Consider the following 70271-nt stretch of genomic DNA (forward strand, 5'->3'; position numbering starts at 1 on the left):
ACTGTTTAGACAGATTAGAGGTGTGTATTAAACAGTGTCTGTGCTTAAAGAGCTCAGCCCTTTGTCACCAAACACACTGTAAATCAGCTAATGTACTAATCATAGACCAATCAGCAACAAGTAACCAAATTTCATCCATTTGGTTTTCTCTGCTCATCTCGAAGCTCCTGAAACGGACCAAGACTGCAAATGTGAGACGGTATTCAGATCAGAATGGCCGACAGATGAACAACGTCTGTCATATTGACATGTTCAACTATGTGCTAATGAACAACAGCAACTCATCAAGCCCTTGAAATCTGGTAAAAAACAAAACAAAAACAAAAACCCCAACGTGGATATTTGAGAGCAGATTTGCAGCATTAAGCAACTTTATATTCAACAGAATGTGTAAGGCCAACTTAAGCCTTTGGGAATGTGAGGACAGTGTTTTCTGAAACTTTGAATGATGGCAGTTTTCCAAGTTGCGATACTTCCTCGTGTGTGTGTAAGTGTGTGTGTGCCCCTGTGTGTGAATAGTACCTGGGGTTTGGAAATGTTTAAGCTCACTCGCGAGTGGAATGTGGCTGTGGTGTCGTCAGCTGAAGTGCCAGAGCTGGCAGAGCTGCAGGCCACCCCTGAGCTTTAACGACAGACGGGCCTTTTACTGGCCTTTGAGGACGGGATGGGGACTCTGTTCCTGTTGATAAGGCCCTGTTTCCTGTTGGACAGGTCAGCCTGGGACCATTGTCATGTGCGCTTAATGGGACTGGACTCCCAAAGGCTGTTGCCTAAGCCCTGCACTTGGGGCGTAGTTAATTTAATTGGAGTTTAAAGCTGAACATGCTGAGACATTTATGGAGAACTCGACTCACCTCAGAGTGCATTAGAGTAAAACCAACTTATCCCTATGATGGGAATGCTATGCTGTAGAGTTAAGAGACTTAAACGTAAAAAACATTTGTGTCATAAATAGCAGGCACTTATCCTACGACCAACAAACCTCCACTCCCCTTTTCTGACTGTTGAGTAATCACAGAAATGAGAATGACGGGTGTCATGTCTCAGGATTTCAGTTCAAACTGTTTTCTGGAAACACCGCTGAAATACAAAACTACCCTTAGTGCGATTAAATGTCTCACGTGTAAGAAATTTAACTGAAGGCGAGTTAAAGGAATAAAACTATCTCTAGACCCCTATAGCGAGGCAATCTAGGGGCTCTATGATGCTGTGGAGAAACTTAGCATAAATTTGGTTCACTTATCCCCTTACAGAAAAGGATCACTGCAAATCAGTACTAGCTTTTGTTACTGATCACCTGAAAATGGCATGAATCATATCCTGCGATCTTCACACTCAGCAGTTCTGATTCCAGTTGGAAGCCTAGGACAGAATTTGGACCAATACGTTAGGCATCATCCTTCGCAACCAACAAAAAAATCACTAAATACGGAAATATTTTTGAGAGAAAATGTCCTGGCACCACCTTAGTGAGACATTTTATGTTGCTTTTTTCCTTTCTATTTGTCACTCGTCTGTGCTTTTGTCAGTGTGCAGCTGTATCAACAGAACATTTATAGCCCTGTATGACTTTATTCAAAATTTTATATAACCCCACAGTTATGTTGCCAATAGTTAAAGGAGAACACCAGTCTAACGCCGGTTGATTGCATGCACTTTTTTCCCCACTTTATTAGATATAAATGTCAACTGATCTATAACACAAACATCTAACCAGCCAATCACATGGCAGCAACTCATTTAGGCATGTGATCATGGCTGAGACGACCTGCTGAAGTTCAAACTGAGCAGCAGAATAGGGAGGAAAGATGATTTAAGTGACTTTGAACATGGTTGTGGGTGCCAGATGGCCTGGTCTGAGTAGAAACTGCTGATCTGCTGGAATTTTCCCACACAACCATCTGTATTTCTCACAGAAAATGGCCCAAAAAGGAGAAAATATCCAGTGAAGTAGTCCTCTGTGTGAAAATGCCTCATATTAAAGGTCAGAGGAGAATGGTCAGACTGCTTCAGAAGACAACAGTAACTCAGATAACCACTCGTTACGACTAAGTCATGCAGAAGAGCATCTCTGAACACTCAACTCTGAAGCAGATGAGCTAAAGCAGCAGAAGGCCACACTGGGTGTTGTTCCTGTCAGCTCCTCAGGCTAATGACTCACACAGGCTAACAACTGCCTTCTATCAGTTGTTCAGGATGGTAATGGTGTGAGGAACACTTTCTTGGTGTACTTTGGGGTCCCCGGTAGCAAGTGAGCATACCACAGCTTACAGGAGTGTCGCTGCTGACCATGTCCGTCCCTTTATGACCACATCTTCTTCATGGCTGACACGATATTGTTAGCAAAATTAGCAGCCACAACTCAAGTTGTAAATTTTAAGGAGTCTGCAACCCATAGCAACCAAGGGCTCCTCTGGAATAGTTTGCTATAAATTATAAAACTGTGCTGCATCATTAAAGTGCATATAGACAGGTTAAAACATAAACACTGTGTCCGTGGTACCATCCCCACGTTGTAGACGCTCTGATATGTGACACATACTGTGACACATCAAGTCCATCTGTCATGTTACTCAGTCATTACTGGTGCTGTGAGGGGTGGTGTCAGGATGATGAAGGGTTTACTGGAAAATGTTCTAACTCTGTGAAAACCCCTGGTTTAAAATTCAATGAAGCTCACTGGGCTTAGTTTGACGTATATTAATCACTTATTAAGACAATGTCATTGCTAAACAATTTCATAATTAGGAGGTTACTTCCTCCTAGCAAAGTCAGCAGATACTCAGCTGATAAAGTCTGATGATTCCCAGTTGACCAGAGTTTGCGGGTAGTTTCTTTAAAAAATATATATATTATATTACATATATATATTTATGTCATGATAGAGTAGGCTTCACATTTGTCAGAAAGCCTCAGTCTGGCTCTAAAATCACGGCGTCAAAACCTGCACACAAACCCACTTTGGGGAGAGACAGAGAAGCGGAACATGAGGCAATGTAGGAGCTCCCGTCGCGGCTCTCTAATGGTTTCGCTGCTATTTGAACCTCAGCCCGCCCCTTTCCTCATCCTCCGCGCTGCCCCGCTCCTCACACCCGGCGCACCAGCGGGACAGTCCGGCTGCACCAGCGGCTCGCTCACACCACCCCAACCTACACAGCACTGCCCACTGAAATATAATTAAACCTGAGGGAAGCGGTCACTGTTTCTGCGCTTTAAAGTTTGCTGAGGTGAGTTTATATTCTCTTTGGACGTTTAGCCATTATATGTTATTGTGAAGAAATTAATACGACCAAGTAAGAGCTCCGCAGTGGTAAGTTACTGGGAACACGATATGACTTTATTTTAGATAACCACGCAGAGACTTTAAGCGTGCGTGTGGAGTAAGTGCACTGACTTTGTAGTGATTTCTGTTGTATATTACAGCAGTTATGTCATATGAATATATAAACTCAATGTGAGAAATGCATTACAATCTTATGAGGGACTTGAATTCGCCTCTATCTGGATACGTTACCTGCTCGGTGAGGACATGAATCAAAAGAACTTACTAACCGCCTGCTGACATTATTGTTGTGGTTTGATGTGATTAATTATCAGCACCTTTAAAAAACTAAATATACTGTTTAATTAACTTTATAACAAAAAATTCTTCCAGTGGTGAGAGAAGGGAAGTAAATCCAGGTTCAGTTACGGCTGAGGCAGTTCATTTAAGACGTGTAATAATGTTGACTGAAGCCCAGCTGTTAGTGGTCACACTGTACAGGATAAGGGCTTTTGTTGTGCGTCTGACATGAAACTCAGTCTTTTCAGCAGCATATTTATATCCAGCAGCAGCTGTATATCATTTCACCACTGCAGCCGTGGTCAAAATAAAATCTGGCATGTGCTTTGATTTTGATCACGCTACTTTGTAATTACAGCAGTCACACTACGTAACCTATCAATTTTTGTACATGTCAGGGATGTGCACTGATTCAGTGGAACTTGACTTGGTGAAGTTAAGGCGAGTGGCCTTCTGACCCTACGTCCTGCAGGAGAGCCCCTGAGGGAGCCCACCCTGTTAAATAACACAAACAGACTCACACTAACACGTATGCAGTGATAAAACAGACTGCAGTAGGCAAACGTGCTCTGAGGTGGTCGATAATCATCCAGCCGTGTCACTGGCGATGATAACTTAAAATCCAATAAAGCACATGCTGTTATGGATTCAGCCTTCCTTTCTGAGGACCTGTCTGTACCGTGTTTGACCTTTTCATGTTTAACTGGCTCTGTAATTCCCTCAATTAATCTCCCCACGGTAGCCATACAGTATATCTTCCTTGAGTACTTGCCTTGATATTGTCATCCTGTAGTACTGTACGCAGCAGCAGATGGTTAACACATGCAGTGTAATGAGTTTTCTGTACACCCCCCCACATGATTTGCACTAATGACATAGTTCTTGAAAACATACTTGATTAAGTAAACATGTACATACATTCCTCATTGCTTTCATCTCTTCATGTTTCTTTCTTTTTTTTTACCTGAGTCCTACATTCCTCTGAGGGAAACTCTGTGACCTTTAGGTGTCATTGACGCAACTAACCAGGAAAGGGTCAGTTACTAAGGTGTGAATGTAGTTGCCGTATTTTCTTTCACACCACGCAACAAGTTTCAACCCACTGGTTAAAGTCTACACCAAATCTTTAAGAGGCTGAAAATGGCAAACCTATTCATCAACAGCTGCCTGGCCACTGCTGGCTGCTGTTGGCTCATGGAAAGATAAACCATCTGCAGCCTAAAAGGTCTGAGGTTCAGCCAGCATCGATTAATATAATGTAAGCATCAAACATAGAAGTGAAGGATCCATCTGTGCACGTTGTGGTTATTGTATGTGTAGCCACCAAACCTATATTTGAGACAGTTTTTAATAAGATTTTTAAGAGTCACCGCCACACATAAAAAATCAAAAATCAAGTGTTTCCAACAATGATGAAAAAATTTCCTGTTTGAGACAACTTCTTAATTCATCTTAATTCATAACTTTGTATTTTAGGCCTAGTGAACAGACCTAGAGACTGGTTGGTGACCCTCTGGTAGCCTCTGGTCAGTAGGGAAACATTTGTATTCCCGACTACTTAGCGAGTAGTTGCTGACAGATTTTGTGGTTGTTGTACCGCAAAAATCTCCTTGTGGTTCCTTTCCTCACTCACAAATTATCACAGTTAACCGTATTTTGCATGGAAGATGCTGCCTTGTCTGCAAAAATTCTCTAACTAGCAACTCACTGAGCACTTTCAAAGTAAAAGTTGTGTCTGAAACCAACAAGTTTTAAAAGTAGCAACTTTTACTTTGTAGGTAAATGGACTAACTGTACAGTTTGCATTGCTGTCTTTGGTTTTACAACCACTTTGCAAGTAGTTAACAACTGTTTGAAAACAAGCCAGAGTCTATGTTCCCGATAGATAGTTATCATGGGTCACTGGCTGGTCTTTTGTCCTGTGTGACTTAGCTGTCAATTTCACACCAACCACTCACAACTCGTTGGGAAATATTCATTTTTCCCCAGGAACCAGTGGTTGCTACTCGGTGACCAACTGGTTATGTGCCTGTGTGACTAAGTTATTTACTGTAGTATTAAACTCTGACTATAACTATCTGACTCAATGTGGGAATCATGAGCAAACCTGCAGCTCACTGCACCTGTGGTGTCACAGCTTAGCTAATCTAACACAACCTGAACTGCTGAACTAGAAACACAAATGATATTTAACATAACATGTAAGAAGATTGCTAAAGAACTTCCCCAATGTGATACTGGGTGTCTGTACACCATAACAGATGGCCTGAAAATAGATGTTTGTTGTGTGTATTTATCCAGAAGACTTTAATGATCACTCGTATTGGGAGTAAAATATTACAGAAATTTCAGATTCTCTCCTCTTCAGAATTTAATTGAAACACATTTAATTTAAGGAGGTTATTTTTTAACAAGATTACTTAATACATTTTGTTAAGTAAAAAACTTTTTTCAGCTGATTTAATTTTGCTATAGGCTACATTATATATGTGCAGATATATTTTGATTAGCGAACCAGCTTGTGCAGCTAATGTTAGCTTAATTATTGAGCTAGCTGTAGCTTTAGAATAGGAAAACTGCCTGCAGCAAACGAAAACTGAGACTTTTTGGAGTATAACTGCCACCGTTAACACTGTTAATGATGTACGTGTTGTGAAGAACAAAAAACTTGGCAATGTCAGCGGGAGTAAGAAACAGGGTTAGGCTTAGCAAACAAACCAAAAGGAAAAAGCCACCCGCTAAAAGGTGACACTAGCTAATTTCAATACTGCAATGTCTTGTTCTTGTTAATTCATATATACTGTACAGTGAATATTAGTTATGTGTGGTTTGTAGTGTTTGTGTATTCTTTTATGCTCATAAAGAAAGTAAATTGACTATTTCAAAACTTGAAATATTCCAAAAATAGTGCAGGAGCAGTAAAGAAAAAACTGCATCTATGAGTATGAAAGAGATAAAAACAGAAAATATCCAACAAAGTAGGCAAATTAGGTCTGCCAGATCCAGCAGATGGAGGAACCAGAGAGGCTCGGACAGTATGGATATTTATTGAAGCATGAAAATGTTTTCTTGACTGAGGAGGAAGTGTAGCAGTGTTTTTCTTGGATTCAAATTGAGTATGGTTGGTGAAAATAGGACGGTAATTGAAAGCCAAAGACTGACCCTGAAAAATGTGGCCTTATCTTGTATGTTTGTTCACCTGGTTAGCGGGGTTAGTGAGTGGAGGACATGAGAAGGGAGAGAGAGAGCAGGGAGGGGAAAAGCCACGATAAAACGCAAAGTCTGCCGCTGATTTTACTCAAGACAAACTGTAGCAGAGTAAACATTTTGAGTTACAGCCATGAAAAGAAGTGTGTGTGTGGCCTGACGGCTGTTATATTTAAGCTTTTACATCCTTCATAAGTCAGTCAAGACGTTCAAGGAGTAGGAAAACAAAGAAGGAGCAATTAGAGGTAAAGAAAGCTAAAATGGAAACAAAACTAACAAAGGAACGAGGCAGAATGAAGAAAGAAACAAAGTTTAAAAAGGAAAGACAAATTAAAGGAAAGAAATGAAAAGAAAAAAATGGAGATTAGGACGTAAACATGGTTTGAATCAGAGGAGAGGTTGAAGAGACGGATGTTTGATAGTAGTAAAGACTCCACCGACTGATGCTATGTTCAGGAATGTGTTCGTGCACACACAACAACCAACACACACGGCTCCTATTAGACTGTGGTTACTCTGGTTTATATCCAGCAAAGCCACCTCAGGAAAATACTGTACACAGTGACATGGAAATGTTGTTCTGAGAATCCCCTGAACAGTAACTTCGCCAGAAAAGCAGCTTAAAACTGAATATAAAAGTGTGATTAGGTACAACTTTTAGTGCTTTGATGCTCAATTTTCATCATTGGGCCACATAAAATGATACTCACATTAATAGGTCTCAGACACTGGATCACCAAAGTCGCTGAGATTCGCTGTCTGGGAACAGCGAATGTCCTATGCTAACCCTGTCCACAATAAAGGGATCTCTCCCACAAGTGGAATCCAGCCATCTTTAATAAACCTGTGCTTTCAACTGCTCTGACAAGTCAGAGTTTCTGCTGTGAGACGAGTCTATCCATAAAACAGCTGTTGAAAGAGTGATTATATTAATAAGGTTGTGGACCAATCCCACTGTTTTTCCCTTATGTCACAGCCTGCGTTCCTTCTTTTCTCCTCATAAACATCCATCAGCGTGCCATCATCCTCTCACATCTTGTTCCCTTTGCTTTCTCCTCAGCTGACCTTTTCGCTTTCTTTCATTCCTCCTACCACCTATCCCTTTCATCCTCTTTTCTGCCTGCATTTGCCATCCTCTCCCTTCACTCCTCCTTCTTACCCTACTTCACTTTAAACTCACTCTTTCCTTCCCTCCGACTCATTTGTATTGTATTTCAACTCTTGCAGAAATCAGAACCAGTGGTTCCAAGCTGAAGCAGCCAGGCTCTGCCCAGACAGAGGTGCCATACCGAGGATAATGGAGGAGATGAAGGATTAGGGGATAATCCAGGGTATGTCCAAGTCCCTGCTGTCAAGTGCTCCCCTATTTTTCTGATATCTAAGACGAATGCACAAAGACTACTCCCTGGATTATAGCATTAGACTTATTACCATTTAATGTGTTTTTGATGCTTGTTTTAAATTCATGCTGTTTATATAATTCACTGGAGTGTGCAGAAAACAGCAAGCGCACACGAATAAGTTTCTCAGTGAGGAAAGAAGGACAGTGGATGGGTTGTTGAGCTTTGCCCGGAGGCTTCAAGTACATGACATGAGTCAGAGGGACCGACCCCCTCTGAGCTGTGGTCAAAGGTTTTTTTTAACAGGATTACAGGCAGAAACAAAAGAGCAGAGCTTTCCGTAAGTACACAGCCAGAGTAATTAATGCCTCCATGTGTGCGGTATTCCGGTAATGCTGCAGGTTATCAATTAGGATGGGGTTTTTCTCTCTAACTTAAGATGAATATTTCTCCCTTATTTGGAATTACTCCCTTATTGTCTCTAACGACACGCACGTTATTTTAATCAAGGAGGTAGCCTGTTGCTTTAGCTCCGCTCATGGGAGCATCTACCAGGTTCTTGCAGGCCTGCACGCTGTCTCAGATTTAAGATCGCACCTCGGTATAGCGGTCCTTCTGTGTCCCTTTGCAAGCCTTGATATGGCTTTACTCGGCGCTGGTATGTGGTATATTTCCTCCCCCTCCACACCCAGATGCCCCTCTTAAAACGGCAGCCAGGGGAAGTGGAGCGGAGGGCCTGGGACTGCGGTCAAGAGCAAATTAGAAAGGCTGCCTTGGACCTGACGCAATCTCCATTTCATGAACCATAGCCAGTCATTAATGAAGCCAGACGGGGCCTGTGCACGCGTGGGAGGCCCACTGATATTTAGACGCAGCATCTGGAAAGTGGAGAGAACGAGAAGTCCATGTCAGGGTTGGCTCATGCTATTAAAATATTTTCAAATTGAATATCAATTACTCTGCTGGCAACGAACACATGACAAAGGGCCAAGACAGACTTAGAGAAGTGGGGAACTGCAGGACTGAAAAAAGGCAGCAAAGGATTATCAGTTATGTTACATAATTAAAATGGAGTACAAAAAGTTAGTTGCTAGCTGTTGTTAATTACTGATGATCTGGCATCAGATTGGGCTATGTTTTGTTTTTATTTTTTATTCATAAAGAGTCCTATATATGCTGAAGCTTGTCAGAGCAGATGACAAAAACAGCCAGAATTAAATCTCCCTTCTGCTTAATGCTATTTGTCTAGCTGTGCCAATATTTAACAGGAAATCATCTCAAATTTCAGCAACACAAAGCTGAAAAAAAGAATAAATAAATATTCCACTGCAGAATATTTACAAGAAGACATTCTGCTTTGATGATGGGTTTTTCTGCTTTCCTGCTGCATTTCATCTGCAGCCTGCTGCTCTTTTACCCTCATCTTCAATTCTCCATACTACGAAGGAGGCAAAGTCTGCTAGTGTCTCATTTAGTGAGTAGTTTAAGAGTCCCCGTGATGTGTTTTACAGCATCATGGAGTGCAGGTTCTAACTTGTGAATAGGTTAGAGTTGATCCTCTCTGTCAGCCCATCACAGCAGCAGTGCCATGACTTGCAAAGCCTACAAACCATGAGCGTAACATTTATTTAGAGACACATGTCATCCACGCGTTTCTCTTTTATGTAGTTAACAGTAGTTTTCACTGTCAAAAAGTGTCTTTTTCCAGCGTCATGAAAAGTTGGAACAGATCAGCATCCAGATCATGTCTTCAATGCCGTGTCATCTACGGCCACAGATACCAGGGGCTGAAAGTGAAAGTCAGTTTCTTGCAGTGTAGATAATTCATTCATCTGTTGTTGATAATGTAGCAGAAGCAGGGACCTGTAGAGCAGAGGTGCAGCATGCTGCTATAGAGATAGAAATGTGGTGCTTGAGAAAAGGCTCATTTATGTTAAAATATTTCAGCTTCTCCTACAAAAGGTTACATAATGCCATCCTGCTACATTCTAAAGAAAAATAAAACATCTGATTAATATTACCTGAATAAAAATTAAAAGCTTAAACCCTAACTCTTCAGATAAATTTGACAAATCTTGTTAATTTCCTGATGTTGAAACGAAGCAGACATTGAAAACATGGAAAAGAAATATAATTATAAGCTTCTTTTCCCTCAGCCACAAGGGGTTGCCTTCCTCACACAACCTTCCCAGGGATTTGCGTCTTCTCCTGGAATCTCAAGCAAATGTGTTAACCACTACACTGTGGAGCCACTGGAAAAAATATAAAAGAAGGAAAGAGATAAATGATTAAACTTGGACTAATACCAAAATTCAGAGAAGGTACAACTAAAGAGCTAAGGGGAAAAGGTAGGATAGTGAAAGATGTATTTTTAAAAAAAAGTATAATAACTAACATTTTAACATATTACTTTTTCCCCCTACTGTACAAAGCACATTGCCTGTAATTGCTGGGAGCTCTATACAGCAGTAATCTGGTGTTAGAGCCAGATACAGTGGGGCAAAAAAGTATTTAGTCAGCCACCGATTGTGCAAGTTCCCCCACTTAAAATGATGACAGAGGTCAGTAATTTGCACCAGAGGTACACTTCAACTGTGAGAGACAGAATGTGAAAAAAAAATCCATGAATCCACATGGTAGGATTTGTAAAGAATTTATTCGTAAATCAGGGTGGAAAATAAGTATTTGGTCAATAACAAAAATACAACTCAATACTTTGTAACATAACCTTTGTTGGCAATAACAGAGGTCAAACGTCTACTATAGGTCTTTACCAGGTTTGCACACACAGTAGCTGGTATTTTGGCCCATTCCTCCATGCAGATCTTCTCGAGAGCAGTGATGTTTTGGGGCTGTCGCCGAGCAACACGGACTTTCAACTCCCGCCACAGATTTTCTATGGGGTCGAGGTCTGGAGACTGGCTAGGCCACTCCAGGACTTTCAAATGCTTCTTACGGAGCCACTCCTTTGTTGCCCGGGCGGTGTGTTTTGGATCATTGTCATGTTGGAAGACCCAGCCTCGTTTCATCTTCAAAGTTCTCACTGATGGAAGGAGGTTTTGGCTCAAAATCTCACGATACATGGCCCCATTCATTCTGTCCTTAACACGGATCAGTCGTCCTGTCCCCTTGGCAGAAAAACAGCCCCATAGCATGATGTTTCCACCCCCATGCTTCACAGTAGGTATGGTGTTCTTGGGATGCAACTCAGTATTCTTCTTCCGCCAAACACTACGAGTTGCGTTTATACCAAAAAGTTCTACTTTGGTTTCATCTGACCACATGACATTCTCCCAATCCTCTGCTGTATCATCCATGTGCTCTCTGGCAAACTTCAGACGGGCCTGGACATGCACTGGCTTCAGCAGCGGAACACGTCTGGCACTGCGGGATTTGATTCCCTGCCGTTGTAGTGTGTTACTGATGGTGACCTTTGTTACTTTGGTCCCAGCTCTCTGCAGGTCATTCAGCAGGTCCCCCCGTGTGGTTCTGGGATCTTTGCTCACCGTTCTCATGATCATTTTGACCCCACGGGATGAGATCTTGCGTGGAGCCCCAGATCGAGGGAGATTATCAGTGGTCTTGTATGTCTTCCATTTTTTGATGATTGCTCCCACAGTTGATTTTTTCACACCAAGCTGCTTGCCTATTGTAGATTCACTCTTCCCAGTCTGGTGCAGGTCTACAATACTTTTCCTGGTGTCCTTCGAGAGCTCTTTGGTCTTGGCCATGGCGGAGTTTGGAGTCTGACTGTTTGAGGCTGTGGACAGGTGTCTTTTATACAGATGATGAGTTCAAACAGGTACCATTCATACAGGTAACGAGTGGGGGACAGAAAAGCTTCTTACAGAAGACGTTACAGGTCTGTGAGAGCCAGAGATTTTCCTTGTTTGAGGTGACCAAATACTTATTTTCCACCCTGATTTACGAATAAATTCTTTACAAATCCTACCATGTGAATTCATGGATTTTTTTTTCACATTCTGTCTCTCACAGTTGAAGTGTACCTCTGGTGCAAATTACTGACCTCTGTCATCATTTTAAGTGGGGGAACTTGCACAATCGGTGGCTGACTAAATACTTTTTTGCCCCACTGTAGCAACAGTAATTTTCTTATCAGGATATTTTCATTATCTCTTCCTATCTCCCTGAGAATATTTTGCTTGTTTATAAACAAATGTGAGCTTGCTGAATGAGGCCTGCTGCTCCTGCTTTGAAAGCTTTTTTGAGAGTCATTTTTCCAGGGAAGTGTAAAATGAAATTTGTGTAACCTGCTCTCCAGACAAAGCAGGACAAAATGGAAGCAGGAATTCCCTGAAAGTACACCCATCTCATGGATAAGAAGCAGACTTTGGTTTGCTTCACGGAGCAGTAACTGTGGTCTAAATTTAGATGGTTCCAGACCAGCGGACACTTGGAATGCAGAATCTTAAAAAACCTGCGGAAAGAAAGAAAAGTTACTGTACTTTACAACGCCGTGTAGCATCCAGAAACAGAAAGCACCAGGGTCTCTCTCTGAATCTCAGCTTACACATTACAAACTGCAAGTGTGATCCATTTCTTTCAATATACCTTAAAAACAAGCACATCCCTGTCTACATTTTAAAGATAGATGTTTTTTCCCTGTTTTTACTTTCAATAGATGGCTCCATGGTGTGACCGCAGAACCGTTTGCAGCTGGATTTGGACCTATTTCTGAGCTGATGTTGACAAAGCCAAAGCCCAAAGCGAGCCATTCCACCTGACCACACTCCAACTGGATCGGCTGCCTCCAGGAACACAACTGCATAGTGTTCTCCTCAATTTGTGCCTGTTTAATTCAGCCAGCTATGCATGTCAACAAACTACAAAGACTGGGACAGAACTTGGCCTGTACATAATAAACAGACATGTTATTCTAGTGAACTATTTGGCACTGTAGGCCTGGAGTTTTACGTTTCAGCCTCAAAAACGACACAGCTTCAGATCTCGGAATAACCATTGAGAGCTATTTTCCAGGTCCATACTTTGGACTGACGAACTGTCAGTGACTTTGGTAAAACTCTAAAAGGAGAGAAGTTGAAATTTATTGTTAAGTTTGACCTTTCTGTGGGACTAAAGGCAATTCCAGAAATTGTTTCGAGTTGATTCTCAAGAAGATCCGAGCCATTCTTGATTTCTGATCATGAATCTTCAGGAAAAGCTGTCAGGTCTGAAGGGTCTGGTCTCACATTCCCACAGCAAGCGTCGCCATAAAGGAGACCTAACAGTGGACATGATTAGCCCTCCTCTGGGAGACTTCCGTCACACCATGCACGTGGGCCGCGGTGGCGATGTATTTGGGGACACATCCTTCCTCAGCAATCACGGCGGGACTGCCAACGGGAACAATGGGGAAACTGATTCTGTTTCCAGTCCCGACAACAAGATCGGAGCTTTCTTCTCCAGGACCCTCCGTCAAATTAGGAGGGGCTCTGATAGTCGACCCAGAGAGGCATCCAAGGATTTCTCTCCACCGCCTCCTGCCATTTCTCCCATCATCAAAAATGCCATCTCCCTGCCCAGGCTGGATGTGGATATGCCTAATGGAAGCCCCACCACCAAAGTGCTCTTCCCCAGTTCTCAAAACACGCCTGAGGAGAAGAAAAGCTCTTATGGTGAGTGGGAGATATGGTTTTTATGGATCAAATGATTATGCGTGGCATAATTTGATTCACTTTTATCACTCTTATTAGCCCTTACCAGCCTACACCAAACATCAGGAAGGAAAACTAGAAATTAGCGGGTAAAGAGACGGATTTTCCATTCAGTAAGTGATCGGAAGGACAGAAACACTAAATGAATGCTGATTTTCTCCAAGGTACTGCCATGGTACTTTGCTTGTAATGAATATTGTAAATACACTGAACAAAATGGTCATTAGTACCCTGGAGTATACCGGCTAGCAGAGTCGTATTCAAGATAAATTTATGGATATTGTCACCACGAGCAGTGCGCTGTTGGTGCTTTATAGTCGTGCACACAAGTCTGTTTCTGTAGCCTCTGCATGGGTTGATTTCACATAATTACTCTCCCAACATGGGACCATAAATGCCACAAATCAGGTTTGCTATATAAGCTAATGTTACACTAGTTGAGCCCGGTTTAATGTGGGAAACTAATTGGGTAATTCGTGGACTTCTCAGGCTCAGGCCCTAGTCCCTACGCTCTTAGGCTCACCTTTGCCCAGTCCTTCAGGAATCCTTTAACGACCAAATCACTAAGCTGTCCCTAAGTGCCTTCCTTTCTATTAAATGACATCACTGGTAAACAATGTCTCATGTGGGCGAAAGTCAAATAGGTTAAGTTCCAGCACAGTGTTCCAGCGTTAACTAGGAACTGTAGGAATGTGGGGATCATCTGTTGAAGTGCAGTGAAATGAATCCATCATGTACCCAGAGATCTAGAGGCAGACTGCCCCAGATGTCCTTATGAATCACCTTGGCTCTAATCAGCAGCGTTTACATTGATAACACACCTAGATCCAGACAGAGCTGGCAGCGAGCTGTCTGGGAGGCTGTTTGAATGTTTGAATGACCCCTGTTAACACCACACTCATGGCTGATGCAGTCTGGCCTGCTTTGTGTGTGTGTGTGCGTGTGTGTGTGTGTGTGAAGGGTTTGGTGAATATAAAAACAGCCCACAGGAAAATCTTTTTTTTTAAACCTTTCTAAATTTTCACTTTATCATTAACTTATTTGTCTAATGATTCAGTGACTTCATGATCTTCAAATTTAAAGAAACAGATTTACATTTTTAGATATTGTTAGAAACAATAAGGACCAGAAAAAAGCTTAAAGGACGCCTCATTGTTCTTAATAAATGAGATTTGAAGCTTAAGCCTAACTTTAAACAGAGTCAAGGGGGCAGTTTGCCCATGTTTACAGTCTTTTTGCTAAGCTAAGCTAACCATCACCTGTTTGCAGCTTCATATTTAGCATATTGACATCAAATCTTATAGTTAAGTGAAAGGAATCCAGTTTCTTTCATATCTGTTCCTTTAAATGATGAGTGAGTGATCAGATTGTATTTGAGTTCCTGACCTCTTTAATCCCTGAAATGTGATCAGATCACCAGTGAAAGTGAAAGAAAACAGGTTTTAAATAACTATATATAGGTATGTGTGATGTTTTTATCTGGATATGAGTTGATGTCTGCAAACATTTTTATTTATCTAAAGCCTTTAAAATAATAACGGAACTGAAGCTACTTAAGTTTCCAGTTATGTTGCGTTATGACAGATTGCACGTTTTCTTGAAACAAATCCTCCATAAACTGGTTTAATTCTTTCTCTCTCTTTGGTTAAAATGTGCAAACTGTAAAATCCGTAACTGTTTTCGTTGGTTGAAATGAAAACCTCCCGACTCTTGGCTCGATACAGCTGGCACTGAGAAGTGCTGTAATTTACCCATTTCGTCCTGCAGGCAGCATTTTGTGAGTGCGTGACTTATTCTGTGATCCGGCAGCATCGGGCCGATGATTCACTGTTCACAAGAACGGGACAAGTCAGCACTTTGGATGCTGAAGTGGTTTTTTGCCAGGTTTTAATCGTGAAGCAATATGAATAAACACTGCCCCCTGCTGGAATGGAATGTAAAGTCATGCAACTGCATCAATCTACTTTAAAGAGCTGCATATGCAAACTCTTCAATGCAGAGTTAACTTGTTTGTATTCATCTTGTTTTTTTGGTATTCTGTGGTTGAGCTTGTTACTGCTTTAGAGGTTTCTTTGTAACCTCTGGATTGAGCAGATTTTTATTGATATATGGATTTCATGTGTCTCCTGCTCAGGTCTGGAGTCTGGTTTTGTCACCTTGCCTCGCCTTTCGCGCTCCGAGCGTCAGCAGCCGTCCATCTCCATCCCCACCTCCTGCTCCACCAACATTCACCGCGGCTCTCTGACCGACCCCTCTGACATCATCTTGTCCACCTGCTCCGCCTCTGTTGAAACTTCCGACCCCTGTCGCACCACTGCCTTCTCCGACTCCCTTCCTTCCCTCACCTCCCTGGATACCTTCACTTTTGACCTTGGCCCCTCCCTCATGAGCGAGGTATTTAGCCTCATCGATGGCCACCCGGAGGAGCGCAGCCACACCTGGGAGGGAGAGGAGATAGGGTCAGCATGCGGGCTGACCGCTGAAGGTTCAGAAATGGACTCCTTGGCCACAATCTCATACGTGGATTCATTGCTGAAGGAAGACTGTGGGAGTGGAAAGATCCCACATGGGGCCCAGTGGGAAGAGGAGGAGGGGAGCGCAATGGAGTCGAATGGAGTCGGGCTTTCTGTTAAAGTTCCTGATGTAGTGATGGGGTCTTCTGAGAGGGGAATGATGGGAGTAAGGATGGAGAGCAAACGATTTCAGAGTGCTACAGACGTGCTCGCTCGTCACTATGGTGCCGGCCTCTTAAAGGGACAGAACAGGGCTGAGACCGGAGATTCAGAGTTCATGAGCCAGCCAAGGAAGAAAATATCCTACAGTTATATGGATGACGAGGACGAAATTAAAGTCTGAGCTCAGAAAATCAAACGTGTTGGAAAAAATTGTTTAAAAAAATGTGATGTGTAATTCCTCTGAAAGTCCAATCAAACCAATCATGTAAAATCATCATGTGGTTGACAAAAGGCTGGTTCTGCTGACAGAACGAGCATGGAAACTTAACACCCTTCGCCCTTAATACAGAATTCCTTCTATGCAATCGTGCTCCGAGGATATAAAATTTTGATTCAAACCTGCTGCTGAATGTACCTAAAAGGAGTGAAAGACTTGGCTGCTGCACGTTTCCTGCTCTGCACAGGAAAATAACTGAAGCAATGGAGGGTATGGAAAGTGCGGATGTACTAGCGAATGTAGTTACAATCAAAGGAAAGCCCAGCGTTACTCAACGTGGAAGTTGCAACGCCTGACGTTCACTTTATCCTTTTTTACACTTCCTCATATACGAGGGGGAAAGGCTTCCGGTGCAAGACCAGATTACTAATGAGAACACAGAAAGGAAGTCGGAGGGGTTGGAAAAATATATTTGGTCTTAACACAAACTTTTGCTATCACTACAATCTCTTTTTACTCAGGAATATACTAGCAGGGGAGAAAAAAGGGAAGAACAGAAGAAAAGGGGAAATCCCAGAACTTACAGTATAAAGTCTCATCAGATAATCAGAGATCTCATTTATTACACTACGTGGACCAATGTAATACTACGCGTAATACTGGTATTTGCTAGATGCAACTAAAGCCTGAATTATATATTGTGCATTGTATGCTGCAGACCTATATAGATAATCTGTGCACCTTTTTTATGATTATGAAGTCCGACCCGTGTATTGCTTTTTTTTAATAGAGGAAACATCATGCATATGTTACTTTATACAGCTGCACATGAAGATATCTGCTGACTTCCTATGAATATGTACATACAGTATGAGCACCTGCAGTAAGTACATAGTGCAATTCACATCCATATGCTGCAGCCAGTACCAGCAATTATACTACAAAAATATAAAATGACAATAAAGGTGTTTTTAATGAGTTGTGCATTCATTTCAAGTTGGTTTAAAGGAATATTCCAGACACACTCTATAAACCCCAAAACACTGCTGTAAAAAGTTTGAATTTTCGAGGACTGTTCAAAGTGAGCACAGCCACTATCGGTTTATGGGTGGGGTATCGTTTAATAAGTGAAATGCCAAAAACAGAGAAAAAAAAAGTTTTCCCACACTAAAATAGCTTACACAAATACAATTGTTTTGTACATTTATGGACAATTCCACAGGAAAACAGGAAAATATTTTTGCTATGAATTCATTTATCATAGGTCTATTTTTTTTCTCTGACCGTAAAACCATCAGAATAAATAAAATTACTAGGCTGGTTACGGGGGAAAAAATCTGCAACACTTAAAATCAACTAACCGAACAATCTAAGCGTACCCAGCACTCTTTGTCTTTTTTTTTTAATGACAAAATATGAAAGTGTTTCAGCGGCTGTTCTGCTCGACTCACTAACAGAACTTTGAGGGACGTTTGTTTCTCACTGTGCCATAGAAGGAACCTCTTTTGCCTGTGATGGTGGGGGAAGAGGTGGAGGGCAGTTTGGAGCTTTGAGTCCAGGCTTTTTCGGAGGAGGCTTTTTCATGCTGGCCTGCTGTCCTCGGGGTGCAGGCGTCGGATGGGGCCTAGTGTCTGGAACCGTCGCAGGTGCAATCGGGGGTGGAGGGGCATGTGACTTGAGAGGTGGCGGCAGTTTTGGTTTGGAGAACTGAACCGTGACCTGCTCGTTTGGCTGGTTAGACTTGCTCGGGGGGAAAGTTCTCCTTGCTGTAAGAAAGATAGCGGGGGGGGGGGGGATGACAGCACTGAGCGCACGAGTACAAGAAGTCATGCACTTCTGAAAGCGAAAATCACAAACTTTAAACAACTGAATTATATCTGTGGTATACACTGTAAATAAAAGACAGATTTAGCCGCATTTTTAATGCCTGAGCTGAAACACCAGACACGATGTGATATAACAATAATTCACATACTGCAATTTATCACCTCTTTTGCAATTTATGTCCTCATATTTAAAAGACGTCATTATCTGTGTTATCCAGTAAGATAAAGTGATCTCACTTCTCGGTTTTTCTGCTGTAAAATGAGATTTTTGAGCAACACTGCCCCAAATGTTGACATGTTGAGTCAGTCTTATATCAGTCTGCAACTGAAAGGCATTAAAATGGCAATTATATGCAATCTGTTTTTCCTAATACAGCAGTTAACACCAAATAAATCACATGTCTGTTACAATCTGCTCTAGAGGTTAACACACTCTACATGTTACATAGACTATAAACCTATCACTATATTATATACATGTGTCAGGTTTAGCTACGGTTTCAGTGCTCGTACAGTCTATGTTTAGCCGATATGTACAGATATGTAATTTCTCATTCAACTATATTTGATTTATGTGTTTAGTTTACTTCATTGACAGAGTTTCACTTAAATTCTAGTATCAAATTTCGACATCTGGTGGAAGTATGTGACTACCCAGTTGCTTTACATTGTATAAGCTATTATAGAAATGCACTGCATTTAAGGAAAAATGGTTTGGTAGATAGATGAACAGCACGATACTTATAAGGCAACATCTTTCAGCCAGCGAGGCAGTTAAAAAAGTGTAAGAGATGACGCATGAACCTAAAGATTGATACTCTGGTCAGCGGTGTGAGACTTCCTGTTTCCTGTGTACATCCTGATTGTTAAAATAACAGCGGTAGATGTATTTTTCCTCATATTAAAATACATCGAATTACCAAGCCACTATTTTGACTAACGAGTCTGTACTGAGCTTTCTACAATGGAAAAGAAACAGTAAGTGCTGATAGAGATACGCTCAGTCCAAAAATAGCTCCTTTGGTAGGGATATTTATAATATGGTAAAAATTACCCTGATGATCTCATCTTTATGTACTGAGATCATGATCTTTAAAATTTGAAAGATAATGCGTAATAGGATATCCCAGCTTCACCTGCGTCAGCTTATATTAGAGTAATGTAATGTCTCGTGTGTACGTATGAAAAACTAAAGTGCTGAAAGTGCTTCTGGAGAGGCAGTCCCAGCTCGACCTGTTTGACTGAACCTTTGACTTACGTTTAAACGGTGACGCGATCTTCACTAATGCCCTGGGAGAATCTGGCGGTGCTTCCAAAATTGGCTCGAGCGGGTTCTGTTCTGAGATCTGCCTCTGGGTGGGACTCCGGGCCTGGCCTGAGTTTGTCGCAGATCCCGCTGCTCTGGGAAGCGGAGTCGGGTTCTGGTTTGCTGTTGAGCTGGACGCGGCTGTAGAGTCAGAGGCCGGAGACGGGCCGGGATCGGTCAAGGATGAGCTGCTGGGCGTCCTGTTTGGTTGAGCAGGTGCTGCCGTCTCCGCTTCAGGGCTGCCCCACGTGGAGGTGCCACTGCGGCCGCTCACAGAGCCAGATTTCACCAGGAAGGAGACGCCGCTGTCCTGAGAGGCTGTGCTGCAGGTTCAAGTATTTTAAAGAGTTTCCACTTTTTAGCATTTGTAGCCACTGAATATTTAACATCATATCATAACATATCTTAAAATATAAATATCTTTGATATGATTACTGCACTTATTACGCAGTACCTGTTTGTCTTGGAAAGAGGGAAGTGATATGCAGACGAGGAGGCTGTGGAGGAAGAGGAGGAAACAGTTCTGCTCAGTTTCCCCTTTTCTGGGACAACGGGAGAGGGCAGAGACGCATCCAGGACCTCGGGAAGTTCTGGGATCTCGAACGAGAGAGCTGATCAAAACAAATAAATAAAAAGAGTCTTACTCATTGCACTCAGCTGATGTACACGTTCATCCCCGTTCACATCATCTACATTCATCTTTGACCTGCTCCACTTGCCACATGCACAGTTTCCTGTGCAAGGGTGCATCTAAGGGTGTACTAAGTTTCTGAGCGGGTGTTGCAGAGAGGTGAAAAATAACACAGGCTTTATTCATTTCCATGTTTTTCTCCCGTATTCTTGACAGAACAAAGCAACATTCATATTAACTGCAACTCGTGTTTTTAGCAAGATATAAAATACAATAAAATAATTGTGGTTATTGCAAATACGAAAAGAAAAAAATATGTTACATTAAAACCCACCCACACATGAACTGTGGTTAACAGCAGACTCAGTCAGAGCAACTGATATTGTGTAAAAGTGATTCTGTGAAGATCTGTATTGTTTGCGATCTGGCTTTCTTACCAGATAATTAAGTCACATACATGTCTAAGGGCCCAGTTCTTCATTTTTCTGTATCATATCATATCCCCGCATCAGTGTATGTATCTTTTAGCCATGCTGAACAACAAGTCTTCAAAGAACAGCTTTCAGTTTACATTAAGAGTGCATTTACCTTCGGGGAAGAGATCAGAGCTGTACTGAATAAGAGGCTCAATGACTGTCACCACCTGGACTGAAGAAGCTGAAGCCATGTCAAAGAGAGCAGCTTCCCTAACGAGGCAAAGTGATTGAGAGAGCAGAGGACTCACATAAACCACAAATATTGTTAACAGTGTAAGAACAGGAATAACTTGGAATATGATTAAACACACGTACCCCTCAGCTCGCGGCCAGAGCAGGTTTGGTCCCAGGACGATGGCGATGTTACTTGGTGTCATTTTGTTTATAGCCTGCTGCTCAGACAACAGAGACAGGAACTGGACCAGGTACCTGATAAGCAAGAAAAGAAGATGGAAAGAAAAAAATGAAGACTTATAGACATATTAACACAAGATATATGAAAATTGAAATAAATATAAGACTTGTTGATTTCCTCTGCCATGTTAGCAACACTGAGGCTGTGCTTTGAAATAAGGGTAGTATGAGCCAAATGTTAAGCCTTTTAAGGTGGGCAGATATATCTGAGTGGTATCAGATCAAAACTTTGTTTCTCTGCTTTAAGTTCACTGCGTAGCCCACTCAGTGGTGTTACTTTTATACCTCCAACATGCACAATGAAATAATAGAAGCTGACTCTAAGTAACTGAGGGACAGGTACGTTTATATTCCAGGTCTAAAAAGTACACACAGTGATTTCATGATCACTAAAATGTGTTCAGAATTTGCAATGTGCTGATGAGTCATCCCATAAGTCACACTGCTCTCCCTAAACATAAAATGCCTTAAAAGTATCACTATTTGTATCGGTATTAGCAATACTGGCCCTGTATTGACTCGGTATCAGATTAATACCTAAATTTGCAGTATTGCACAGCACTATTAAGCCACACATAATGATAACATGTTGATGCATAGTTCGCTGACTTAGTTGATGAGGTATGGTGGTCCTTAAAGGTCAAAAACAAGAAAACAGCAGCAAATAGAGAAATTCTGCAAAAGCATGCAAAACACAAAGGAAGTAAAATAAAACACAAAGGAAGTAAAATAAAACACAAAGGAAGTAAAATAAAACACAAAGGAAAGAGGAAAAATGGCAGCAAAAGCTCCAAAGTGACAGCACGCTGCAGAAGTGAGACGCTAACAGTAAAGGGCTAACAGCAGGCATGTGTCCACAGTTACATGAATCATGTGATTAAAACACACATTACACAAAACATCAGGGTTTTTTTTTTTCACTTCTATTGTGTTTTACTAAAATTCCTTTGTTGTTTATTGGGTGTGTCTTGTGTTTTTGTGTGTTTTTGCAGTGTTTTTTCTATTTGCTGGTGTTTTCTTAGGTTGCAGTGCATTTGACCTCTCAGGTCCACCATACACAGGACCAACAGAAGCTAATTCAAGACACATTAAAAACTAACTAGACATCTGAGCAGAAACACAAGGGCCAAAACTGAACCCAATACATCTTTTTTATATTGTCTTAACCACACATACTATATATATACAAAACAAAGAGCCATCATGACTCATGAGCCAACAATACTGCTGAAATATTTCAGTTAGGTAAATTTAAAAAACAACAACTTCTTCGTCAGAACATTTGATCGTGTGAGTGCAAAAAAAGAAAAAAGCTATTCACAGACTACACACCTGAGGTTGTTGTAGTTTTCAGGTGGCAGTTTCTTTAGAAGTATCTTGAATTGTTCCAGCTTCTCTGACAGCTCTTTCTCCCTATGGGGTCAGAGGTCAGAGTTAAGGAACACACCACAGTCAAAATGAGAAATGTAGAAATCGATTTTGTACAGACCCTGCTGCTTTAAACCAGTCGTTGTAGAGGTCAAACGTCATTAGAGGTTCGGGAAGTTCTCGGAGGTAACACTTCAAAGCTCCTGTCGACACATTCAGAAGTAAATCCCACCGTTAGATAAAAACACATATATTTATTAACCCAAAATATTCCATTTTGAATTTAACCTTCTTGCTGTTTTCTCAACATAATCCATTAATAAACGCTTTTATATTGCACTGCTATAAATAATTCTAGCGCACTGAAGTGGTGTTTTTGATGTTCACAGGAAGCTGTACTTGGAGCAAACAGAAGAGGAACTGGGTTGTTAAAATGAGCTGTGAAAGTCACATTGGCTGGCCAGATGAGGAAGAGCCCTCATGACGGGAAATGGAAGAGGGCACAGCCTCACCTGCCACGGCGTGAGGGTCCATGCTGAACTCGCTGTGGTCCACCGTCCCTTGATTCAGACACGTCTTCAGCCTCTTCATCACCGAGGCTGCGGCGGCCAAGCGAAACAGACCCTGAGGAAAGACGACGGTTCATGAAAAACGGGAGAAAAAAAAAGAGCGTTCGAGCGGTAGAAGTCGCAACCAGCCAGCAGTCAGTCAGTTCAAATCAACATAACCAGGGAAAGCCCCCACGGCTCAGAAAGAAAGTGTTAACACCCTCTTTACTGATTATATACGTTTAGACACTGATTTTTTTCCACCCTTTCAGTTTGCCCATACAGTTTATGCTTAACATGCAAAACTGATTACTTTCCCATCAATCTTAACTGTACTTTGTAGTTACTGCAAATGAACAAACATTAACACACCAATGCTCTAAACTTCTTTTTAATTTTAGTGAGTAAATCTGACTCCAGTTTTGCAGAGCTGCTGGCCCGTACACGTTGATTTAAATAGGACCTGTGATGTTAATTTGGAGCTCTTTTCTTTGTTCCTGTGATGCTACACTAGCTTTGGTTCAAAAGAATCACTATTCATATAACACTGGGCCTTTGTGCAGCTCCTCAATTCAGCCGATAGCTGAGCCGTGAGCCTGAGAAGACCATGTGATGCATTATAGTGATCCAAGAGTATACAAAGTGTCTAAATTAGTGCTTAGAGCAGCATAAATCCTGAGAGTTACATAACAGTAATAACCTCAGAAAGCAATATGATGTGCACTCAGGCTTGGACGGTGCACAGCAATTTAAGTGGGCAATGAAAGCACTTTTAATTTGCATATTTCTGGGTCTGTGTGTTATGACTGCGAACACTGTGCGGTACCTCCTCTCTCATGCCTGTTCTCAGCAGCATGTGAATACACTCCTGGATGGGCGCCGCGATTTCTCTGTTGCTTTGAGACAAATGTGAGAGCAGAGGCTCCCCGTAGACCTTCTGGTTGGAGAGGCTTTGTGACGACTCTGCAAAACACACAGCAGGGCATGATGACACGTATCGCAATATTACATCAGTGCAGCGGATGAAACGCACGGACCTGAGAAAACTCGGGTTACCTTTTTGACTGTGATCCTCTTTGAGTTCGCTGATGTTTTTATCCAGGAACATGTGAGAATTCTTGTGGTATTCTGCCTGCAGCTCGAGAAGCTATTTTTTGACCAAGAGAGAAGCAGAGGCGGTGGATATAAAAAGAAACAAAAGTCAAAGTTAAGAAAAAGGTCACATCATTACCGTAACGGTGACTCACACGAATAAAGTAATTTGCGTAGTCATCCTCCTTAGTTGCAAAGTGATACAGGTCTGCAGAGTACTGGTCCTACAGAGACAACAGCAAAAGGTCAGAGATCAAGACGACGCCATTGATTCCAAACAGACTTAAACACTTGTACCTTGATGCTCTCCAGCTTCCTCCAAGCTTCTTCCATTTCTTCCCTAAGCCCATCCTGCTTTGCCTGAGGTCCAGTGCTAGCCTGACTCCTGACCACACATACACACACACGCCGACACATATAAAAATTTGAAAAATTGTGGGGTGGGGTGTGTGGTTAAAGTGCAGGATGTTTAAAAACCTCACCTCATTCTTGCATTGTTCCAATCTGTTGTGAGCTTTGCAAACTGCTTTTTGTTCCTTAGAATTTCAGGTAAATCATCCTAAATGGACACAAAAAGGGAAAAAAAAGATTTTATGTGATCATTTAGTTACATCTAGAGGATTGTGCATGAGTGTAGTCTATATTTCTAAATAATCACATACAGGGGATGGGCAGAATATAGCAAAGACTTAACAATGACGTTCAAGTGGCTACAAAAGCACAAGTAGTTAACTCATCTAGCATTTAACGACCTCCTCTGTACCTATAATGACAAGTTTTGACACCTCAGTGTACATCAGTTAAGTTGTGGTTTGATGACCATTTGAACAGTTTGGGGGGGGTTCCAGTTAATGTTTGATGCAAACTGAGTCATTTTGTTCAACAGGAAAGCCTAAACTATGAGAAAAACCCTTCTGTTCATGAAGGAGCTTCACGGGTTAAAAATTAAAAAAGCACTTTTAGCCTAAATTATATCAGAACATATTCTTGGTTTTGCTCATCACTGATCTTCTGTTCAGCAACATGAACATTAAGCTGTTGTCACCTCGCTAAGCTTGTTTAGTGGCTCCAGGACCTCCTTCTCCATTTTCATCTCAAAGTCTGCCAGCATGTTGGCCAGCATCTTCTCCATGAAACAGCACATTTCCAGCACCCTCCTGTCACACACACACACGACCAAATCATGATAAATATCCACCTCAAATCTGATATACTGTTTTGGAAATATATCAGAAGACATGCTATAAATTTCATTTAAAAGTGCAAAAAAGCATGTTCCTTCAGATTTAAACTAGATAAATCAATATACAAAGCAAATGGCATGCATGCAACCCATCAGGCTAACCTATTATAGCGCTAAACTCTAAATAAAGCAGATGCACAGAGCTCTGGTAGCAAGTCATAGACAGCATCCTCTTTCTTTTTTCACCCAGAAGTGAAAACTCGAAAACCTCCACACTACAGTCATGAGGTTTTTGCATGACTCTAGTGTCAGTAAGAGCATTGGAGTTCAAGTACAGAACACAGATGGATCAATGGAGGGGTGGAAGGGTAACTGCAGAAGATCAAACCTGTCACCTGATTGAGGACTCTGCATCGAAGTCTTTCAGACTTTCTGCCATGCTGACAGACAGAAGCATCAGAGGAAGTTTTTTCTGTAGAGAGAGGAGGACATGTGACATTTTTCAGTAACTAACAGAGCATTTCCATAAACCACGCAGATGCATTAACACTGCTACCATTCGTTTTTCGGCCTCCAGCCCCGGTTGACTCTGCATGCAGCTCTGCAGCTTTTTATGGAGGACCTGAGCTGCCTTCCTGGCTGGTTCAATCCTCTGCTCCACCTTTGGTCAAACACACATACGGTGAACCTTAGAGCGTCGAATGATGGTATTTAATTTATTATTTTACTGCTATAAATGATGTGTGCAAACGAAAAATGCTATTGTTGCATAAATTTACATGAAATAGAAAGTGGGTGGTAAGTGAATGTGTCCTCTAGTAGAGCTAGTAGAGCATCGCTGTGGTAACCATTGACAATATACAGCTATGGCTATAAACCACACTGTATCTTGAATAATACGTTATTCATAACAGTATAAGAATAAAAGAAATCTGTAAGGGTAAAGCAGATTATTTTTCTCACCATAACCAGGTCTTCATGTAGAAGGTCGGTAGCATCTTGTGACCTGCAAAAAAATGATATTAATTTAGAAAAGATCTGCTGTTTAATGTATTGTTTTAGCATGATATTTAATGCAGCGGTCCCCAACCGCCGGGCCACGGACCAGTCCATGAGTCGTTTGGTACCAGGCTGCAAGAGTTGAGGCTCGGGGTTAATCATTTTCATCGATAACTCGGTTTCCTTGGGTCTTTCCCGTGTGTTATTTTTTTTGGTACTGGCACTGGTGTTACTTACCGTGACACCTTAAAGGGCAGTCTGTGAAAATATTGTCGGACATAAACCGGTCCGTGGCGCAAAAAAGGTTGGGGACCGCTGATTTAATACATATAATTAAGCTAAGGATAACACGTGTCTGTTGATATTCAGGGTTTTCTAAATTTATTTAAATCAACTGAATTCAAACATGCAACCTTGGACTGTGATATTGTGCTGCTGTTTTTATATTCTGTGGTCTAAAAATTGTTACTCGGCTAATCAAAATGTGAAAGAATTCTGTTAGCTGTAGCTAAAAAGAAATAAATGTCAAAAAAATAAAGGGGCTTGAAATGTACATTTTGACTTAAAAATCGTATCGGTCTCAATGTTTGAAACCAACCTGTAACCTGTGCTTAAAACGGAAACTTGAAAAATGCTAGCATTAGCATGCTAACGTGCTCACAATGAACATAGCCAACATGACATCACACACTGGTTTTGAAGTTTAAAGTTTACTATTTCAGTCATTGCTATCTTTTTTTACATATATATTATTATTTTAAACTAGTCATAACAAACCAGACCTGGGCCCGTATCCCTAAAGATTCTGAGAATCCTCTCAGAGAGCTCCTAACTTAACCTAAAAATTCCTTGCCAGGAGTTTTAGCTTAGAAGTGATTCCAGAACATTTTCAGTGAACTCTGAGCAAGGAATGGATGGAAAATCCTATCTTAGTGAGGAGGTGTGGTTGACCCCGTTGCTAGGTATGAGTCATCATTTCAAAAGCCGTGATTGGTTGATCCTACAAGTTTGATGGAAATGAGCTTTTGGTGATAATGAGCAAAGGATGTACCCTCAAATCAATAAACATAATTATACACTCTAATCTTATGCTGACTGTAATTGTAAATAATATTTCACATTCAAGAAAATATCTGGAAAATGAATAGTAAGCTGTAGGGGTTATAGCCTAACATTAGAATCTAAAATATGTGAAAACTTAAACTCATTACACCCTGTTCAAATAATGATTTGTGTCTTATTTGCTCATATTAATATCCTAGCTGACATATTTTGTACTTTCACTCCCATATGGACCCTGTTGAAAACAAGATGGCCTATCTCAAGGGGCTGTCATTAATGAAGTAGAAATCACAACGTTACAAGTCCAGTGTGGTCTTAACGAGGGTAACACCGCTCAGCTTTTAGCAATGTCTGTGATTGCAGACCCAAGTCATCACTGCTGCATTGTTGCATTTTCCCGGTTGCCAAATACCTCAGGGTTGTGATTACTTTCGTCTCTGGTGTAATAGCGTTGTGGCGTCGAGTTGGTGAAGTAATTGCATCTCTAAGGAGATCCACCACAAACATGATTCCTGCACGATCCAATCTGTAGCGTCTCAATAATTCCCTGTCATCCAATGTTTGCAGGACATCTCTCCTGCCTCTTCTGTTGGCCATTTTGTGCAGCTGCTTAGGGGAACTCCTAAGCCACTAAAAGTCCTCTTCCCTGCTCTTAGCAGATCTTGCCTTAGGAGCCCTTTTAAGCGTTAGGAATCTTGAGGAATAGCTTTTATATTAACTGGGATTGTCGTGTCACTTTTAGGGGAAATTCTAAGAAAACGTCATGACTCTGAGAATTTTCTTAGAATTTGGCCGCTAGGAGCCACTTTTTGCACAAAGATTCTTTAGGGATACGGGCCCTGGACTTTAAGGCTGGTAAAAATGTAAATACACCATTACTGCTTCCATAGGAATTCAGAGGATAAGTAGCAGAGAAACTGTTAAAAACCGCAAGAGCTACATTTAAATTAGTATCTACAGATTACACAAACTGTGTAATCTTGTCATCTTCATGGCAGTACAGCTATAAAAAGATCGAACAAGTGTGGCTTGTTTGGAAAGGTTCTTAGCAGAAAGGCTCTACAAAAAGAACAATTCAGCTCAGCACGGTGGCCGTGCCTGAAAAAAGTACAAATCTTCTGGAGCAATGTGACAGCTCCATGTTTGACCAAAAGCCCCAGAGAATCAAACCCAGAGCTATACCCAGAGTATCAACACAAATGTCTCATGTATTAAGCACGGTGGTGGAGGGGTGATGATTTGGGCTTGTTTTGCAGCCACAGGATCTGTGAACCATGCAACCACTGCGTCAACCATGAACTCCTCTGTGCACCAAAGTGCTCTAGTGTCAAACGTGAGGCAATCTGTCCGTCAGCTAAAGCTTAGGTCAGAAAGGACATGCAACAGAACATGATCCTAAACGCTGCAGCAAACCTACAAGAGAATGACTGGAAAAGAATCAAGGTGTTGTAGTGACCACGTCAAAGCCCAGACATCAACTTGAATGAAATGCACGACATGTGAGAGAAGAGTGGGTCAAAATAATTCCGTAACGATACGAGAAACTGATAAAGTCATACAGAAAATGAGTACTTCACACTACTACTTCTACAAACTGTTGAATCATGGGATGTACAGTTAAATCTAGTTTTCTAGTTCATTAATCGGGTAAAATACAGTTTCAGCCATTATTACTCATTTGTGAGACTAGATAGTGGGACTATCCAAAAGTTGTCCAGTTATAAATAGAGACCCAAACATCAAGTAATACACATGAAACACCAATATAACCTAACATAACCGAAATATCATGAATATAGTCATGAATCTTTCTCATATATATGTGGACTTGGACGATGCATCACACCCTGCTGACCATCAGAAAGAATGCCACTTTAAGGCACTTCTGCACTGGCATCAGTCTTTTATATACAGTCATTTAGCAGGTAAGTGATGTTTACCATGTTGACTATCTCAGTTTAGCATGTTGCTGTGCTAATTAATATGTGCTGATTAGTCACAAACATAAAGTACAGCCCCAGTTGACTAGACTTGCTTTCAGTAACAAATCAAATGAAACTTTCACCAAGAAGTCATCGCAATTTTTTTGGTGTATTTGAGCACACCACGTGATAAAGTTATTTCTGTACCGGGTAACTGACTTTCCTACTGTTTCAGTGCAGTGGCCTCGCAGTTTGCGCCTCTTCTGCATGGGGGACATAAATATATCTAAATGTGGGGGTGGTAAAAGATAAAGGACATTTTAGGCCTGAATAACATGCGACACCATGACAAGAGCCTAAGCATGGGCGTGTAGGGTAGTGCTGTGGTTTATTTAGCACCAGGTGGGGAGGACTGCAACACCACAAGTTTCTCTGCTGTCACAAGAGGAGGCAAAGCAATCTACAGAGAGCCGATAAAAGTCACTGCAGCCATTATGTTTGTGCTAAGCTGAAAGGAAACCAAGCCCAGTTCACAAAGAGTTCAGTTATGCTTCAGTACTTCTAAGGTATAGTTTTAATTCCTCTCGTGAATCTAAAATCTGGCCTTTCGCAACACAAGGAGAAGAAATCCTCAGTAGGTGCTTGTTTTAGAGCACATATACTTTATTAGGAATTGTATGTGAGACCTTAGAGGTGTATGTGTTTAGATCAGTGTGCAATATGTCTATTTATATGTGTGTTTATTTCATCAGAGCTCAACGCTCCAGTACAAAGTGAAAAGTGCTGTTCGTGTTAGTTGGAGCCCACGTTGCCCTGCTGCAGATGCACGCTGCCGAGTTTATTATTAAACCAGAATGCGTCAAAGGTAAAGGGAGCACAGCCTGAAACCACACTCCTCTAGCCCTGCTGCATGCAAGCTTGTACCAAGAAAACCAAATAGCGCAAAGGTACATGATTTAGTCACCCACTTCTTTGCTAACGCCAGTCACTCAGTGGTAGTCAACCACAGGAATGCCTAACATAATCTGGCACCTACTTTCAACTTTAAGGTGTTGTGCAAAAGTCTTAAGCCATCCCATATTACTTCATTTTTTTGCAAGGAAAACAGGAAATGGGTGTTTACTGAAACATGTGCAAACCTGCATGGAAATACAGTATATAAGGCAAAAACAGAGTTTTGAATAACTACCAAGTCTATTTTTCATATGACATATTTATTCTTCAGGGCAGTTTGAACTCTAGTATGCAGGTTTTGTGTAGTCTTCGGGAATAGTTCTCTGGGCTTCTTGGAAGATATTCAAAGCTGTACTTCGGATTTTGGTCTTTTGTTCTGTTCTCTGTCCAGATGTTCCCAGACTGCTTCAGTGATGAGGTCCGGGATCTATAGAGCCCAGTGCATTACTATTCCACTGTGTTCTGATACTGCTCTGACAACGTGTTTGGGTCTTGAAGACAAATGAAGTCAATCAAACACTTTCCCCGTGCAACATGGCTAAAGTCCAGTAAATCTATGAGTTCTATCAATTTTGACAAGCTCTCCAACACCACTCGCTGAAATGCAGACCCAAACCATGACAGAGCCTCCACCGTGTGTTACAGATAAACTCTCCTGACCTGAATTTCAAATTTGGATTTAACACTCCATCAGACCCAACAATTCTCAGTCCACTTCTTGTGTAATTAGGCATACCTCAGCCTTTTCTCCCCGTTTCCCTTCAATAAGCTACCTGCCAGACACCCTTCCACTGAATTTCTAACGAGGCTTTAGCGAGCAGTATGTGAATCAGCTGAAGAGCCTTCAAAAAGCCCAGAGAACTGTTGTGACAAAGGCTTTTATTTTCCAGTTAATGTTTGCACTGTTGAAATATCAGTTTAGCAATTTAAAAGCAACCTCCTGACAAAGAGCCACCATCTTTCCAGAGTGTGTTTCTAACATTCACCACAACCTTGAGTCAGTTTCTCTGTTCAGAAGTGCTCAGCCGCTCTGAGTCCGAGGTTTCCCTCAAAATCCAAACAGTATGAGTCACTTTAAAGAGGAACCAGCTACTTTACACACTTCCATCACACTGAAAGTGAGAACATACAAAAAACCAAATCAGATTATCAAACTGATACGAAAACTGCACTGAGAATTCCCCTCCCTCTTAGCGTTAAAGAAAATAAAGTCTCAAAGTAAAGCGATCCATCGTATTAGTAACGCAGCGGTGGATAATTTTTCATGTAGTCTGATAGCAGGAGTGGCATTAAGGTGGCTGGTAGTATATGATGAGCATAAATGACAAAAATAAAGCAGAGAAGTCTCAGTGATATTTCCCTACAGACAGCCACCGAATACTACTGTTCAAGCTGATGTATATTCATTACACTATGGTCACGGCTGTGGTTACTGATTTCTTTATCTAATGCGGCAATATGTAACTCAAGGGACATCTGTCTTACACGACGCAACGTTTGGCGCCACAGAAGACCTTAAATTTACTTTAAATGTGATCATAATGTCGTTTAAATGCAACATTCAGAATACAAGTTCAGGCTTACCTTGTCGCAGTGCCCAACTGCTTCAGGATGCTCAGAGACTGCCGGAGCATGCTGGCAGCAGAGTCCAACCAGCCTTTCTACCTGACCTACCCACTCTTGATCGACTCAGCAAGGTATCCTGTTAATTAAAAAAGAAAAAAAGTGGAGGAAAAGTCCACACAGGCTCCAGGCTGCGTTACTGCATCAGGAAGAGAAAGCACAGACCGGTGGCTCTGCCTCTGCTTTGTCTGGTTTTTGTGTGTTTATGCATGCGTGTTTTGGCCTTCAGTTTTCGTTCTCGTTTCAGGAGCACGCTCTCAAGTCACGTCGAGCACAAGTCAGCGAATGAGGAAGTTGCACAGATGATATGCAGGCTGTGAGAGGGAAGAGAGATTTTTTTTTTTTTTGTTGTTGCATTGTCACACTATGATTTGACAGTCTAAAATGACGCATGATGTGACAGAGAAGAATGAGTGGGACTGTGTAGGTATCATTTGACTTTTAACTACATGAAAGGTTGATCCGCCTTTGCAGACGGATATCTCATGAGGAATAATTTGCGCAGCGCTGCGTTTGTTTGTTGCATCTTGTAATTAGAATGATGCTCGCCCACTTAAAATATCCTTCAGGCACGGCTGTGGTTAATGTGTAGTTCTGTAAACTAAGGTAAAAAGGATGTGAAATGGCCGAAAGAGGAAACTGAGCTGCTGTTTGTAACATTTTTTTCCTGTCAGCTTAAAAGTTATTTCCATTTTAACGAGTCCACTCTATTCCTCTTTAAAAATCTGGGCATTTTAATTTTTGCTTCAGGTAGTCTGCTTCCTTTTCGGTTAACATTTTTAGATCTTTTGGATTTTTTTTGGTTGTTGTTTTGTAAACACAGCACTGACTTTCTGCAGTCTCTTTAAGTTTAGCGTCAAATAAGCGTAACTCGCCTTTAATCGTGTCTGAAGTTACTTTACTCATTCTTTTAGCTCCGTTTCTGGATTCGAGAACCATTCTTATAATTTGGGATTTATTGTTCTTAAATTTATGGTGATTGCAAATCATGTCTCCATTCATGGCACACAGATGTTTTTATTCTTCTTGTTTCACTTTGACTTTAGATTTAGGCAAGCAGTCACAGAGGGCTCTCCCCTTCCTGTTTGGGCTCAGACACTCTTAGTACGAAATCTGTTACCAAAAACAAAAACTACAGTAAGGACACGTTAATCCCATGAATTAACTAGAAATGAATAATGATGCCTTAAAAAAAATTAAACATTACTGTACTTGTTAAAGTTTTACATTAAAGTTTGTAGAGTGTTTGTAGATCAACATTGCGATTTTAACAAAATGCCCTTCATAACTCAACTAGGAGGCACATGAAATCAGCTTATCACAGCCATTATGTTTTTCTGATGTTATTTTGTGATATTATTCTGTTACTTGTGTAGTGTTTTGCAAACAGTAGATAAATGATCTTTATTTTCACTGCTCATTCGCTGAGGGTTAAAAACTGCACGTGTAGGATTTGCAGTGAAATGCAATACGCTTAAAAATATTGCTGTATTTGCTCCAAAATACCTTCCAGGAGGGAGCTATGACAGTTCTCCCTTTGGATCACGGTGAAATGGCACCTGAGCTTCATTTCCAGATTTTATTCTTCTTTTTTCTTTCAGCATTGACACTAAATCGATCAGAGGGTGCAAGTGAGATTGAACCAGCCCTCAACTGCCACATGCTACAGCCTGGTGGCAGCATTGTCAAAATGCACATGACAAACTGAGTCTTTATTTTTAGCAGTTTCCTGACCATTTCTTTTGGCTTCGAGTCAAATTACATTTCTGCAACACTGTGGGTTTCATACAACACTGTGCAAACATTTTGAGCAACCCCTCACCCCACCCCAGACTTTTTTGGTTTTTTGGTCATGCTTTAAGGCAACCTTGAGTAACTCAGCTCAAAGAATAAACTAGTGTTGTGTCTGCATATGAAGTATGATATTTAAGTTGTATCTTTAGGTATTTTGTTACTAACAACCTATCAAGAAAAAAAATTAAAGAAACATTTTTTTTCCAATTCTTTAGCTGAAGCCATGAAAAATACCAAAGATAACACAGTTTAACAGGTATAATACAGTAAAATATAACTCAGAAGTATAGTCAGTGTCCTGAACCATCTGAAAAACATGGATGCTCTGTTGTGGTTCGGGGTTGCATTTAAGCTGATTTTGAGGATCCTGTCAAAATTGATGGAATTCTTGATGCAAAAAAAGCACCATTTGATGTAATACCATACAGAAAGTGTCTGATTGGTAACAGCTTCATTTTTCAGTATGACAATGATCCCAAACACAGACAATGGAGCACTTTAAGTCATGGATTGGTCACCCCAGAGTCCAGACCTCAACATTATTGATGTAGTGTGGGATCATCTTGACAAACAGCAGAACAAAGACCTTTGAATGTCCTTCAAGAAACCTGGAGAACTATTCCTGAAGACTACTTAAAGAAATGACAAGAAAGGTGCCTGAGAGTTCAGGATGTGTTGAAGAATAAAGGCACTCATCCCAAATACTGATTTTCAAGCTCATTAGAATCGCATAAACTGTTTTTGCCTCATTTACTGCATTTATTTTTGCATATTATATTTAATCACTGCACCCATTTACCTATTATCATATATACGTTTTGAATTAGGAGTGGCTTGAGACGTTTGTACAGAACTGGACATAGTTTGGCATCTGGCACAAGTGCGCCATTACTTTCAGGCCCATCCAAATTAATCCGTTTATCAGAACAACATGTTTTACCGTGTTAGGTGAGCAGATGAAACAGTCCAATGCTTGCAGTTTAAATTAGATGCAGCAACGCAGCTGATCAGTTTATTGTTTCAAATCACTTCAAATACATGAGGGAAAACACCTCTTACACCTCATGGTTTCAACATTTTGTCCAGTGAACATCGTGGAAAACACCATAATTTTGTTCAAGATAATTTCCAACGCACCACATAATGACCAATTTATTATGTTCACCTGTTCAGTCTAGACAATTCAGCTGCCCTGCAGAAAATCCTCTTTGTGAAGTTAATAACATTCGGGGGTTTTTTGCTCCGTGAGAGGAGCCGGGCCATCATCTGGAAGCTGTTTTTAGAGGTGCTTATGTATATAAGTGCATTACTGCTGAGTGGTAATGTACCTAAGAAAGTATGTGTATGTTAACTGTAGCACTTTACTTACAGAAAAAACAGTGAGCTGGTGTCATGTAAACTTTAACAAGGCGACAAAAGACACTCTGCTACAGAAATACAGAAGCTGTCACTAGAAACAGCGTAAGGCCAAAAATACTGAGGATGTTTCAGATTAAACTTAAATACAGATACATCACCTCCCTCCCAAAAAAAAAATTAAAATTAAAAAAAAAAATTAAAAAATTATTTTAAAGGAATTTCATGGGCTGTTCCTGGTGGTCTAAGGCCAAGAAACATGAACAGTAAGTTGACTGAAGGTAAGAAAGTACTGAAAACAATCACGGGACATAAGACAAACCAAATAACAATATGTCTCGCTGTGGTGGAGACAACAGCCAATTATTTCCACTCTGTAAATTTCCAATTAAAAATCTGTTTTCATATCAATGGCAAAGAAAAAGAAAAAGGGGACAGCAGTTTCTGGGAATTTTGACTTTACTCTAATGGAGTGAGAAGAATGAGGAAACGTTTATGCAAAATATCAACTCAACTGATTTCTGATAACTGAGCTGCAGCATACCATTTTAAACCTAGAACAAAGTAGTAAAATCCAGAGTGTACTTCCTATATCAGTTCATGTGTTTAATAATGTTCTTTCCTTCTCCTGTCGCTGATTTGAGTTCTTACAAAACAGTTAAAACTGGAGAAAAAGTAAAGCACCAAAGAAATCCTCATGCAATTTTACATGACAGTAAACTTCTATTAGGTAATCTTGTTTTAAAAAAAAAAAAAAAAAAAAAAAATGCACAAATCAAAAGGAATGCAAATAACTTCAGCAGCTTTTGAATTAAAAACCTGGTAGGTGTGGAGCAATGAAGAGGCTGTGAAGCACTTGGAAAACCTGCGATTGTCTCCTCTGGAACCTTGAAGGAGTTTTAAAGAAACCTGGAGGCATTCCAAATGTTCCATTTCTCTTCATCTTGTTTTGTTCCACCTGTTTTCTCTTGCCGTGGAAGCCCCACGAACTTTGATTTAAAATGAGGTACAGGAGTTTAAAAGCAGTCCTGATCTGACACTACCCATAATAGTCCCCTCCCCGTTCTCCTCTGCTTCTCCCTCCATCCCTCTGAGAGTGAAGTACATGGCGAAGCTTTCAGGTGGAGGACTAGCGCTTTGCTTTGGCTTCTTCCGCTTCTTTCTCTGATGAAAAATGACAAAAAAAAGAAAACAGTGCAAAGCTTTGAATTTCAAAGTGCTAAACATTTCCATAAAACCCATCCAAACAATCTGAGTCATAAAGTCTCCTGTTGGTTATTGTAATTATGAGAACGGCACACTAAAGCAGCAAGCCTTGCAAGACATCCTGGCGCTTTCTTAGAAGTTCCTGCCCTGCCTCATTTCAGAAAAATGCATTTGTATTCTCTGGCAGTACAACACTTTGTCTACACAGAAAGTTTTTTTTCCCCCCCTGTACAAACAAATCTCATATCCTCTTACAGCCCCAAGCCAGAGAGGGTATGTTGAATTATGTTCTGGAGCTTTTGTGTTGCAACTCAACTCACTGAGGATGCAAAGTGCTCCATTACTCACAATATAAAAGCCACAGAAACAAGCATGATGCAGTCACTCTGCTCCAGACAGATAGATTGTTATCTACAAACTTTTAGAGATGTTACAGAGATGTAGTTTGAAATAAATCTTGGATAAATCTGTGGTTCTGTGCACTCATGCACATTTTCAGAAACGACATATTTTTTTAAAGCAGCTATTTAAATGAGCAGCAAGGTGTATACTTTCTCCACACTGCACAATTTTCACTATTCTCACCTTTCCTGAGTTCGTCTCGCTTCTTGGCAGCCTCCTCCCTCTGTTTCTTGATGATAGCCAGTCTGGCGAGATCAGCCCTGGCCTGCTCAGTCTTACCCTCAAGATGAAGTTTCATGTAGCGCTCTTTTGATTTCTGCTTTTCTATCTCTTCCCTGAAAAAGATACATTAAGATAGTAATATTTAGTCCCCTTGAAAAGGTATGAAGCACAAACCAAAACATCTTTTGTTTGACACCCACCTCTCCCTGCGAGAAAGCTCTCTGGGAGCGCTGACGTCTACTTCAGCTACCTTTTTGCTCTTCTGAGCGACACGATTGGGATTCTCAATCTCAATAAGCCCCTCCACTCCACTCCTCTTTCTAACCTACATAAAGAAAGAAAAACCTTTGTAACACCAATCACTATGACAGGGCTTGCATCAAATTCTCTACACAAACTACCTTTAAGAACCGTGTACTGCTGTAGTTGTAATGAATCATTTGGGTGTAGTTGTTTTCCTATAAAGACATTTCTTCATCCATCATGTTATTTATGGTGTGGTGCCAAATGTATACAACATATCTGTGTGTGACTGTTGGTTTTAGATGTGTCCTCGAACCAACACAGCTGATTTAAATGGCTAAATTAGCTCCTCCACATGTGAAGTTCTCCAGAGACCTGGTAACGAACTAATCATGTGATTCAGGTGTGTTGACCCAAGGTGAGATCTAAACCCTGCAGGGACACCGGCCCTCGTGGACTGAGTTTGGCCACCCCTGGTCTAAACGGTGCTTTTGACAGTAAGCATTCAGTGAAAAACAAAAAAGATGCATTTTCAGGTTCTCACACAAACACACACATATTCACCCATTGACAAATTAATAACACATTCACCTCAGACTCGTCGTCGCTGCTGCTTTCCTCCTCAGACTCTGAAGAGCCCTCTTTCTCTACACCACCATTTTCTTCCTGTTAAAATACACATACAGTCATACTTAATGTCTTTTAGGGTAATCAAATATTTGTTATAAAAAAAACCCCAAAAAAAACCCCACACAAACAAAAAAAACCCCCAACAAGTTTCACTCACCATCTCTCGCTGGGCTCTCATCTGACGATCAATCTCTTCAGGGTTGCTGAACTGCTTCCCGCGGCCCTTGTGGCCCTTTTTCCCTGCAAGACAATTTTTAAGCTGTCAGCAGCAAAAAGACCATCTATTAGCAATAGGGCTGCACGATTAATCGTTAGAAAATCGCGATCTCGATTCATACTTATGTGCGATCTCATTTCCAAATGACAACGATTTAAAAAAATAAAAATAAAAAAAAAAATAAAAAAAAAAATACGACGACGACGACTATTGTACTGCATTTTGATGCGGGACGTAATCTGCATGAAAACAAGCGCTCTCTCTTCCTGCTCAACAAATGACAAGGGCGGAGCCTTATACCACGTGATACAGAAGCTGTGCCGTGTGATGCTAAAATTAGCAGGGAAAAAACAACGGAGAGCACGTCAGGGATGACGAGAAAGTGACAGGAGAAAATCCGTCCCGGTCAACCACCCAAACATCAATAACGGGAACCTTATACAGCGCTTCCCTATACCCGTCGAACTTCCGCAGGCACAAAGACATTACGGAGGCTATTACTTATCACCTGACCAAAGATATGGCTCCCATCAACACTGTGCAAAACGAGGGATTTAGGAAAATGATCAACACCCTAGGCCTAGACAAACGCTACACAGTGCGTTTCTATTGTTGCACTACCTGCTCTATACACGCAGTGTCGAGCAAAGGTGGAGACGGAATTTCAAGCAGTACAACATTTTGCGGCAACAACAAAACGTGAGACATTTGTTGTTTTTATGTTTATTTATCGTTTTTATGTTCAGTTTCAATTGTTACGAAGTTGATGTGCAGTTAATAAGTGCAATAAATATTTATAGCCTATTGGAAAAGAAAATCGTGAGAGAATCGTGATCTCAATTCTAAGCCAAAAAAAAAAAAAAAAAATCGTGATTCTCATTTTATGCAAAATCGTGCAGCCCTAATTAGCAACATAAAACATTAAACAAGTCGTTTGAATAAGCGACAAAAGCGTGCTCCCACTGAAAATGCTGCATCCAGAGGAACAGAATTACCATTCTGAGAATACAATCAGCTATTTGGGGCTGGGTGATAACTTATAAGCAACCTGCAAAGTTAATCACTGGGTAGACACAACTATGAAAAAAATACTGGTGCTCTCTCACCATGTAGCCCTATATTTGAGAACAAGTGCCCAGAGCCATCTTTGGCTGATGACACAATTCACAACGTGACTTCAGAAATCCACACAGCCTGCTGCGTGAAGAGAAGATACCGTGAGCGCCGATGAGTCACACTGACGTTTATAGAGGGCCAGCTCCCCTCACCGGAAAATCTAACAGCCGACGACTTAGAAGGACGTACCGACAAAGACAAAGAAAAAAAACCCGAATAGTTTGACCATATATTTGTGATGTAAACTGGTACAAAGACAACCTCCAAATAGAAATTTCAATAACTGATTATGTATGTAAACTGACCCGGATGCTTTCTTCTCTGCGCACGGTATTAGCGGTTAAAAGCAAGCAACCAAAAAACAAAACAAAAAAAGACTATTGAGGTTTAAGTTAACACCAAGTCGTCATCTGAGCTCACGTGAGAACAAATAAATAATTGGATATCGGTACGTCTCTGGTGCCTTTAATAAACCGTTCTTACCGGCAAATTACATTATGCTAACTATGTAGCATGCTAAACATGCTAAGCATGTGTGAATTCAAAGGGCTAATGATCCGCTAGCTAAAATGTACTCGCAAAAACAGGCACATTATGTGAATTTTCGTTTTAATACTTACCACCACGAGGCATTGTTATAGGTGAGTTCTATAAAAGTCCACCACAACGTCAAAGAATAATACAACAGTTCACTCGAAACGCCGGTGATTTAAAGTGCTAGATGAAAAGACTAAAAAGTACTTCGTCTCTCCCGCTATTGGCAGACGCCTCTTTCGCTCGCGGAGACGTACGCATGCGCACTTGGGACTATAAGCTGCACTGCGCATTTGATTGAAAGGTGCATTGACCAATTGGATAAAGAGACTTAAATCATTCATAAAAGTGGCATGTAACGCTTATCTGTTTAATAATATAATAATGCATAAATAAATAAAATCATAATCGTATATTTGATTATTTGAATTTTATACAGTGCTCAATAAACACCTATGACTGACTGAACAACATAACATAATTCACGCATAAATCAGGCTTTATTGGTCGGTTGGGAAGGAGATGCTGACATTCAAGATACAGATCCAGCCTCAGAGTTTGTGCAGGTTTATGCACTATTAAAACTAATAAAAGAATTAAATCTAACACCTCCGGTTTCCCTTTTCCTTTCACGGGTTTGAGCCTGTTTCAAAAGCATGTTTTTATTGTTTGTTAAAATAAAATAAAAAACAATGTACAAAAAATGAAGCTCTGTATGCTATGTATTAAAAATACTTATAAATAATTCTGACCACCCAAAAGTTGCTCAGTAAGTATATGGAAGGCATACTGAGGGTTTTGCTCTATTTGGAAGTGGAGCTGAATGAAAAGCTGTAATAGTGAATGAAGCCTTACTTTTCTTATTTTATTCTTTCTATTGTGTTACTGTATATTTTTTAGAGCTGCTATGAATCCAACAATTCACAAATGTTATTTTCTAAAAACCGAAAGTCAAACAAAAAGAAATGCCTTTTGTCAATGGAGTTTACTTTTAATCCAAAGAGAAAATAGAAAAAAATTATATTAAAAAGCAGGTTTTACATCACATACAAATGTACAAAGTGTAGAAAATTGGCTGTGTATTGAACAAAGAAGGTTTTTAAGGTGAAATAATTCAACAAATTAAAAACAGAAAACATACAGTAAGCGGAAAATAAAGAGTAAAATGTAACACACAAGAATCCTCATTTTGAGGAAAATGGATGATATTATTACTTTTGTCCTGTTATCTATCGATACAAAAATATTTACTTGGAAGAAAACGCTTTATTCAATGGAGGCACTAGATCAGATCTGTCATTTTTTTCTTCGATGTTGAGTCTTGACTTCTTCCACTTCTTTCTCCATCAGGTGATACTCTACGGTAGTCTCTGTTAACTTGAAGGAAAAGATTAAAGATCACTATTTTACTCCTTCTGCGACAAACCGGGTTATCATCATCATTATCATCATCACCTTTATTTATAAAGCACTTTAAAAAAACCACAGCTGAAACAAAGTGCTCTACATAGGAACTATATAATAAAAGTTCATAAGATATAAATAAAAGCCAAATAAAAGAAAAAGTAAGCGTTATATAATTGAATGAACTGGTAATTACATTTATAACTTAAATATAATATGCAGCCTGTAAAAAAAGAAGTATTATGCAGTTATAACAGCTTTACAGAGGAGGCAAAAAAAAACCTTTCCTACCTCAGAGCCTAATATTACATCCATAATATTACTCACAATGTAATGACAATTGATCTTACCATATCCAGGAGAAGTTCAATCTTTAGTTTTAATACGTTATTCTCTTCCTCCAGCTGGATATTTTTTTTCTTAAGCCGCTGAACTTCCCTACTAGACACATTTCCACCAGATTCTGGTTTCACAAAGGAGAAAAAAAACGTTTATGCTGTGTTGGCCACAAGGAACCAGATAATAACACACACAGACACACATAGAGAGAGAGAACTAAAAGGTAATTATTCAGAAAACCCATTACCTGTAATCCACTGTCCCTCTTCAAATTTCAAGACCTGACCTCCAATGTTCATCACAGGAGGGCCATACTCAAGGCCCAGCTCTATTTCTCGAGTTGAACGATCCAACTAAAAAAAAGATAAAAAGGTATAAATAACGGTTAATGCTATCTCTCAGGGTGTTATGCAGATTAACCCCCCCCCCCCGAACGTGCTGTACAACTAGTGTTTCCAGTGTGTGAATGATGCTAAAATTCATTAGCTCACCGTGTGGAGGCTGGACAAGGAGGCGGATTTACGTGGAGGAACCTTTTTAGGACTAAATGGGTTTCCAAACAGAGGCATCCTCAGAGATTTTTTAAGGTCCTAGATCAGAGACAGCACCCGAAAGAGAATTACTATTTTTAAGATAACGCTAGCTTCACCTAGCTTCTCACTGTGTTTACCGTCGTTAGCGGTGCACGACCAAATTAATGCTAGGTGGCTAGCTGCGTGAATTACTTATATCTCACAATTTAATGAAATTATCCCCTGCCTCTCAGAGTATTTAGGTAATGCTGTTTCAATTTAAATATACAGCTAACATATTTACCTCCATACAGGGTATTTATTTAAGTTCGCCTGAATCCGTTTCTCGCAGAACATGCTTGCCACTGCGCAAGTGCGAATTTTCCATTTGTCCAAAGTGGGCAATCCTGAAACATTCCACGACTTTCGCACAAACTATTCGGGAAAAAATGTCCACCATAATACCCTTAAAGAAACTAAAATTTAATCCATCGTCTTACATTTTTTTTTTTTTTGGGGGGGGGGGGGTATCGTGTTCACATTTTAATACCTACTAGTTAGAATTTCATAAGATCTTCCTGTTTCTGAATGATAATGGAACAACCCGTGTAACGGAACGTCACCATGGTGATCTTTTACCGTCTTTGGGGTACGACGCTTTAATATTTTATTCGGATGAGCTCATATAATTAAAAAAAATAACTACATACATTAAATTGACTATTATGAACAGCACAATGCAGATAATGATAATGTACAAAAAGTAAAGATAATACGAACACTATTTCAGTAGGTTACGGCTGTACTTAAAATACACTGGCCCCGCCTTACTTTGTACACGGCCCCAGTGGCCTAATGGATAAGGCACTGGCCTCCTAAGCCAGGGATTGTGGGTTCGAGTCCCATCTGGGGTGTTCTACTTTTCGCTATCGTAACAAGCACCTTAGACACAGTTTAAGTGCTTCGTTGTCTGTAGAAGAAAATCTTCACAAATCCTAATACGTTTGAAGAATATGTATGTCTAACTAGGCGAGAGGCAGGCAGAACACAGACCTCCACGGCTAACATGGAAAAACGCAGAATGGCACTCTGCGTACTGCTGAGCACTTTAGCTGTATCCACAAAATCCACGGATGTATTCAGAAGAGTGAACGTCAAGCTCCAAACTTACCGTGAGTAACCTTACTGTGGCGTGTCTGTACACGGCGGGAACCAATTTTATATCCCTATAACTCTAGCTGAACGCTAAACACAAAATAAATATATTTACCGCTATAAAAGAAGGCGTATGGTTATATCTTACATAGCTTTTCTTTAATGGACAGTTACTTTGTTCTCTCCCGGCTAAATTTAACAGTTTTAAAATGTAACACTATTTGAACATGTAACTCGAAATACCATAGCCATTTAAATGCATTTAAACACGTTTTCTTTTTTAAAATGTTTTTGTAACACTTATGTTAACAAATGTAAGTTGAAAAAAATGCTTGTATATTCAAGCAAGGACACGAACACAACATTGTGTTAGTGTTCTTATAATATTAATATGCAATTAATATTAATTTGACAGAAAATAGCAACACATGAGAAAGCTGTTGTAATTATTCTATCGGTGTCATGACATTATCTTACATAATGTGTGTTATCTAACCTCAAGCATGTAACCCATCCTTCTACAATGGTAGAGCTCCAAGAGGCCACTGTGCACTGGGATGCTGCCCAGAAAAGTGTGATCCTGAAGGAGGGGTTGATGGAGACGGAGGGGGAAGCCTATGGGTACTTCAATGACACTCTGCTCCTCTCAGGATGGGGCATCCTGGAGATCAATGCAGGCTATGGAGGAATCACTCAGGAAGATGAGACCATTTTCTTCTTGGCTGGCTACCTGGAAGGTTACCTCACTGCTGGGTGAGCAGCACAGGCTAAGTGCAAGCATGAAAATACACTAAGCACCATAAATGCAATTTTCAAGTGAGCCAATCATGTGGCAGCAATGCAGTCCGACACCTAATGCAGATACAGGTCAACTTCAGTTAATATATCGTTACACTTTGATTACATTTCTTATTAGGTGTAGCTGCTAGCTCTGGTTGTAACATGTGGACTGCTTTTATGTGGGCTAATCCCTCACTGCTTATTCTCCTTCCATTGCAGACAGATGTTCAGTCATTACTCCAACATGTACCCTCAGCTGATCAAGGATGAAAAGGTTCTGGAGCCCTTGAAAAACTTTTTGAGGTACAGTGTTAAATTATATCAAATCAAAGCCATGGATTAAGCTAAGAGTAATCCCATGTCTAATACTAGATTTATAAGCGTTTCTCTTTGTTTTCCATTGCCTTCAAGATGCTTTTTCAGAGGCTTGATTAACCAGTATTGTGCACAGAGTGTATATAAAAGATGGGTGTAGCCCTTCTCTGCTTTTAATAGCCTGCAGGAGGTGACTCTCCTGTTGGCACAAAGACTGTGTAGAAGTCTAGGGAAATTATCTTAATGCTCACTTAATCTGTGACCTCAGGAAACACTAAGTTTATGGGCTCAGTCTTAAGTCTTACTTGATAAATTCTGGTGATGTGGTTGTTGTTATGAAAGTCAAATACTTTCTCATTCACAGCTGTGTAAATATAAAGCATGCAGTGGTATGCGTCAGTTCTCTGTCATATTCACACCTTAACCGCCACACCTGGGTTCAAGACAGCAAAGCTTAGCTGAAAACTTTACAAGACTCTTTTAGGCAGCGGACGTCTACATCCATCTTTTATATACATTCTATGATAGTGCCTCATAACTGTCAACTGTCTATACAGAATTTACAAATTATATTTATGCACCTATTGATTGTTAGAGTGATGTAAAACTGCACCATCAAGAGATAAACGTTGATTCTAAAATTTGAATAAACCCCAGCAAACAAGACCAGTGGGCCAGAGAGCAGGTGAAGCTCAGGAGAAACAGTGACCCCTTGTGGAGGCATATGGGACTGATCCTGGCTCAGCTGGATGGACTCCACGCAGGAGCTGCACTGTGGGCCAAAAGCAAACACAGGGAGGTGTGTATGTGTGTGTTTGTGGTTGTGAGAGAGTTGTCACAGTCATTTCATGGATCTCTTGCCACTTGCTCTTTCCCTCCTGCGCAGCCTCTATCAGCGTTCACGGTCCAGTTTCTAAATGGTGTCGGTGACCTCTTGGATCTTGTCCCAGCTTTGACACCTCGCTCCAACTCCTCCGCAGGGTCCGGCGCTTTCAGGATGCCTGGAATGGGCCACTGCACAGCTCTCATAAAGGTTAGGCCAAGCTCATTTGGCTCATGTGAGGGAGCCCTTGGGAAAACCTCAACACAAACCTAACTGCTTTTATTGGCCTCTGTGAGCAGGATTTTCTTCTTTTAGATGAGTGTAAAAGGCCATTGCAAGGGGCTTATTTCCTCTTTCACGTACAACAATCTATGGAACAAAGTTCAAATGGATGTGTGCTACTGGATTTTTTAAGACCCCTTTAATGTATCTTAATAAAGTTGCATCCACGTTAAACTCTTTCTTTTATGATTCACTGATTGTGTCTTGTTTCTTTTAAAAATATAGATGTTTCTCTCTCTCTCTCTTCTCTGTATCTCAGGTTCTTCCAGGCTTTGAGAACCTGCTAGTTGGCCACTCTAGCTGGTATACTTATGCAGCCACCATGCGTATCTATAAACACTGGGACTTCAAGGTGTCTGACACACACGTAGCCACTGGAAAGATGTCGTTCAGCAGCTACCCTGGTACACACACTCCTACTATATCACATACAGTATAAGAGCCGCACAACCGCACACTTATATGCATAAATATACTCAAATAATCAATGTGTCTCGAGAAAAAAAGATCAATTTGCAGAAGAAGAGGGTTTTTCAAAGAACAGACCTCACTTCTTTCTTGCAAAAGCTCCGAGGGGAGGTGAACTTCTTATCCTTAATCCACAAGGGAAAATATGAACACTGACATCTAGGAATTAACCCAAATCCCCAATGAACATTTCCTACTCGACACAATTCTCCTGCAAAGCATGCAGCTTAGGCAGTAATGAGAAAACACTGAATCCCGCGTGTGTTTATGCACATGCTCGAACGGAGCTATACTCCCCTCGCTGTAGAGTTAGAGGAGACTGAGAAATTTTGTGGCCAAAGATTTGTCAAGTGGACCAGGCCATAAAAAAATCCTCTGGTGGACTACAGTCCTATCAGGACACAAGTGGTTTTAAAGCACTATATTTAGAGAGCAGCAGGCCGAGGATATCACCTCACTATATTGAAACAAAGAGATGAAATACAATGGGGTCAGCAGAGGTGATGTGTGCCCTCTGCGGCCTTCCTAAGCTGCTTCCCCTCTAACAGTACTGAGGATTTATCATGCACTGCAGGTCGGCACCATGAGAACAAGAAGAGGTGCTGGGCAGTCTCAGTGGTGGAAATATTCAAAGACATCTGGCTTCTATTGTTAATAATATTAATATTGTACTTCTAGTGCAGGAGTTGGATGTGTTTTTTCAGAGGAGCTTATTATTTTTCCTTTTCATGTATAGAATACAAAGTAGTATAGAGTAATTCTACCTGGTGTAACTCTACATAAAAGTAGTATGGCAAGATGAAACTTGAAATAATTATAATACACGCAATCGGAAAAGGAATGCTGATAACACATCTGGTACTTGCGATTCATGAGCGTGATAGTCATATCTTTAACAAAAGTTATGAAGTCACATGAAAATAAAGTTTTCACAGCATGAAAAGCACCTTTAACAGCAATAACTTGAAATAATTGTTTTCTTTATGACTTTAAAAGACTCTCACGTCGCTGTGAAGGAACTTCAATCTACTGTTCTTTACAAGGTTCTTCAGTGTATTGAGGTTTGGGGGTGTTCTCCTGAGGTACAGCCACAGCTTTCAGTCAGGATGAGGTCTGAACTTTGACTGGGTCTATGAACTTTCATTCTTTTCTTTTTTTAGCCATTCTGTTGTAGATTTGTTGTTGTGCATGGGATTGTTGACATGTTGCATGAACCCATTTGAGCCAAACTTTAGCTATCGGACAGATGTCGTCACGTTTGACTCTAGAACACTTTGGCACACAGAGGAGTTCTTGCTTGACTCGGTGACCATAAAGGTCTCAGGTCATCACCCCTCCACCGCAGTGTTGACAGTTGGTATGAGGTGTTTGTGCTGATATGCTGTGTTTGGTTTTCAGCAAATGTAGCGCTGCACACTACGGTCTTGTGGTCTTCTTGGTCCAGAGGTTTTGTGACTTATTTAGCTACAATTTTGCAGATTGAGGCATGCTCCAGTGTTCTTTTTGGAGAGAAGAGGCTCTTTCTTGGAAATCCTTCCAAAAAAAAGACTGCTTGTTCAGTCTTTTGCTAATTGCACTGTGCTTAATGTCAATATTTAACATGGTAACTGAGGCCTGTAGAGTTTGTGATGTATCACTTGGATGTTTTGCAGTTTCTTTGCACATTTGCTGTGACATCCATTACTGGGAGAAATTGTGGCATTATAGGAGCACACACAAACTCTATAAAATAATGCTTTTATTGAAGTGCTCACATTTGTTGGTGATGAGCACAGCACTAACACGTGACCACAATGGGAAACATGTTAGCATACAGTTACGTATCAAGTGGATAGAGAGTAATATTAGAATGCACATGGTGCATTAAATATAAATACTTTAATACACCACCAGTTCATCAGAGCTAAATGCTGAGGGAAATACAAAATGTAGTACTTTATGGGCTGACTGATGACCCATTTTCAGCAGCTGGTCACAAACACTGTATGGCTGTTGTTGAGTCCAGATATTATACTGTATACTGGGTTTTCAGATTTTATATGCTAAAAACAGCTTCCTGAGTGAATCAAAATAATAAAGTTGCAGACCAGAAAACTGAAAACGTCTGAGCTAAAAGATGCTAAAGACTTGCTAAAAGAAACTGGGACATCATTTTTATTGCTGTGTGCAAATCATTTCAGGAAGCATGCAGTCATTTGAGACAAGGCAAGATTACTTTATTGTCATGATAGGAGAAAATCACCTTGGATTAAGCCACACTTTAATAAACAGACCTCAGAATAAATTAACAGATAAATGATTTTTAAAATGCATTTACAGCAAAACCTCTCTGCTTATCTGTCTGTCCCACATGAGCTGTTCATTTATCAGCTTAACTGGCAAATTAATATTTATTATTGCACAACAGGAGCCTGCATCTCCTTCCAGAGTCCATTAGCACATAATCAGAGGTCCACACATGTGAAGAAGCAACTAAAAGCTCTGTTCCCTTTTTATATGTGCTATATAAATGAAAGTAACAAGACAAGTAATCATAAAAAGCAGGATTGTTTCACTTGACTTTATATATTTTAATAACAAATTAATATTACTGTAGTACCTTAAAAAACCTTAAAATGCCTTTAAAAAATCAGAAATCACTGGTTGAGTTAAAGATACTTATTCCATTTGCTAATAAATACAAGTTAAGCATGTTGTGAGTTGCAGATGATCTAATCACGACACCGTTGGTTTGCTCCAACTTTATCAAATGACCCCCAACCCTCCCCCACTCCTTTGTTGACTGTCAAAAAGAAACCTGCTGCGTGTTCTCCTCCTCCAGGCTTCCTGATGTCTCTGGATGACTTCTACCTCCTTGGGAGCGGCCTGCTGATGACTCAGACCTCCATCGGCGTCTTCAATGCCTCTCTGTTCTCTCAGCTCAGTCCTCACAGCCTGCTGGCCTGGCAGAGGGTCCGACTGGCTAACGGTCTGGCGCACAGCGGAGAGGAGTGGGCGCAGGTTTTCTCCAGATACAACTCAGGTGAGATTTCAGTGATGTCAATTAAGGCAAGTTGAGTTTTGAGGCTTTATTCAAAACCAAAGTAAGCCAAAGTAAGTAAGTAAGTAATATGGAGCCACTAATTCACACTAATGCATGCTGTTATTGCCCTGCCTTCTGGCTTTTAGACGTAATGCTGGCAATGCAAAAATTCACAGGACACATGTCCATAGAGATTTAGCAGTCTCTCAAACACATCGTTCTTCTCAATTACACAATGCTTGTGTGTGTTAATTGGGAAGGATGCTTTGATCTTTCACATCACGTTGCTATGGAGGGCAGAGGAGAAAACAGGACAGGGTGTTCTTGAGACTGACAGCTCTTTAACAAACAGCAGAATTGGCGCTCAGATTCACCATCCTGCCAAGCTATTGCAGTGACCTGCAGACCGTGATGTCATTTCATTCAGATCGGGTTATGTTTTCGGTTTTTATGGCATGTGCAAATATGTATCTAATAAGCCAAAAGTTTATGTGCTTCCCTCTCTAGATCCAAATCCCTCAGGTGCATGCGAGACTGTACATGTAAGCTTTCATTTTACAGTAGGATAGCTAACATGCAGCAACATGAGCTAGACCGATTACATTACTTCAGTATTGGTCTTTTAGTGAGTAAAGGTAAATAAAGTTGTACCACATCTCACAAAATCCCTCCAATATTTGTTGACACACAAAATCCAAGTGTCCATGGGACAGGAAGGAGTGGATCTGTATTTCCTTTGTATTTCAGGCACATATAACAGCCAGTACATGGTGGTGGACCTGAGCAGGATTTCTCTGAGTAAAAGCATCAGGGATGGAGCTCTGACTGTTGTAGAGCAGATTCCCGGCAAAGTCAAGCACTCCGATCAGACTCGGGCGTTACGCAGAGGTAAGAAACCACCTGTATCTGTGTGATTACTGCTGTTGTTGATTTCTGAGTGACCTCCCCCTCCAGTGTGCTCCATTTAACAGGTTATTGGCCGTCATACAATATACCATTTCATGCTGAAATCTACAACCTGAGTGGGTACAGTGTGATGTGGAAAAGATACGGGGAAGACTTTTCCTATGATCTCTGTCCCCGAGCTAAAATCCTCCGCAGGGACCAGGCCAAGGTGTCCGACCTCAGCTCCCTCAAACGCATGATGAGATACAACAGTAGGTGAAACAACAGAGTTATTGTTCCTCGCGCTGTATGTCCGCTCTGGAGCTCAAAGCACTTCACAGAAAACACAAATAGCCCAGGATATTTTTGTTCCCGTCAAAGTGAAAGCAGCATGACTAAACGTCAGACTGCTTCTGTTTCAGACTACAAGAAAGATCCCTACTCAAAGGGCCATCCCTGCAAAACCATCTGCTGCCGCAACGACCTGAGACCAAGGAGGCCACGGCCAGGGGGCTGCTACGACACTAAGGTCAGAGGACACCAGCACATTAGGCCAGAATCAGCTCTGTTACAGTGTGAGGATAAAAACAAAATACAAAGTACAGCATGTGTTTTGCTTGTGTTTTTGTCTGCCGATATAACCTTTGGTTAAAGAGTCACCGCTGTCACATGCCCTTTAAATTCCCTGTTTTTTTTAAAGCTGCAGTTTTTCTCTTTACTCCTTTTGTTATTTGTTTAACTATTTCTAGGTGTGTGTTGTTTTTAATAGAGCAAGATGTTGATTCTCTACGTTAGAGTAAAACAGGGAGTATATCAGGGTGTGTTTCAGGGCGTGTCTAACCTGTGATTGACAAGTTGATACCACAGAATTGAGCATTGCGCTCAAATTCTCAGTTTGATCTGCCCATCAGCTGTTCTGTATTTGTTTGTAATAAAAAACTGCAGAGTGAGCTCATCCAGTAAGAACCTTTTTTTTTTTTAAACCTATAATTTTTTACTTGCTAAAGCTAGCATTCATTTTTATATCACAGTGAATTACAAACCTTGCACCTTGTTAATCAGTCTGGGACAAATATGCTCACAAACAACCGAGATGCCTTGCACAAATCAGTGAGTATATCTTTTTGTTAGACTGCTGTCTGTGATCCACAGTGCTAATATGGCGACAATAAAACCGATATGTAAATCTAGTGTCCAAATATAGATGCCCCAAACAAGATATACCACCAGGTGATATTAGTCATATCACCTGGTGGTATTAGAATAAAGGCCAGGTTATCACCTCTAGCATTTGTGAATGTGTGTGCAAACACTGTTGCTAATCTGTCTGTTAGATATTTCCTAGATTAAGTGAAAAAATATATTTGCTGCTGGCAAAATATGAAAACACTCTCCAAAGTTAATAAGATTCATTCACATTAATTATGTGTAGATTTCTGTTCAGTTCAGTTTAAGTTAAATTGTGCAGTGGTTGAAGCCAGTATTTCAAATGAAGCAACAAGATTTGATTAGAAGCATTAAATTACCTTTCTTTCACATGTTCCTGTTCCCTCCTCATTTCTGTGTCACGGTATAGGTGACGGACTACCAGATGGCGCTCCAGCTGGTCGCCGAGGCAATAAATGGCCCCACGACCCAGGGCGGTCTGCGCCCATTTTCATGGCAGTCCTTTAACTTCACGATTCATCAGGGACTCCCCCACACGTACAACTTTCCCTTTATCACCATGAGGCCCATGCTGGACAAGCCATAAGAGCACAGAGCTGGAAGATGCCATGCGTCCATGTGTAGCTGTGTTCAAATTCACAAAGCCTGCGCCACAACACTGAAAATCCTGTTGGTGCAGCTAAACAGAGAGTAAAAAACTTGATTATTTTGCCAACATTGGTGTTTTTTTAAATTAATAATTTAATAATCCATTTTAAAAACAGACAACAAATGATCAAAGTGAAGTATACTGAAATAGATGCCACTAGATGCAGTGAGGTGTTTGTGATGTAGTGTTGTGTTGGTCTTATTTCACAGCATCTATCTATTAGTGACAGAGTACTCTGAACTGGCATAAGGATTGTCGGCTTGTTTGCGCTATTTTAACACTCTGTGTAAAGTTTCCACAAACGTTTGGATTTAAACCATCAGGAAAATCCTGTTCGTTTTATATTTATTATAATTACAGTATTTTTGTTTTTGAGTTCAATTCTATGCAGTATCTACTCAGGTTTGCACATTGTGGAAGAAAATTATCTAAGTTTGCATTAATATTAACTATACTAAATTAAATTATAACCTGTGGTGCATTTTGTCTATATAAACAGAAATAAAATTCGCAAAAACTACAACAACTGTTTTTGTGCAAAATATGAAAGGAAAAGATGTTATTTTCAAAATAAAATATTCACAAAAGGTTCACGTTTCTGATCTGGTTGACAAAAAAGAGAAGTTATGATAATTGCATTTGACTGCCATGTATAGTACCTATGGGAAAATGAATAAACTCAAGTAACAATTTTAAGTAACATTTGACTTCATAACAAATAGGATTTCTCAACTACTCTTACCTACTTGTCAGTTCCTAATGTGTTTTTACCACCAGACTAAGGGAAGGTTAAATTCATCACTCATTAGTGTAAGATGACAAAAGCGAAGTATAAACCTAGACAGCGTAGACAGTTTTTTTTGTTTTGTTTTTTGCCTCGATAAAATTTAACATTTTTAAAACTTGATTAGAAAATATTATTTTCTTCTGTAGCGGCCATTACAGCTTTTACTTTGAAAGTGTCTCTGGGACATAGTGTGGTTAACTTCCTGTAACTTAACCAGCTTGCTTTGAGTGGGCACTCTGGGGGCGGAGCATGCTCGGTTGGATAGCTGAGAGAAAAAGCCGAGGCAACAGTCCGGGGTCCACCGCGCTCGTATCTGGTCTGTGTCCAACTGCTTTTTTTCCTAAATGGCAACGACGGCAGAGGACCAGCGGGAACCGGCGGACGCCGCTGCACTGTCGACACACCACGGCTGCCACCACCACAACAGCAACAACAATAACAACAACAATAATAACAACAAAGACAGCGAGGCGGGAGAGAGCGCGACCTCTGCCACCGCCAGCTCGACAGAATCCGGCGGGACGGCGTCGCAGAGCATCAGTAACGGCTCGGTTATCAACCCTAACGGGGGGAACAACGGGAAGTGGGTTCGCCTCAACGTTGGCGGCACGGTGTTCCTCACGACGCGGCAGACGCTCCTCAAGGAGCAAACTTCGTTCCTGTACCGGCTGTGCCAGCAGCAGGACCTGCATTCGGACACGGTAAGCCCCGCCAGGACGCTTTAACCCCCGCTGAACGGTGCTTCGCTCCGGGCGAAACATAACTATTATTTTGTCACAGCAGCGGGTGAGCTGGGACTGCACCTCCTCCACTTATTTTCTTTGTGATGGTTTCAACGTCCTGTGAGCATTTAAGTTTGATAGTTACTTTGTCTCAGACGCTATTATTCTGGGTACTGGCAAGTGACATTGTGCCATATATCAGATTTCTATGAAAACGAATGTGGTGACAGTACATTACAATAGACGTTGCACACCATTCGTGTTGTGGCACGCAATTGTATTTGTTAAGAACAGAGACACTGGTGCGGTTTTTGATCTCTTGATAACACTCCTGCTATCTGCAGCGGCTTTAAGTTAACAACAGCTTAGATCGTTGAGGCATCTGTTAACACACGATTGGTTCGATTTATCTTAACAGGCTTACTGCTTTGGTCTAAAATGGCGATTATTTTCTATAAAATGCGTGTGCATCTGTTTCCATAAAGTACGGAATTGTATCCCATGATATCACTCCAACATGAGTACTGATTTCCCTAAAACTTGCATCTGTCCTCTCCCGGAAATCCACTCCTGCAGCTCCAAATAGGCATGGAGCAGCCCACTAACCAGGAGATATACGTGCAGTCTGAAGCACTTCCACTCTCCTGCTTTTCTTCATGTGAATGTTGCTTGGGTCAGATGGATGAACACGTGCCTCCTCTTCTGCAGGGAGCCACACAGTTGGTAGCTGTACAGCTGGCATCTTATGGGGAGGGTAAGAGAGAGTCTGGCTGTCACATGTAGACTGAAAGGACTTGAAAGACTCATGAATGATGCAGATTTCTATTATGCTGCATGGACTTTGATATGCATGAGTATGACAAAGGGTGGGGGGGGGGGAGGTCCTCCTCGTGAACCACAGCCCACTGTAAACTGATACAATGCTGCAGGCAGGTGAATACCTCCATGTTGCCAAAATTTCAGCTTTTCTGGAGAAAATAGGAGGGGGTGAGGAGTTGTCTGATCAGTGGTGTGTAATTTTATACTACAGTACATTAGGTAGCACAGCAGAGAGCTGGCAGGAAATGAAGCAGGTGGTAACGATTAATAAAAGACCTTGACTGAACACAAACCTGTGATGATACAATTACATGGTGAATGTGTTAAACTCATGGGCCAGCAGAGCACTCCAGAGATATTAATTAGTTATTCAAATTAGCAATTTAAAAGTAGGGTTGCAAATATTCAGTTAATCGGCTGACAGATGGATAAGCGTTTGTTTGGTTTTTCTTGTCACCACATCGCCATAGACTATAGGAAACTGCATAGGTTCTTTCTCACTTTTTAAATGATTTGATGTTTAATTGTGTAGGTCAATCTGTAAATCAATAATTTGTTGTAGCACTCCTTGAAATTTTATTTATTTTGTGAACCAATACATACAATTTCAGACAAATTACAACAATCCTGGGGCTAAAAATATATATTTTAATATATTCTTAGATTAGTCATTAAGGGTCATTGCTGACTTTGTGCTTAGTTTTGATTCATCAAAAAAACCCTCCTTGCGGCTCTTTTGGGTGATAGCAGATTGCTACAATTGCTGATAGTTTTTATGGAAGTTGCTGATTTGTCTGCAGACCCTCGCTAATTAACCACTGAGTAGCTGCTGTGAGCAACCATTCATCAACCAGCTGGGGAATTTTCGCTCAGTAACCTAGTATACCAGACCGTAACCGGGGATCGCCAACTGGTATCGAATCAGAATCAGAATCACAATACTTTATTGATCGCTGGGGGAAATTATTTAAGCCTATGTGACTGGGGCCTAACCGGTTTTAACCCCCCTTGCAGCTGTGGGGCACCTGCAAGCCATTATGCAATCTGCCTTCTGCCCAGCTTCTCCTTTCATGCCCTATCAGACTAAATGTGTATTTAGCGGGGTTTTGCCAGCTCTGTGCTGAGGTCTTGCTGCTCTTCTTGCCTCCAGCTTTCCATGTATGCACATGGCGGAAGGGCAGAGCCATGCTATCAAATACAAATTACTGCAGCTGGAAGTGGCGATCTCCTTTTGATTATAGTGGTCCCGACTGAATTGACTTTTTAGTCAGGAACAGCAGTGGACCAAAATAGAAAGAAATTCACCCTTCTAAAAGTACATGTCATGTTTCAGTTGAGAACATTGTGCACCTGCCAGTCAATTCCTGACCTTTAGAAAGGTTTATTTTAAGATTTTTTTTTCCTCTTTTCTTTTTTTGTGACTGTTACAGGAAAAACAGGAAATGCGGGAGAGCAGGGGAATTTTAGGCTGGTGTTTGAATCTTTAGTGGCTGCTCATAGTGTACGACTACATGTGGTATTCACCCCAGTCCCAAACTGTGACACAAATACTAAACCAGCGGGGAAAACTGCATCAAGTCATGCTTAGGATTAGAATCGAGCCTCCCTTTAAGATCAAGATGTGGCTTGATGATTTGCCACATCGCTTATGCTGTTATTATTATTACATGTGCAGTCACTGAAGCAGGTTACAAACTGAATATGCGACAGATCCAGAAATAACAATCGCAGAGGATTGAGTGGGATTGTGGTGCGCAGCAGTGATGACTGTTCCCCTGCTGCACCTCTGGGTGCTATGGAAAGAATATTCCTGTGTGACCTTCAGCTGTGACCTGACAGGAGGTTTCTCTGCGCTGCCTGATGACACACATGTAATCTCTCTTTCTGTGTCTCACAAATATTCAGACGCACACCAACACTCTCCTTCCTCCTCATTATTTTCTACCTCCCTGTATTATTTTCTTGTCCTCTCTGCATTCTCGCTCTTGGTAGTTGACTCACTTTGTTTTACATTCATGCTTTTTTTTTTTTTTTTTTTTTTTTGCTCGTGCCCTTTAATTTATGCATTGTATCACAAACTCTTGAATCTCAAACCACGGAGAAGAATACTTAAGTAAACTTCTTTTTCTTCTGATTACTACCCATTTGCTAGCAGCTCAAAAACAGGAACTGAGCTGTCAGTGAGACTCTGAATCCTCAACTGGGAGTTGGGAGCAAGAGGAGCGCGGTGGCGTAATGATCTGAGTCATTGTTTAATGTTTATACAGCAAAACATACTGCTCTATAGATGGACTTCACAGAGAGATGTGTTTCGGGGTATTATAAAGGCTTTGCCAGATCCGATAAACGTATCATCTGTTGTCTGTCCTGAGTCCTTGTTTACTTAATCCATTATGTAAGTTAATACTGCAGTGATAACAAGAAATGTTTTTGTTTTATACCCAGGAACTCTTCATTTTCAAAGTCCAGAAAGAAACTGTAATTCCTGGAAGATTAAGGGCTCAACTCTAGTAGCCTAAAAATAAAAAAAGAGTTTGAGTAACCAGTAATTATTTGTGCTATTATTCCCAGAATTAAATGCGGGACAAATTGACGGACCTTGTGAATCAGTAATGCACTGATCTTAACAGCTAACTACATGAAAGAGGGAGCAGATTTGATGCACAGTTGGTCTGAAAATATCTGGCTCAATTTAGCCTCCTCTAAAACAAAATCTGCGTCTTTCTTTTTAAAGGAAGTGTTTAACAGTGAGTGCGCTTTGTTCCTCTCAGCTTGTCAAACTTCTTAAGACGTGAAAGTTGATATTGGAGACCAAACAAACAGACACTGCCTGCTAAAACTAGGTCACATCATCTCATCAGCTGACTGCAAATATCACACTTCTACAGTTTGGAGCAACACAGGCTATCCTTCGAGCGCTGCCTCACCATTTTTTGTGTGTGTGTCAGCATACTTTGTTAACTGGCCAACATCAAGCTGAAACGAGCCACCCCTCGAGTTAGTTACCACACAGAACATTGTAAATCCAAATCAGTTAAAAGCACTTCAGCCTGTGTTTCTTTTGCTCAAGAGAGGAGCTGATTTTTAGGTGCTGGACAATCCTCCCACCCCTCCCTCTCAGACGTTTGCATGTCTGCACTTAGGAGCTCCTGTCTGTCTTTTTTTTTTTTTTTTTTTTAAACCTCCACATAGACGCTTACAATCTGTCTCCGTGCGACTGTTTTAATGAGATTACTGGCACTTAAAATGCTCTACCTCCTCACCCAACCAAACCCAGGGCTCCCCTCCTTTATCCGTGTGGATGATCTCGCACCATCCCAAGCCAATTACACCATGGATGACTGGTTGTGGGCCATAACAACACAGCCAGGTTCTGTGGTTTAGGGATTATTTGCACGTACGCATGAAATTTTTTGTTAAGTTTTTAACTTTAATTGTCCACAAAACCCATCTCATCCCACAGTATCAACACAGCCTCCAAAAATGCTAGAGGCAAGGTTTTTGCTTCAGAGTTGTTTAAACTTGTAAATTTGAAAATGCACAAATTGAAGGCTGAGAACACAGTAAGAGGTTGGTGGGTGTTTTAACCAGATCCCATGGCAGGATTTCACAACTTTCTTTGCTATTCCTGTTTCCTTAAACTTATTTGTATAATTAGATTGATACATATACAGGTAAAATAAGTCAGAGCTATAGGATGGGGCAGTGTTTTACATGCTTACAAATGTGTAGTTGGTGTTTGGGAAAGTTTGCAAAAAAAAAGGCACATGCGACCAAGCTTATTTTATGCCTCCCACACGAAAAGTGTCACTGGCACTTGAGAAGTCAGTAGTTTAGCTAGGCCATCTTTGATCCCACAGACCATAAATTAGGCTGATCCGTAATTAGAAATCACCCTTATTTCTAGAGTTTTATCACAACTCCTGCCCCCATTCATATCAGAATTTCATAGACAGGCTAAAAATGAATGTGTTATCTCTTATTTTCACCAAGACTGAGGATTACTAATAGTATTAATAATACTTAGTAATACTTAATAGTTTCAACTGCACAGATATTATAGCAGCAATACAAGGAGTACAGTGTAGAAAAAGAAACTGGACTTGCTGTGAGACTCTGTATGCTAGCATATACTGAGATGCACTGATAGCCTGGCATACCTGAAAAATGCATTAGGTCACAACTTTTTGGAAAAATAAACCTTTCAGTATTTTTAACACTGAGATACAGGTAGGAGTAGGGATGGGTATCGTTTAGATTTTATCCGATACCGGTGCCAACCCGGTACTTTTGAAATGGTGCCGGTGCTTAAATGGTGCTGAACCAATGCTTAAAGAATGGAGAACACAAACTTTGTCCAAAAACCTCTCATGTTTAGCTGGGGTTTTTTGTAAAAAGATAACAATGCTAGCCTTTTCTGCAGCTATAGAGCTTATATGGTATCACTCTATCAAACAAGAAGACAGCCGCATGTAACTACGACCGTGTTTGCTAGTTCACCTTACGTGCATTATTTTAATAACGTGTTTAGCCTGTGGCGATCGTGGCTCAAGAGTTGGGAGTTCGCCTTGCAATCGGAAGGTTGCCGGTTCAAGCCCCGGCTTGGACAGTCTCGGTCGTTGTGTCCTTGGGCAAGACACTTCACCCGTTGCCTACTGGTGGTGGTCAGAGGGCCCGGTGGCGCCAGTGTCCGGCAGCCTCGCCTCTGTCAGTGCGCCCCAGGGTGGCTGTGGCTACAATGTAGCTTGCCGTCACCAGTGTGTGAATGGGTGGATGACTGGATATGTAAAGCGCTTTGAGGTCCTTAGGGACTAGAAAAGCGCTATACAAATACAGTAGGGCTGATCGATATATCGCATTTGCGATAATATTGCGACATGATCAAGTGCAATTTTCTAACCGCAAAGGCTGCGATTATACTCTGGACATGTCCAAATTCATGGGCTGCATCCTCCTGAGGCCGCATTTGTAGACCGATTACGTCACAGCGACGCGCCGAAGGCTGTCCAAATTACTACCATATCCCAGAATTCATAGCGCGGCCCAGCCAAACTCCAGTTTCCAGCAATGGCGGCCGCTACTAAGTTTTAAAATTACTCATACTAATCTTTCTGGGTCACAAAATAAACTTTTAACATATTTTCAGGCGAGAAAGTAGTTGTGTAAACATCAAATATCTGCTCGGTTTATCAAGATATCCCATATTTGCAAAAGTGCTTCGACGTTTTCAGAGGCGTCTGCTACCCACCAGCTCGACAGCTAGCCGGGAGCTCGAGGGTTACTGATGCGGCCGAGAACGGCACAACTCCCGGCACATCATTTTCAGATCACCACGGAGTTTCGCTGCTCGGGTTAAACGTAATATATAAGTCACTTAGACAACCTAAAAATGTTATTGTTGGGCTTTTTTCAGTGTTTTGTTTGTTCGTGAGTAAATCGGTTTGGCTGAGATTAAAGTTATTAGATTAGATAAAATAAAACTTTATTAATCCCCCGGGTGGGTTCCTCCTTGGTTTTCACACAGCTGACTAAACGTCAAACAGAAAACTTATTAAACAGAAGTATGAGACAGTCGAGAATTTACACCAGTGTCTGGTTATATTTTAGATAGCAAGAAGCAGACGGCCGAGTTTATTAAACTCCACCGAGACAGCGGTGACGCTAATCAGAACTAGACCGTCCAATTTCACGCCTTTAAACTTTAAAGGCGTGTTTGTGTGTGTGTTTATACAATTGCTATTATGTTTGCACTTTATGTGTAATGTTACTGACTGCAGAGATCAGTAAGATGTGTGTATTTTTTATTTATTAGTTTTATTTATTTAATATTATTTTTTAATTGAATGACTGTCTAGTAGTTCACAGATGTCGAAAAACTGAGTGTGGTAAAGCCACTGATTTTTTTTAATGTATATTTCTGCAATCTGCACATTGTACTGACTTTCATTTTAATGTTTACACCAGGGTTCCTTGTCAGCACTTTATGCTCAGATGTTTGTAAGCTAAAAATAAACTATTGTGTATGTTCAAATATACTGTTGTGATTGAAGAAGTTAAATAAAAATGTCAGTCATCAATTCATGCATCACCTCATGTCATCATAAGAGGTCTGTCTTCCAGGAAAGAACAGTTTAAAATTAATGTAATATAGTATTGGCCATACTATATGATGTATTGCTTGTCTTTGTTTAATAATACAGAAGACAAATACCTTAAAAAATAATCGCATCGCAATCGCAATATTGGGGCAAGAAATCGCAATTAGATTATTTTCCATAATCGTTCAGCCCTAAAATACAGGCCATTTACCATTTACTCAACGTAAATTACACACGAACAACATTAAGCTACTTACGCAGAGAAGAACGGCTGCTGCCATCATCATCCGTCATCATTTCTGCTACACTGGCAGGGCTAGGGGCCAGGACTCTCCTCTTCGGGCTCTTGGGGGATGTTGCTAACTCCGGGTCCGATAACAGGCACCACACCCGCAGTATGTGCTCGGTCTTGCAGCAAGCTGTCAAATACGGTGTATTTCTTGGCTTTAAAAAAACACTATGCGTCGCCAGGTGTTTCATCAGATTCGAGGTGTTACCTCCTTTGCACAGTATCACCTTAAAGCACTTGTTGCAGGCTGCTGAGTTTGCATCTTTTGATGTGAAGTACAGCCAGACTTTTGACCGCTTCGCATTTGGGCGTTTTTAATCTGTAACTCTAAAAGAATGTACGTACCTACTGTTTATGTCAGAACCAATACCGGTACCCATCCCTAGTTAGGAGGTAATTGTTGTGCGCATGTTTTAAAAGGTGAATGGGGTTTTGTTAGATTATAGGCGATGGGCTACTGGACGTCCTTACCGCTACAGGGAAGTGTTATAGAGTCGCATCCTATTTCCCTGAACAAATGTTGTGTAAACCATTAACTCATCAACTAATGAGTACCTAAATGTCATAACTGTTGATTCCCTCCCTTTGAGTCTGTTGGACTTCCCACAATAATGAAACTGAGAAAGTGACCTCTCATAAAAAAGGCCATTTTTAAAATTTTGTTATTTCTGTACTTTATTCATACTCATTTTAGCTCAGTGTGAGAGTCCCTGCTATTGTTTCTGCTGTGATCCTCTGCTTACTGTTTCATTGTGTGTAACATGGTGAAACTAATACACACAGAGTGGAGCAGAACATGAGGTGAAGTAAAGAGAAACTCATTCTAGTTTTTCATAATGCGTTATGCAACTGTAATAAACAATTGCTATAAACGCTTAAGACATAAGGATCAAATGTCTGAAAGCTAAACTAAAATGCCTGTTTTGCTCCGCCAATGAAAAATAGCGCACCCAGGCAATTCAGTGTAATTTACATTAGCATGGACTGATAGTCATGACTGGATTTATTTTGCTTGTTTGGTTCTTATGTACACAACGTTTTTGGTTGTAAATGAAGTGCAAAGGGAAATGTGCTAATTTGGTTTTCTCTGAGGTGCTGGTGCTTTAGTTTGGCATCCAGTCAGTAGATAGAGAGAGATCACCTGTATAGTAAGAGTAATAATACTAAAAATCAACCAATAGCAGATGGAGAAAGACAGCAAGACTCAAGTGATGGCTGTGACACAATTCAGAAAGCTTTCCCCTCGTGTTGTTATGGCCACACTGTCAAGTCAAGTCACGTCGATGAGGCGTCAGTTTGTCCTCCACTGCAGCCCTGCTCATTTAGGATGTCGAGTGTGTCTGTATGTACCTATGTTTATGCCCGGAGCTGCAGTCTCAGCTTTTTCACGCTCTAATCACTGTTTTTCAGTACAAACGCATACTCTCCTAACATGCACTCAGTTTATACACGGTGCCTCTTGGTCTTCAACTCTGATCTCTGCTTTCTTGCTCACATACACAAATGTGTAAAACCCATATGTCTTATTCATCCATGTCTGTGACAGTGTCCACCTGTTTCTTTGAACCTTCTTTAATACAAAGAAATTTCCTTTACCTCCTATTTCCAAACCAGGGTATTTTTCTTGTTTGTTTGTTTTTCTCATAGCATTTTTTTTTTTTAAATCTTTTGTCCTCTACTGATCTTTTGTTGTCCTCCTACCCCCCCTGTTTTTCATCTAATCCATCCCCACCTCCTTCCATCCTACAGAGTGCTCTGAGGAGTACACTGGTGTTTACACTCCTCACTCTCCGTTTTCAGCAAATGCTACTATAACAGAGCTAGAGCTTAACCAGCAGTGCTGCTGTTTCTGAGGGTTTTTTGTTTGTAGTAGTAGCAGAAGCAACAATATTGCTGACCATATAACTTACTCTTATAGTGGGCTGTGTTGTGCATGTGCATGCAGAACACGCAAATAAAAGTGCTAACATCCATCTGCACAAGATGCTGCTACAGGCCAAGATTGTTACTGCTTGAGCAGGCAGTCAGAAAAAGAATCAGTCATGTGACTGGAGCATGTTCTCATTATCTAGCTGGATATCTTCCTGCTCATTGACTTACTGCATTAACTGTCCTTTCAGTCTATATATGGAGACGCAGAATAGCTCTGTATATAGCACCAGCCAAATGCTGGTATATGGTTAAATCTGTAGAAAAGCTAACTCTGATGTACTCTCTCTTATCAAGAGATAATGGTTTGTTTTTTGGGCTGAGGAATTCGGCATTTGAAAATCATATAATTTCCAACAAGTCCCGCCCCTTTTCCCCTTAATTTATATGCCTTTGCCTGTATCTCCTATTGGCATGTTTTTGAACTCCTCCAGCAGTGGCTCTTTTATGAACTCGACTCTAAAGGGCGATGTGCTTCAAGCATTCATTATGGAGAAGAGCACAGGCAGGATGAGCGTATATGTGTAGGGATAGGAGTCATGACATAACAACCAGGCAAGCTTGTCACATGTAGCCTGGAGATGCAAGTGAAGTAGGCTGTTGACACACATGAGCACACAGTTTACGCTGACTTTCAGTAACCAGTAGGGTTTTTTTTGTTTTGTTTTGTTCCCATGTAAAAACAGCTGTTGTTACCAGAGTAAATCTGAGTTCAGTCCACACAGTGTGGAGCGCACAGTGGAACAGACACGCACACACGAAGTGAAACCAAGAGAAGAGGTGAATAAAGAAAGTAGCACAAGCGTGAACAGTAGTAAAACACAAGCAACAAACAAGAGTGACTGCAGACAGTTCTTGAGCAACATGTCACCATCTACATTGCTTCAGATAGAATCACATGCACAAATGCAAAATAAAAACTCCACACTTCATAACATGAGGAAATGTGTTATGAAGGCTGTAAAAATGCAGTAATGATATAATGGACTGTCCTCTGTCTGTCTCTGACTCTTTTCTGTAACAGGATGAGACTGGAGCTTATGTAATTGATAGGGATCCTACCTACTTTGGCCCCATCCTCAACTACTTGCGGCATGGCAAACTGGTCTACAACAAGGAGCTCGCTGAAGAAGGTCTGCATGATTGTCTTATTTGCTTGCCAGTAGAAATAAGAATAATACTAGCACGTTTGTTGCAGTATGATGCAATCTTTCCCTGATGCCTTTCTTTTGCTTTTGTGTTTTTAATTGAATTTGTGCACTTTATATGAAGATTTGGTATGTCTGAAGAATGTATAAGTCTTCTACTGAGGTAGCTAAAATCAGTTAATGAATAATTAAGAAACGGTTGACAGTAATGGTTAACAGATGGCCAGGACTAATAATCAATAGTAGAGTGATGTGGTTAAATATATGTTCTATAAAGGACAAAAGTAGAATTAAAAATTGTTAGCTTAAAGGAGTATACAGTGGTTGAAATATGAATGATGTTTAGCTGAATATTAAACAATAATATTTAAAGAATATTCTGTTTACTTGGACTGGTTTGCAACATGATTAGGGTGCAGCTGAGGTCATCTGGCGTGGAAATGTTGCACTACAGTGTCACACAGCAGCTGAGTTGAGTGTTTCTTCTGTGACCAGGTGTCCTGGAGGAGGCCGAATTTTACAACATCACCCCGCTCATCAAACTGATTAAAGAGAGGATCGTAGAGAGAGACTCCAAAGCCACACAGGTAAACGCACAACCTGTCAACAGTGAATCACTGAGCTTCCAACTATAAAACGCAGTATATCACATTTATGTTGATTGTATTATTACTCTTGAAACATATAATATTTACTGTATTTAGCTGTTCTGACATGTCCTGTGCTAAATATTGCAGTATTGTTTAGAGTCATAGGATATAGACGTTTGAGCGTTTCAGTGCTTCAGCCTTTATTAATGATTTTGTTCCCCCGGGTGCTTCTATAAAGAGGCCGCTGCTGTACATCAGCCTTCTCTCTTCTTTCTTTGCTTTTCTCGGGATGGTTGGACTCACTCTTATATAATCCTTCTGCCCTCTCGAACATACTCCCACTCTCCCCTTATCCTACTGTTCTTTACTGGACTCACTGCTCGTGTTTGCCTAGCAGGGTTAAATATTGTGCAGAAATATGAAAATAGTAGGGCTGAACGATATATCGCATTTGCGATAATATCGCGACATGATCAAGTGCAATTTTCTAACCGCAAAGGCTGCGATTATACTCTGGACATGTCCAAATTCATGGGCTGCATCCTCCTGAGGCCGCATTTGTAGACCGATTACGTCACAGCGACGCGCCGAAGGCTGTCCAAATTACTACCATATCCCAGAATTCATAGCGCGGCCCAGCCAAACTCCAGTTTCCAGCAATGGCGGCCGCTACTAAGTTTTAAAATTACTCATACTAATCTTTCTGGGTCACAAAATAAACTTTTAACATATTTTCAGGCGAGAAAGTAGTTGTGTAAACATCAAATATCTGCTCGGTTTATCAAGATATCCCATATTTGCAAAAGTGCTTCGACGTTTTCAGAGGCGTCTGCTACCCACCAGCTCGACAGCTAGCCGGGAGCTCGAGGGTTACTGATGCGGCCGAGAACGGCACAACTCCCGGCACATCATTTTCAGATCACCGCGGAGTTTCGCTGCTCGGGTTAAACGTAATATATAAGTCACTTAGACAACCTAAAAATGTTATTGTTGGGCTTTTTTCAGTGTTTTGTTTGTTCGTGAGTAAATCGGTTTGGCTGAGATTAAAGTTATTAGATTAGATAAAATAAAACTTTATTAATCCCCCGGGTGGGTTCCTCCTTGGTTTTCACACAGCTGACTAAACGTCAAACAGAAAACTTATTAAACAGAAGTATGAGACAGTCGAGAATTTACACCAGTGTCTGGTTATATTTTAGATAGCAAGAAGCAGACGGCCGAGTTTATTAAACTCCACCGAGACAGCGGTGACGCTAATCAGAACTAGCCTTCTGATTAGCTAATCAGAAGGCTAGACCGTCAGAAGGCTAGACACGCCTTTAAACTTTAAAGGCGTGTTTGTGTGTGTGTGTTTATACAATTGCTATTATGTTTGCACTTTATGTGTAATGTTACTGACTGCAGAGATCAGTAAGATGTGTGTATTTTTTATTTATTAGTTTTATTTATTTAATATTATTTTTTAATTGAATGACTGTCTAGTAGTTCACAGATGTCGAAAAACTGAGTGTGGTAAAGCCACTGATTTTTTTTTTTTTTATGTATATTTCTGCAATCTGCACATTGTACTGACTTTCATTTTAATGTTTACACCAGGGTTCCTTGTCAGCACTTTATGCTCAGATGTTTGTAAGCTAAAAATAAACTATTGTGTATGTTCAAATATACTGTTGTGATTGAAGAAGTTAAATAAAAATGTCAGTCATCAATTCATGCATCACCTCATGTCATCATAACAGAGGTCTGTCTTCCAGGAAAGAACAGTTTAAAATTAATGTAATATAGTATTGGCCATACTATATGATGTATTGCTTGTCTTTGTTTAATAATACAGAAGACAAAGACCTTAAAAAATAATCGCATCGCAATCGCAATATTGGGGCAAAAAATCGCAATTAGATTATTTTCCATAATCGTTCAGCCCTAGAAAATAGTGGTGCTGGCTTTTAAACTGCCCAAATAGGATTTGGTAATCCAGAGCGTTGAATGTTATGCAATATGAAATGACTGCACCTTATTGGAAAATTCATAGAATTCAGTCTAGCAGTGTCAGTATTTACTTCCCTTTTTGTATCTCTGGAAATGGTTGCACCTTCCTTTTCATTCATTTCCTGCATCGTCAACTCTTTCCTCTCTCATCCTTTTATACTAGCAGGTGCCCCCCAAGCATGTCTACCGAGTTTTGCAGTGCCAGGAGGAGGAGCTGACTCAGATGGTCTCCACGATGTCGGACGGCTGGAAGTTTGAGCAGGTCAGCGTGCGCACCTGCAGAAAGCCCCGCACCGGACTGCTCTGGACTGTGGGTTGGACTCACGCTGCTGCTGACCCTTTAACCGTGACCCTTGGTCTAACCCCTCGGTCCTGACCCGAGCCTTGCTGTTTGCATTCCCAATCTGAACTTTCCATTAAATCCTAGATTATGCCCTTAGTCTAGTTCTTGATTTGCTGGCCTAATGTTACAGTGACACTAGAGAAAACGGTGGTTGGAGACAACAGCACATGCAAAATAATTACATCCATGTGCCATCAACTGGCAATCTTGTGGAGTTTGAAATGGTTGCTTGGAAGCTGGGGACCAGGTCTCCAAATACTTCCTTCGAAGTCAACCTTCTATCAGTCTGCTGTGAATTTGTGATTGAATAGGGTGAAGTTGGCAATTATGTATCATCCGTTTGTGATAATATGGCAAATAACTGTGACAAATCAGTGGAAATCATAAATTTGTGTCCAACTCCTGCAAAGCTATTGCTGTGCATACAGAAATCCACAATAAATAGAAATTCATAGTAACTACTTGCATTCAGAGTCTAACCAGAACCACACAGATTAGAAAAGAAATTCAGAAGTTCCTCCATAAATGGAAGCGTAGTTGCTCCAGGACGAGAGTTTAACTGCAGGATGACAGGCACTCAGCAACATCGCATTAATGTAGGAATAACCAAATTACATCAAGTTTAGTTAAGTCCCCGTCTGGCAAATAGACTCATCAGAACTAAGTTGCACTCATCAGTTCAGACCGACAGACTGATTGCGATGTTTTGGCAATCTGTCTGCCTTTTATAAATTACACAGCAGTTATTTGCAGACATCTGAGCGCGATTGCAGTCGGTCCGTGTCGGACCACGACTATTTAAAGACACCTATGGGGACCAGACAACGCTTAGTCCCCACACCTACTTACATTTGGTCGCTGAATTTGATGCAGTCACTGGGCAACCTTTTTTGTCGCCTATTTGAAAGGAGGTTGCCATTTAATTTGTACTCTAGCGTGACTGAGCCATTAAACAGCCCCTTTAATCTAGTGAGTCCGTGTGAGTTAGTCCCAGAACCTGTAATCTTAAAGAAATCGTAAACTTTTATAGTTTTAAAATTATGATACTGATTTTGGAGAACCAGTTCTGTCAAATAAACACGCCTTCTTGTCTGTTGTAATGTCAGTCTGTTATTGGCCACATCTCCAAAGACGACCTGTTAATATGTTTAATACTTCTAGACTTCATGGCGTTAAACTGGCCAGCCTTTACAACACTGTAGGCTAAAAATCGCACACAGACCCTGTGTCCCTCCCCCACTCCTCTGCTTTAGCACTTGGCTCCCCTGCATGCTGCACAGCTATGATTTTCATATATTTTTCAGCAGAGCTGACCCGCAGTTGTTTTGCTGTTTCCACAAGTACACAGCGCTTGAATCTACTGCTGCGTCCTCCCCCGTCCCCCAGCCATGCATGAGCAAAAGCAACCTTCCTTAGCTGTAGTATGGGATCTCCACTTTCTGTCTCCTGTGCTGGAAGTCCCCATGATACTCACTGTGTGTCTTTGTCTCTGTCCCTCTCTGCTCTGTATTTCTCTCTGCATCTGCGTCTCTTTCTTTCTAGATGGTGAACATCGGCTCGTCGTACAGCTATGGAACAGAGGATCAGGCTGAATTCCTGTGCGTCGTATCAAAGGAGCTCCACACGGCCGGATCTGGGCTGGGAACAGAGCAGAGTCACAAAACCAAGGTGAGTCTCGATATTTTGCATGAACACACAAGTATATTTCAAAATACACTATGGGGAGAAGCTGCTAAGCTGTGTGTTAGCTGTGTTCGTATGTGTGTATTTCTGCTTTGTTGCGCGATGTGTGAAAGAGTAGAGGTCTCTCAGCTCATTAAAGGTGATATGAGTGTGCTTTGATCCTGCGCCTCTCCACTCAAAGCTCCAAATGTCACTTCCCTCAAAATGTCATTCACAAACACATTCACTCCATCATTCACACAGCTCTGCCTTTCATTCCTGCAGTTCTCAATCATTACTGTATTGGTTCTTCCTCCTTCATGTGGATATATTAATATATATCTGTGTCTGTTTTTTACCTCTCAGCCTCTCACTGTCCACTCACTGACACTCATCCGTGTGCTCATTTTTGTCATTTTTCTGTCGCGTTTTTTTTTTTTTTTTTCTTTTCCCCTTTTGTATTTTCTCCTCCTTCCTTCATGCTGAATGAAGCCCACAGAGATGCAGGAGGAGGAAGCGGCGAAGGAGGAGGAGGAGGAAGAGGGGGGGAGAGATACCACACCAAATGAGTGGCTTAGAGAATGAGGGAGTCATGTTTCTTTGTTCCAAAGAGATGCCTGACTGGGTGAGGAACTGTGCAAAAGATGTGCTAGTGGGTAGATGTAGTGGATTTTAGTGTGTGTGTGTCTATATGTCTGTGATGTCTGTGAGAAATATAGAAGAGGTTTCATGGCACAGCATTGAGTATGGCCTTACAGTTGCCTTTCTGTTTCAGTCTGAAGCTCTTTCTTCATTGAGTCAGTCCCATGTTAAAATGACCAAATGTAGTTGTGCATTTGGTTAAAGTAGAGCTGGGCGATAGAACGATAACGATATGTATCGCGATATAACCTTTTCTCGATAGAAAAATTAAACTATCGCGATAGACCTCGCCGCTCTTGTCCTCTTAAAAAAACAAAAAAAAAAAAACAAAAACAAAAAAAAAACAGCCAATCCAAATTACGTAGCGCAGAGCCGAACCAATCACAGCCGCAGCGTCACGTACAGCACAAGTGCCAAGCCGCACATGTGTATTTGTTTGGGAAGCAGCCAGCCACCGTACCGCCGGGTAATGGAGGAAATGAGTGTGCCGACTAGAAAAATCAACCGAGCGTGACCGAAGGTTACCGAAGAGAAAACAGATGATGGTTCCAATGCCGGAGAGATTGTCGAACGGAAGAGCCACAGAAGTTCCGTAGTGTGAAGGTATTTCGGCTATTTCAAGTCTGACAAAAAACAGAGTAGCGTGCACTGTAAATTGTGCCGAAAGCAAGTCTGGAAATACAATAAACTGGTGCATGCGCTACGTCCACACGTACCCGGGTATTTTTGAAAACGCAGATTTTTCTATGCGTTTGCACCTTTCGTCCACACGTAAACGGCGTTTTTGGTCACTAAAAACGAAGATTTTTGAAAACTCCGTTTTTGCATTTATGTGTGGACTAGAAAAACGGAGAAAACGCAGCGTCAAATGTGTGCGCATTTTTTGACGTCACACTGTGCGCCACGTTATTGTTTCGGTGAAATGAATTTCTACAATACTGTTACTGTTAATTCTACTCTCTGCAGTGTTTAAATGCTTACATATACACACAGTTACTGTCCGTCCACACATACGACTCGGTTCTGCTTCTATGCCCCAGCTTTGTTTACTTTTCCCACCGATGCTTCTAGACTTCTGATTGGCCAACATTTCTGCACGGTTAGGAATGTAGCGCCACCTGCTGCTTTGGCATGTTCATAGCAGCGTTTTCCTTCATTTCTCCCTTTATGTGTGGACGGGATTATTTTTTTAAAACGAAAACGGAAAATCTTCGTTTTCAAAAACACCCGTGTACGTGTGGACGTAGCCTCAGTCTCTGACTGGAAGCGCTGATTCATCATTCGGCTTTTGTCAGACTAAAGTAACTGTTAAAACTGTTTGAAAAGCTAAGCTATACAACAAGGAGAGATTGAGAATTTCCTTTTAGTTCTCAGTTTATTTGATATTGACAAAAGTTAGTCAGTTTTGTCTGTTCTTCTGTAAAACAAACTAAGATTTATTTTTAGAATTAATATTTTGTTTCTAAGTGGAATTGACAATTTAGTCTGTTTCGTTTGTTCTATTTTGAAACTTAAACGCTTTAGCGGCTGCCTTTTGTGTAGTTTGCAATATTTGCCTTTATTTATCTGAAAAAGTCTCATGTTCCTTAAGTACATCTACCCTGTTGAACTTATTATGGGAAATAAATATTTAAATCAAAACAAGCTGCTGA

General features: G+C 40.9%; 6 protein-coding genes and 1 non-coding gene across 14 annotated transcripts in view; 4 read left to right on the forward strand and 3 right to left on the reverse strand.

Moving 5' to 3' along the window:
• Positions 1-3011: 3011 nt before the first annotated feature.
• On the forward strand, positions 3012-17627 carry cdc42ep1a (CDC42 effector protein (Rho GTPase binding) 1a). Its single transcript, XM_085415824.1, has 4 exons — positions 3012-3227; positions 7997-8100; positions 12752-13745; positions 15919-17627. The coding sequence occupies exons 3-4, from the start codon at positions 13274-13276 to the stop codon at positions 16638-16640; spliced, it is 1194 nt and encodes a 397-aa protein (XP_085271950.1). The 5' UTR covers positions 3012-3227; positions 7997-8100; positions 12752-13273; the 3' UTR covers positions 16641-17627.
• Positions 17628-17637: 10 nt separating this feature from the next.
• sh3bp1 (SH3-domain binding protein 1) lies at positions 17638-32344 on the reverse strand. Its single transcript, XM_085415816.1, has 18 exons — positions 32042-32344; positions 26484-26526; positions 26077-26181; positions 25916-25992; positions 25383-25494; positions 24820-24896; positions 24635-24722; positions 24493-24561; positions 24302-24392; positions 24072-24208; positions 23210-23321; positions 22819-22900; positions 22662-22742; positions 21231-21344; positions 21028-21125; positions 20263-20419; positions 19761-20131; positions 17638-18442 (listed from the first exon to the last, which is right to left on the reverse strand). Exons 1-18 carry the CDS (start codon positions 32089-32091, stop codon positions 18156-18158), a joined length of 2151 nt encoding a protein of 716 aa, XP_085271942.1. The 5' UTR covers positions 32092-32344; the 3' UTR covers positions 17638-18155.
• A 3633-nt stretch (positions 32345-35977) lies between these two features.
• On the reverse strand, positions 35978-40053 carry pdap1a (pdgfa associated protein 1a). The gene is made up of 6 exons (XM_085415788.1): positions 39887-40053; positions 38091-38173; positions 37895-37969; positions 37261-37385; positions 37022-37173; positions 35978-36394 (listed from the first exon to the last, which is right to left on the reverse strand). The coding sequence occupies exons 1-6, from the start codon at positions 39897-39899 to the stop codon at positions 36360-36362; spliced, it is 483 nt and encodes a 160-aa protein (XP_085271914.1). The 5' UTR covers positions 39900-40053; the 3' UTR covers positions 35978-36359.
• A 267-nt stretch (positions 40054-40320) lies between these two features.
• Positions 40321-42441, reverse strand: cby1 (chibby 1, beta catenin antagonist). The gene is made up of 5 exons (XM_085415789.1): positions 42360-42441; positions 42035-42133; positions 41791-41896; positions 41555-41667; positions 40321-41177 (listed from the first exon to the last, which is right to left on the reverse strand). The coding sequence occupies exons 1-5, from the start codon at positions 42363-42365 to the stop codon at positions 41097-41099; spliced, it is 405 nt and encodes a 134-aa protein (XP_085271915.1). The 5' UTR covers positions 42366-42441; the 3' UTR covers positions 40321-41096.
• Positions 42442-42619: 178 nt separating this feature from the next.
• Positions 42620-52116, forward strand: plbd1b (phospholipase B domain containing 1b). The gene is made up of 11 exons (XM_085415237.1): positions 42620-43227; positions 43741-43963; positions 44210-44293; positions 44963-45104; positions 45192-45338; positions 45670-45814; positions 48700-48900; positions 49648-49788; positions 49872-50057; positions 50208-50314; positions 51362-52116. Exons 1-11 carry the CDS (start codon positions 43122-43124, stop codon positions 51536-51538), a joined length of 1659 nt encoding a protein of 552 aa, XP_085271363.1. The 5' UTR covers positions 42620-43121; the 3' UTR covers positions 51539-52116.
• trnar-ccu (transfer RNA arginine (anticodon CCU)) lies at positions 42897-42969 on the forward strand. Its single transcript has one exon. It is a non-coding gene; the product is annotated as a tRNA-Arg (tRNA).
• Positions 52117-52665: 549 nt separating the features above from the next.
• kctd17 (potassium channel tetramerization domain containing 17) overlaps positions 52666-70271 on the forward strand; it is a 19838-nt gene continuing 2232 nt past the window's right edge. The window contains exons 1-6 of one of the 8 annotated variants that reach the window (XM_085415795.1): positions 52666-53089; positions 63270-63378; positions 63889-63980; positions 66136-66282; positions 67858-67983; positions 68470-68602. In XM_085415795.1, the coding sequence (XP_085271921.1) occupies positions 52733-53089; positions 63270-63378; positions 63889-63980; positions 66136-66282; positions 67858-67983; positions 68470-68562 (924 nt within the window). In that variant the 5' untranslated portion in view covers positions 52666-52732 and the 3' untranslated portion in view covers positions 68563-68602. The other 7 variants (XM_085415796.1, XM_085415797.1, XM_085415798.1 and 4 more) reach the window with 7 other exon arrangements.

This window comes from Rhamphochromis longiceps, linkage group LG8 (assembly GCF_057381845.1).
Source record: "Rhamphochromis longiceps isolate RC_006_pf linkage group LG8, R_longiceps_female_GT1.1, whole genome shotgun sequence".
NCBI classification, from domain to species: Eukaryota; Metazoa; Chordata; class Actinopteri; order Cichliformes; family Cichlidae; genus Rhamphochromis; species Rhamphochromis longiceps.

Coding starts and splice junctions, on each gene's coding strand:
- cdc42ep1a (XM_085415824.1), top strand. CDS start 13,274: ATGAATCTTCAGGAAAAGCTGTCAGGTCTGAAGGGTCTGGTCTCACAT. Junction 13,746..15,918: donor GGAGAAGAAAAGCTCTTATG/GTGAGTGGGAGA, acceptor TCTCCTGCTCAG/GTCTGGAGTCTGGTTTTGTC.
- sh3bp1 (XM_085415816.1), bottom strand. CDS start 32,091: ATGCTCCGGCAGTCTCTGAGCATCCTGAAGCAGTTGGGCACTGCGACA. Junction 24,897..25,382: donor CACTAAACAAGCTTAGCGAG/GTGACAACAGCT, acceptor GTGTCCATTTAG/GATGATTTACCTGAAATTCT. Junction 22,901..23,209: donor GGACCCTCACGCCGTGGCAG/GTGAGGCTGTGC, acceptor ATGTGTCGACAG/GAGCTTTGAAGTGTTACCTC.
- pdap1a (XM_085415788.1), bottom strand. Junction 37,174..37,260: donor GAGCTTTCTCGCAGGGAGAG/GTGGGTGTCAAA, acceptor TATCTTTTTCAG/GGAAGAGATAGAAAAGCAGA. Junction 36,395..37,021: donor GCGAGACGAACTCAGGAAAG/GTGAGAATAGTG, acceptor ATTTTTCATCAG/AGAAAGAAGCGGAAGAAGCC.
- cby1 (XM_085415789.1), bottom strand. Junction 41,897..42,034: donor CCTTGTCCAGCCTCCACACG/GTGAGCTAATGA, acceptor TCTTTTTTTTAG/TTGGATCGTTCAACTCGAGA. Junction 41,178..41,554: donor TTGAACTTCTCCTGGATATG/GTAAGATCAATT, acceptor TTTTCCTTCAAG/TTAACAGAGACTACCGTAGA.
- plbd1b (XM_085415237.1), top strand. CDS start 43,122: ATGGAAAAACGCAGAATGGCACTCTGCGTACTGCTGAGCACTTTAGCT. Junction 45,339..45,669: donor ACTGCACAGCTCTCATAAAG/GTTAGGCCAAGC, acceptor TCTGTATCTCAG/GTTCTTCCAGGCTTTGAGAA. Junction 50,315..51,361: donor GGGGCTGCTACGACACTAAG/GTCAGAGGACAC, acceptor GTCACGGTATAG/GTGACGGACTACCAGATGGC.